Raw genomic sequence first — 60,948 nt, forward strand, 5'->3', positions numbered from 1 at the left:
ATTCATGATTTGTCTGAGCCAGTAAAATGTTTTATGTGCTATAATTTAGTCAATATCTGATGGATAATACAAATTCTAAAAGTTTGGAGGATCTTTATCCATTGTCCAACTGTTGCATTTATTATAATTAATTTTAAAACCTTTTAACAATTTCGATGACCATAGCTAGCAGATGTCACTGCATTTATATTCTAATTGTGAAACATCTACACTCCTCTACTCCGACTCCACTCCTGCAGGGCAAGAGGACCAACCTGCGGAAGGTCGGCTCGGAGCGCATCGACCACGGCATGCGAGTCAAGTTTAACCCCCTGGCCCTGCTGCTGGACTCATCTCTGGAGGGCGAGTATGATCTGGTGCAGAGGGTCATCTATGACGTGAGTAGTCCCACTCCTTTTAATTGAAGAGATAGTATAGCGTTGGGAAGAAAAGGGAGGTGGGGAGTCAAAGGGCTGTTGGTCAGATTCTCAGTGATGTGAGTTTTACATCATTAGCCCTGCTAATTTCGGCTGTTTCAATGTTAATACCACAGACGACTCTTCCACGTAGACATCCCATAAGCAAAGGCTTTGCAATGCCGCTGCAAGTAATGCTTAAGTAGTACTCTTTAAGCAACAAGAAATGCTGGTCTATGGCCATCAAAATGCTTAGCTTAGAAGTTGCCCTTAGGCACAGTTATAGGACCTGCTAAAACCTACCCAAATCCTAACCTCAACCATGTTGCCCTTAGGGGACAGATCTAAGATCAGCTAATCCCTCCCCAAATCCTAACATCAACCGTAAGGGGTAAAGACCGATAACTGACCGCTTTCTAGGAAATGTCTTGAAGCCTATTAACTTTCCGCCTTATAGGTGGATGACCCCAGCCTACCCAATGACGAGGGCATCACAGCCCTGCACAACGCCGTCTGTGCCGGCCACACCGAGATCGTCAAGTTCCTGGTGCAGTTTGGCGTGAACTCCAACGCTGCCGACAGCGATGGCTGGTGAGCCGTTGTCACTTTACAGTGGCCATTGTCACGTTAGTTGCCGTTGTCCCTTTACAGTAACTTTATAGTGGTTGTTGTCACTTTACAGTGGCTTTATAAAACCTGTTGTCACCCCCAGCAACCAGTAGCACGTCACATCCAATGTTTTCATGTGGCTGATGTTATCCAGTCGCCCACTATTATTAAAGAGTTATTGTTTTTTTTATCTCTCCCCTCCTTCACTCCCCTCACCCATCCTCTTGCTCTCATCTCCTCCAACTCTCCCACCTTATCTCCTTCTCCCTCTGCCCTCCTCTCTACCTCCTTCCCTTTCTTTCTTCCATCCCTACCTCACTCTACCTCTCCGTGTCTGTCTCTCTCCCAGGACTCCATTGCACTGTGCGGCCTCCTGTAACAATGTGCAGGTGTGTAAGTTCCTGGTGGAGTCCGGGGCTGCTGTGTTCGCCACCACCTACAGTGACATGCAGACAGCGGCAGACAAGTGCGAGGAGATGGAGGAGGGCTACGCACAGTGCTCCCAGTTCCTCTACGGTGAGACCGCTAGTGTTCTCTGACTGGAGACAAAGCACAAACATTATTTGCTCAAAACAATCAGTGTGCCTATTACTCTTTTCCCGTGTTGCACTCGACCCCTCCGCTTGTTTACAAAATGTAGCTACCCTCATCTACTCTAACATTCTGCCCTCCATAACACGTTTTAGCGGAAATGGAATCTTAACGGCTTGTTCCTGACGAGGTGGGTGTGACTGTGTCGATGCAGGTGTACAGGAGAAGATGGGCATCATGAACCGTGGGGTGGTGTACGCCCTGTGGGACTACGAGGCTGAGGACGATGACGAGCTGGCCTTCCAGGAAGGCGACTGCATGACGGTGCTGCTGCGCGCGGACAAGGACGAGATCGAGTGGTGGTGGGCCCGCTGCGGAGACCGAGAGGGCTACATTCCAAGGAACCTGCTAGGGGTGAGCAGGAGAGAGTAGCCTGGCCACACATATGCTCTACCCCTAGTTCCTAAGCCATAGGCACTCCTGTAGATCTGAAATGATTGGATAGGTGTAAGAAATGTGGCAGAAATCATAGGCAGGGTGAAGAGCAGTCAATTTGGAATCCAGCAATAGTGTCTGTCTGTGGGCTGCAGCTCCATATTGTATTCAGAGCAGTGGTTTAGTATAGGAAAAGTGGACATACACATATCCAGTGGTTTTGACCAAGGGCCATTTCCACAAAGCGTCTAAGAGGAGGAATGCTGATCTAGGATCTGTCCATATACCTGTAAAACTCCCATTAAATGGCGAGCCTTCAACAAACTCCGGTCACTTCTAATGGCCGGGCATCGCAAAATAAATGCCAGTCTGTATTAATTGTAGGGTCAAAACAGGGTAATTACCAGTAGGTTATGCATACACTGCTCCAGTGGAATTTCACAGCATCTCTACCAAAGAGTTCATAATTGTTTTTCAATCCTCTCTCTCTACCTCGCCCTGGATGATTGATCCCCATCTGCCAAAATGCAATAATTATGTCTGTGTAGCCAGCAAAAGAAACTGACAACCGTGTTTTTATTTATTTAACCTAAGGCAAGTCAGTTAACAAATTCTTATTTACAATGACGGCCTACATAGAGGTTGGATATTCGACAGACATTCAGCTCTATGGGGCTAGTTAGAGATATATCTCTAACTTCCAACCTCAAACTAACTTTACCATAATCCACTTTGCCGCCTTTGTAGCCTAACATTTGTAGTGCGTTCTAAATGTAAGTGTTTTAATTAGCAAACGGAACTGTTGGTGAACTTATTAATGACAGTAGGTGTTTTTATCAACTTGTAGAGCTAGAAACCCGATTTATAACAGGGTGAGCTCTGCGTATAAAGCAAATAATCGACCGGTTGCTTAAAGTGATCAATTTTGGCAAATGAAATGTGAAAAGTTCTACTCTGAGATGTTGTGAATACTGGCCCCGGTGCTGGAGGTTCGAAGAACATGTTCAGTGAAAAGCAGGGGTGCAACTTTCACTGGGGACGGGGGTACAAAACGAGGCAACGGTGTGCTTTATGACCATGCGGACGCCTCCAAGCGGTCGGGTAGGCTGCTTAGAGTGTTTATCCAACTGGAGAAAAATGTATAAGAATAATTATGTCACCCCCACTTCTAAAAACCAAAATTGTGCCCCTGTGAAAAGTGCAACTTGCAATCTATTTGGGAAGAAATTACCCTCGGGGGTCTACTTCTCTGATTAGAAGACTGGGGAAAATCTAACTGTTGTGTATTGATATTCTAGTTTGTCCCTTTAGGGCACCTGTAACACCCCCCTGCTTACCTACGTTGGAATGCTGGGAATGTTTTGTCCTGTGAAACGCATTAAACAATGCCCACGTTAGTTTCTACTCCCGTCTAATGTCCTGTCCTTATATTAGTTGTATAAGTAATACATTGTGCTATGCAACGCTAACATTTCTTAGTCACGCATGCCTTGTAAAGACCTACCAGCTCTATGCGTAACCTCCTTGACAAAAACTCGTCTGCCATTTCACATATGGAGATCATCCCACATCTGGCAATGATTAATAGATTTCTTTAACTAGTGGGGGAAATCCTGTCACTTAAGAATATTATGTAATAATGCTGAATCTAAATTGAGACATCTAAATGAGAATCTCAGCCCCCTGCTTACCATAGTTATATGATCTTTAAAATTGTATTTTCTTATTTTTAGCTGTATCTGAGGATCAAGCCACGGCAGAGGAGCTTGGCTTAAATTATATCGGCTCACGTTCCACCCTACTCGCTGAAAACTACTCCGACTTGAAGTTCAACAAGAAGTTACTTTTAAAAGGGGAATGAAGAACCTAAAAGTCCAGTGCTACATTTCACGCTTCTGGTCTTTTTGGATGTCAAAGTCAAGCATTCCACTTCAAGCTTTTGGACCTGTCTGTGAAAGACCATATCATGCTAAAGGGGTTTCAACCTATGTATGGATAATATTCACATGGCCATGCTGTTTCCTTTTCACTGCAGGAATGTATACACCGCGCAACATTTGTATTGGAGACTTCTGAACAGTGTTTTTTTTGTAGACGTGTGATTTTCTGAGCAGAATCAATTTGTAAGGGTTTGTAACTGTGGCAGTTGGAAATGTAAAGCGTTTTCTACGTCATGGCAAGAGGCACGCTTATATCCACACAATATACAGTATATAAAAACATTGGTTGTGTATTTGACAATCCTGCTGTGGGTATACAGTGCCTTCAGAAAGTATTCATACCACTTGACTTATTCCATATTTTGTGTTACAGCCTGAATTCAAAATGGATTAAATTTGTTTTTTTCTCACCAATCTACACACAATAGCCCATAATGACAAACTGAAAACATGGTTTAGAAATGTTTGCAAATGTATTGAAAATGAAATACAGAAATATCTAATTAACAAGTATTCACACCCCTGAGTCATTACATGTTAGAATCACCTTTGGCAGCGATTACAGCTGAGTCTTTCTGGATTAGTCTCTCTCTAAGAGCTTTACACACCTGGGTTGTACAATATTTGCACATTATAATTTTAAAAATTCTTCAAGCACTGTCAAGTTGGTTGATCATTGTTAGACAGCCATTATCAATTCTTGCCATAGATTTTGAATCCGAAGTCAAAACTGTTACTAGGCCACTCAGGAACATTCAATGTCATCTTGGTAAGCAACTCCAGTGTATATTTGGCCTTGTATTTTAGGTTATTGTCATGTTGAAATGTGAATTTGTCTCCCAGCATCTGTTGGAAAGCAGACTCAACCAGGGTTTCCTCTAGGATTTTGCCTGTGCTTAGCTCTATTCTGTTTTATTTTATCCCAAAAAAACCTCCCTAGTCTTTGCTGATGACAAGCATACCCATAACATGATGCAGCCACCACCATGCTTGAAAATATGATGAGTGGTACTCAGTGATGTGTTGTGTTGGATTTCCCCCAAACCTAACAATATTCAGGACATAAAGTTCATTTGTTTGCCACAATTTTTTGCAGTTTCAGTTTAGTGCCTTATTGCAAACCGGATGCATGTTTTGGAATATTTTTTTTCTGTACAGGCTTTCTTTTTTTCACTCTGTCATTTAGGTTAGTATTGTGAAGTAACTATAATGTTGTTGAACCATCCTCAGTTTCTCCTATCACAGCCGTTAAACTCTAACTGTTTTAAAGTCACTGTTGACCTCATGGTGAAATCCCTGAGCGGTTTCCTTCCTCTCCGTCAACTGAGTTAGGAAGGACGCCTGAATCTTTTTAGTGACTGGGTGTATTGATACACCATCCAAAGTGCAATAACTTCACCATGCGCAAAGGGATATTCAATGTCTGTTTTTAAACATTTACCAAGTATCATGGCCATTCTTTGTGAGGCATTGGAAAACCTCCCTGGTCTTTGTGGTTGAATCTGTGTTTAAATTCATTGCTCGACTGAGGGACCTTGCAGATGATTGTATTTGTGGGGTACAGAGATGAGGTAGTCATTCAAAAATCATGTTAAACACTATTGCACATAGTGAGTCCATGCAACTGTGACTTGTTAAGCAAAAAAAATATCTACTTATTTAGGCTTGCCTTAACAAAGGGATTGAATACCTATTGACTCAAGACATTTCAGCTTTTCATTTTTAATTAATTTGTTAAAAAAATTAAATACAAAAATACACTGACGTTATGGGGCATTGTGTGTAGACCCATGACACAATCTGTTTTAATCCATTTTAAATTCAAGCTGTAACGCAACAATGTGGGAAAAGTCAAGGGGTGTGAACACTTTCCAAAGGCACTGTAGTTCCACCTAGATTTGAAGCTCTGCAATGGTGTGGTTGTGTTCAGTTTTCCTATAAATGTTTATTTTTCAATATTTTGTGTGTGTGTGTACTGTATGTAGCCTGACATTCTGTGCTAATAATGTTGAATGCACAAGCTTCAACGGGCTTGCTCAACATCACGTCCTTATTCCAATCCTTCATATCTTAAAGAGATGCTCAACGTTGTTCGTGGAAAGGTATCGTCCTGTAGGTTTTTGCTCCAACCACAATCTAGCCCACCCTATTTATAACAATTAGGTGGTTGATAAACTGAATCAGGTCAGTTACAACTGCGGTTGGAGCCAGGAACAGGGTTGGGCAGCCCCGCACATGGACCAGACAGAATATGACCATCATTTTTTGGTTACACAACTTTCATGATTAAGCCATTATAAATGCTTTTTAATCCTTTATAAATTATTATAAATACCTAATTTCAATGTAAATGATGAAATACATATTAATAGTATGTAGACCCTTAACTATTTATACATGTTTAGCCTATTCATGACAGTCATAAAAGTGTAAACACATTTTATTAATGGAATTGAGTCATTTAAACCAGTGACATTTCAAAAAATTTGCTTTCAGCCAAAACTGCAAAATTCACATTAAATGTGTTCTGTGAACAATCGGTGTTGACCATCAAGCCAAATAAGTTCAGCTTTTAAAAAGTCAATAAAAATATGCAAAAAGATTGTCTTTTGATTTTTCTATGGAAGTCATGATAAAACATGTTTAATATTTACACAACCTTGATGCAATACATACACATACTGCAAACTTGCCACTTGTCTCAACCGAATAGAAGCTAATAATACCTGTAATATTTAATATATAATCTAAAAGAATAGTGCTCTGCATGCTTTCTGTACTCAATCTGTATATTTCTTATGACAGTAAACATTTAAGATGCTGATAATTGAATAAATGGCATACATCAGTGGTCACCAAGACCTCAATATGCATCAACACCGTGATAAATTGAATCCCGTGTTTCACTACTGCACACCTTAAAGCTCTCCCGGACTATATTCGGTAACCTCTGGCATACACACAAACATGCAGAAGCTATTTCAAAAAATACAAAGTGCAAAATCGACAACTCTCACTACAATTTTAGTGCTTCAATATGGTATTCAGAAGTTCAGGTACATTACATTCAATGCTTTAGTTAGAATTGCACACAACCCCGTAAAGGATAAGGGATAAAGTCAAGAGTTCAATAAATATTTGTCATTTAGGAGTCCATTTCGTCTGACAAGATTTTCACAAGTTCCTATTAAGCATGCAGACTCCACATGGGTATCTAGCTGCACAAAGCTCCCGTGTACACAGATGAGCCTGAAGCTATGACACAGACAGCATTGGGTTCAATGGGTTGACATAACAGGGTCACAAAAGCAGCGTCGCTACGTCACATCCCTTCAAATACTTGCCCCTGCACTTCTTTCAGAACGGGTTTGCAATCTAACAGTCTCTTGACTATGCCAAGAGTCTCGACTCTGCTCATTCTCAACCCTCACACATTACTGCTGCCCTACACAGACTTAGTTGAATTTGACATTTCGAAAATTAGCATGGCGGCATTTACGGTTGGTGCTCGTGCCACTTGTGCTACCAAAATGGGTAGTCTACTTTTCATGAATACCAACCAAGACGAATGAAGTGCAGAGTAAACCACATAATAAGGAAACTTTCATTCAAAAGCATGGTAAAAGAGCTCTTTGATTTGCAGACAGGACCACCACTGGTCAACTCCCCTGCTTTGCTCATGCTTTTGAAAGCAATGCTAACTGACACAACCTGTTTACACTAGCATTGCTACATGCTAGCCATTCTGGATGTTGGTAAATAACAAGCTGACAAACTTAAAAAACGACAACACCTTAGGTCAGGGTTTCCCAAACTCGGTCCTGGGGCCGCCCCTGGGTGCGCGCTTCGTTTTTTGCCCTAACACTACACAGCTGATTCAAATGATCAAAGCTCGAGGGTGAGTTGGTTAATTGTATTGCTAGGGCAAAAACCAAAACTTGCACCAAGGGGAGGGGGGCCCAGGACCGAGTTTGGGAAACCCTGCCTTAGGTAAGTCGACAATGACCTAATACTTTTAAAAAGCCAACTATCCCTTTAAACCTCCAAAGGATGGGTATGCCGATTATGTTCCACATCGTCCAGTATAGTAAAACAGGGAGAGCAGGCATTTGATCTATTGTATCTGTTATGAAATGACAAAGAGAGGGATGGGAATGGTTCCTTCAAGCAATCCACAGCAGATTAGATGAAAGTGTAGCCTGCCTTCGAAGAGGTCACCCGACTTTGATTTAAGACGCCGACCTTTGCCGAAGCCACACTCATCAAAGCGTCGTTCCAGAATCCACCACTGAGAAATATCAAGTGTTTCAATAGGGCTTCACATCTCTACATGGCACGAAGGGCAGATGTGGAAAGTACAGTACAGACACACTTAGATACACACAAATGGGGATTAAAATACCAGTGTGTGGTTCAATAAAAATCTACTGGGATGACGTCCGGCGCCGGCAGTTCACACAAACTTACTCTGAGAGGGGGGGGACATGTTCAGGAGAGCTTATCATTTCCTCTCCTTCCCTCCTTTCTCCTCCTCTCTATTTCTCTATCTCCCTTTGGTTCTGGTCATGGATCTGGTTCTGGTCATGCGAATCAGGCAGGAGGCTGGTGACGTGGCCGACGCCCTTGGTCACACCCTCCCTGAAGAGCAGCTTGGCGCCCATGCGGAGGTACTCGGGGTGTTTAATGAAGCGGAAGCAGACCACAGCCCTCTCTCCTGAGCGCAGCTCCTCCTGGTGGTGAAAACAGGGAAGGGGACATAAAACGGTTCGTGTTGACTCATAAATCAGCAGGGCCACAATCAGTAGGCAGACGTTGTGGAACGTTGCAGATAGAAATGTCATGGATAGAGCTGACCTGATTCCACTTTCTCTATATGGCAGAGAGGCATGTTTGTTCTATATAATAAAATCTCTATCTGAACATTGCACAAAGTTGTGTCCTACTGAACGCGGCCCATATTGAGGCAGTGTATACTTAAGCAATAAGGCCCGAGGGGGTGTGGTATATGGCCAGTATATCATGGCTAAGGGCTGGTCTTGGGCACGACGCAACACAGAGTGCCTGGATACAGCCCTTAGCTGTGGTATGGCCATATACCACAAACCCCTGCGGTGCCTTACTGTTATTATAAATAGGTTACCGAGGTAATTAGAACAGTAAACAAGTAGTTTGGTCTGATATACCAGGGCTTTCAGTCAATCAGCATTCAGGACTCTAATTACCCAGTTTATAATTATTATCACTAACTTTTCCATGCAGGCACTCCACGGTAGCCGTCTGTCTTACGTTCCCCACGTGCACAGTCACTTGGAAGCCCCGACGGAATGTTTTGACGTGGAAGAGAAGGACGATGGCCGCCTCAAACTGCCAGCAGATGGTGGGGTCCATCTTCGGGCTGACCATCACCATACCCTATTCAACATGTGCGTGTCTGTCAAAATACAAAATACAGTACAGACACACCTTTTCAAAACATGTCCTTCCCTCTGTTTCTCTCAGGCTGAAGAAGGAAACATTGAATATAAGGTACTAGTATACATTTCTTTATTTTTGCATGTCATCTTCCCTTTCACCTGTAGCTAGTAATCAAAAGTCAAAACACATCCATGTATATGCATGCACGCTCTCAAACACGTGGTTCACTTGTTGGACACTTCTTGGTGGTGAAGTGCTATCCAGTGCTCTAACTTCACTGCAGCTGAAGTTGGTGAACCCCACACAAAACCGATTTGAACACCTGGCCCCCCAGCTAAAATGGCGTCTTCAAGAGGGACGGGGCGAGGCAGTGTATCAGATTGGGGTGGAAGACAATGGTCTGCTTGTCAGACTGTCAGAGGGAGACATGAGAGCATCGCTGATGACCCTACGGAGGATGGCAGAGAAGTATGTCACTACCTCGTATGCAAATGTCACCAAAGGCACAATCTGGGATATTTTCTTCTGCTTAATGGTCATTTCAATTATACCCATTGATTCTTGAAGAAGCTAGTTTATAAATGTCTAATTTGACAGTTTGCCATTGTTACTGTATTTAACAGGTGATAAATGTGATAGCTCTGCCTCACCAGGGTTGGTGCTGACATCACACTTCTACGGGAAAGAGAGGTGGATTACGACTCGGACAGAAACTGCCGGAAAATCTCAGAGGTTCTTGTCCGAAAAGTTCCAGACGACCAACAGGTGGGATAAACAGCACCTTGTCTTATTTAAGGGACCGTTCTAACACTCCTGGCTCCTTGCACATATGCGACTCCCGGAGTCTGTGGTTCAAATCACTTCTTGCTGTCTCCTTCTCACCTATCTCCCATTCTTTATTTTCTGTCTGTCAATTAAGCATTAAAATGCGAAAGAAGAGTGACTTGTTTTGCACTCAATTATATAAATGGTCAATGGTAAGCTGTACATACAATGAAGGATTTCTGCCACGCTGATCTGCTGTAATTTCACTGCAGTGTCTCTTGTGTGTGTATGAGAGCAGTTCTTGGACCTGCGTGTGGCGGTACTGGGAAACGTGGACTCAGGGAAGTCCACGCTGTTGGGTGTGCTGACGCAAGGCGAGCTGGACAACGGGCGAGGCCTCAACCTCTTCAGACACCTTCATGAGATCCAAACGGGCAGGACATCAAGCATCAGCTTTGAGATTTTGGGCTTCAATAGCAAAGGGGAGGTGGGTAACAGCGTCTTATAGGTGACAAGATACAGAAGGAAGGATAAACATGCATGAGTTTTCCCCTCCTTTGAGCAAGGACATAAAAAAATGTATTCCTCAAAAACTACACTGATATAACAAAAAAGTAATAACACAAAAAACTGTGTAACAGCACACAAATTTTTTGAACATCTTCTATTTGTTACTAAGGCCAGACAAAATTGATTCACTATTTAACGGATTTTCCCCCCAGAAAAGTGAGGCGAGCGAGATACATTTTTTTATAAAAAAAAAGAAAAGAATTATCATTAGGTGGATAAGGAATAACAGTACTTTACCACATTGTCCTAGGCTATATGGACATGGACAATAGGCGAAATATTCAATTTCAGACTGATTTTCAGATTATTATTATTAATACATTGTTATGTTATGAATACGTTTGGAAGTTACTGGGAGCTAATGAAATTTGATGTAAGGCTTTTGGCTATTTCAATGAGGAAAGAAAGTGCTCATGCCAAGAGAGAGAAAGAATATGACATCATAAAGGGAATAATGGATTATACTAAAAAAACTGAACTAACTAATCAGAAATTACTGGAGCTATCATCATTCATATCATATCATCAAATGCAGTTAGACTGTATCTACGAGGAAAATGCCCGGGGAGCGTTTGTAAGATCAAGATGAAAATGGATGGAAGAGGGAGAGAAAAATACAAAATATTTTTTTAATTTAGAAAAAAGGGCAGACGAAAATACTTCCATATGTAAATTAATGAATAATAATACTTCCAATGAAAATCCAAAAGAAATCTCAGCATGTTGCCCAGTTTCATCAGAATCTGTATACATCAGCCCAGTCAACTTCCAATATGGATCTTTTCTTAGACAATGTAGCAAACATTACTAAGAAGATAGATAATGATTTCAGGGATTTTTGTGATGATGAGTTATCTGAAATTGAGATAAACGACTGTATTAAAAGCCTTAAGGACAATAGGTCCATTGAAATTATGGTTTAATAGGCATGTTTTATAAAGCATTCAATGATAAATTGATTCCTTTCATTCTTGCTATGTTTCAAGAATCAATAGAAAAAGGGGAGTTACCAGCTTCCTTAAAGCAAGGTGTAATTACTTTGATTCCCAAACCTAATAAGGATAGTCTTTATATAGACAACTGGAGACCCATTAGCCTTTTGAATAATGATGTGAAATGATTTGCCCTTGTATTTGCTAAGAGGTTGAAACAAGGCTTGCATCATATAATTGATGAAGAACAATCTGGTTTTATGCATGGTCGACACATTAGTAATAACATCAGGTTGATCTTAGATATGATTGACTATAATGACCTCATCCTTGATGATAGCTTTCTTATGTTTGTTGATTTTTATAAAGCTTTTGACACAGTAGAACATGAGTTTATGTTCAAAGTTTTGGGGTTTGGTGACTTTTTAAAACTTTGTATAGTGGTTGTACTAGCTCTGTAAAATTAGCTCACTGGACATCCCAAAGATTTGATGTTGGCTGTGGCATTAGGCAGGGCTGCCCAATTAGTCCATTTGTATTTATATTGGTTACTCAAATGATGGCTTTTCATATCAAGAAAGGGAATTTTCAAGGTGTTTCAGCACTTGGCAATGCATTTAAACTATGTCAACTGGCTGATGATACCACCATATTTTTAAGAGACAGGAATGAGGTTTCTAAAGCAGTTTCCTGTATTGAAGACTTTTCCTTAGTTTCGGGTTTGAAAATTTATATCAATAAGTCAGTCTTATTTCCACTCAAGTATTGTGTTTTACAGGAAGTTTAGGGTATCCCAATTAAAGATAAGGTTACTTATCTTGGAATTGTTATATGCAAGGATGAAAAACAAAGGAGTGAATTAAACTTTAACTCCATTATTGAGAAAGCAAAGAATAAATTGAACCTCTGGTTGCTGAGAGATAATTTGTTATACGGTCGGGTGTTATTGTCCAAAGCTGAAGGGTTATCCAGCTCGGTTTATGTCCCGTTATCACTTGAATTATCCCTTAAAATTGTAAAGGACTTAGATAAGATTCTTCATAATTTTATTTGGAGGAACAAGCCTCACTATCTACGGAAAGATATTCTCACTAATATCCAAGAACAATCAATCAATCAATCAAGTTTATTTTATATAGCCCTTCGTACATCAGCTAATATCTCGAAGTGCTGTACAGAAACCCAGCCTAAAACCCCAAACAGCAAGCAATGCAGGTGTAGAAGCACGGTGGCTAGGAAAAACTCCCTAGAAAGGCCAAAACCTAGGAAGAAACCTAGAGAGGAACCAGGCTATGAGGGGTGGCCAGTCCTCTTCTGGCTGTGCCGGGTGGAGATTATAACAGAACTATGCCAAGATGTTCAAAATGTTCATAAGTGACAAGCATGGTCAAATAATAATCATGAATAATTTTCAGTTGGCTTTTCATAGCCGATCATTAAGAGTTGAAAACAGCAGGTCTGGGACAGGTGGCGGTTCAAATAACCGCAGGCAGAACAGTTGAAACTGGAATAGCAGCAAGGCCAGGCGGACTGGGGACAGCAAGGAGTCATCATGCCCGGTAGTCCTGACGTATGGTCCTAGGGCTCAGGTCCTCCGAGAGAGAGAAAGAAAGAGAGAAGGAGAAAATTAGAGAGAGCCAAGATTTTCAAAATGTTCATAAATGACAAGCATGGTCAAATAATAATCAGGAATAAATGTCAGTTGGCTTTTCATAGCCGATCATAGCCGATCAACAAGGAGGTCTTGATGTTTTAGATTTCAATACTCTAAATAATAATTTTAAAATAAATTGAATTCTGAAGTAGAACCAGAAGAGTATTTGGAATGTCTTCCCTAAGTATTTACTTGACTCTGTTGGTGGTTTAGAATTTTTGCTTCGATGTATGTAATTGTCCAAATTCCATAAGCAGGCAATTTTAGCTTGGATGTTAGTGTATAAACACAATTTTTCCCCTCACAGATACTTTCTATGGAACAATAAAGATATACGATTTAAAAATAAGTCAAATTTTTTTCGTTACTGGTTTGAGAATATAATTATTTTGGTGGGTCAGTTACTGAATGAGGATGGAGATCTACTCTCATTTGGGGAATTTCTTGATAAGTTTAAAATCACAATAACCCCGAAAGAATATGCAATTGTTTTTGATGCGATTTCAAGGGGGGTTGTAATCTCTTTTAAATTCCTCTGTGGTACATGAAAATATATTCATTGGCAATATTACCATCAAAGATAAATGTAGTAATAAATAGACTAGGAATATTGTTTGTGATACTACAATTCCCTCAGCAAGATTATTTTGGTCAAATATCAATGGTGATATACAATGGGGGACAGCATGGAAAATTGCTAACAAATATTGTATCAGTAACAAGGTAAAGGAAGTTTCATTTAAAATGTTACATATAATTTATTGACTATAAATGTGATTTCTGTGGAATGGAGGAGACCATTTTGCATTTGTTTTTTGCCTGTATTTATAGTAGAATTTTTGGGATTGACATGCAGAATTTTGTTACAAAAAAATAGAACCGGTTGTACTATTTAATGGTTTTGATATAATGATTTATTTCAGAAATTCTGACATTGATAAAGATGTAGCATATTTAATTCAACTGCTAATAATATTAGGTACATTTCATATTCACAAATGCAAATGGTCTAATTCAAAACCTAACTTTTTTGCGTTTACCAGTTGGCTCACCAATAGGATATTATTTCGGAACCAATATTCTAAAAAGTATTTTTATACAATATATCCCGATTATTCCATATATAATATCTGTGTGGAGAAAAATGATGCTTATAAATTAAGGACCATGACAAGAAAACCTGCCGATGAAAAGCAGAAAGTTTCACTGGAACTTGGTCAATATTATTATTGCAAACCAACATGAAGTTAAGGCCACCAAAAGTAGAGAAGACATGATGAGGAATAAAATTCCACATAGAAGTGGGTCTTCTTAGGAATTGTTTTATCCAATTGATCTTAAAAGTATTATTTAAGGTAGTAAAGTCCAGAAAATTAAGCCCACCATGCTCATACATGTTCATTACAACAGTTTTCCTAATGTAATGGGTAATAATCTCTTCAACTTTGTTCAACACTGTTTAGATTCTATATCACTGATAGAGTGAACCTTATTTGGTGAGTCAAAAAACATATCTGTGGATTCCTGACAGTACGTAGAGCTATACAATTTTCTGTAAAAATTGTTACAGTATTTAGCAAATCATTTTTGGTCATCTGTAATAACACCATCAATGTTTAACTTATGGATAGTGTTATTTGTAGAGTGACATTTCTCAAGTCTAAAAAATAGGATGAATTATGTTCTCCCTCCTCAATCCATTTTTTCCTAGATCTAATAAAGGCTCCTTCTGATTTTAATCTATATATATTATCCAGTTTATTTTGTAACTCAATCAGTTCCATCTTCTCCTCACCCGAGAGGCCGGCTGGGGACCTCTGAGAAAGGGAAGTTATCTTAATGATCACCTTTTCCTCCTCAGCTCTTCTGGTCTTAGCAATATTACTACCATATTTTCTAAGGTATTTGGACACCTCAAATGTAAAGAGCTCCCAGTTCTTGCAATAAGATTTTTCTTCACAAGCCCTTTCCCAAAAGTGTGAAAGCAGATCTTTAACCTCAAACTTAACTAAATCATTATTTAATAACGAGCTATTTAGCTTCCAGTAGGATGCTCTACCAAGGTTAGTATCAGGGGTAAATATTTTGATATCAATGTAAATGGCCCTATGGTCTGTGAGGGGAGTAGTACAGATATTTGTAGTAACACACTCACTATCAATACATTTGGATATAAGTCAAAAATCTATTCTGTATTGTCTGGAACCTGTTTTGTTACTCCAAGTAAATGATCTGTCAGCCGGAAACCTTTCTCTCCATATATCAGTAAGATCAAACTTTTCCATAAAAAGTATTAAAGCCAAATTCTGATTGGTTGGCCTACCTGGGGGCCATCTATCAGTTGAATTATCTATGGTAATGTTAAAGTCCCCTCCTATCAATAATAACGAATTTGGAAATGTAGATAACCAATGAAGTATATGTTTCTCTATAGATTCAAGCAACTCACCATTCTCATGTTTGGTGTTGTACCCGTAGAAGTGTACAGTAATGAGCGTAATGTCATTGTAACAGATTACAAGACAAATAAAGTGACCAAAGGGGTCACATTCCGAGTGTAGAATATTACCACCAAAGGTATTTTTCATTGTAGTGACACCAGCGTTCAGATCCATGGGAAAGCCAAATATCGTTGCCCCACTGTGACCTCCAGAAATTGGCATAAGCCGAAATTGAGTGACTCTTGAAAAAAGCAAAAATCTGTTAGAAATTGTTTTGCAAATAAAAATAAGGCCTAGTGCCTTATCAATACTAGTGCCCCCCCCCCCCCCATGGATTTAAAATGCCCCCTAAGGCATGTAATCCTGGAGGCAGGCCTGGTCTCCACTCTACAATAGCAAGCATCAACCTATATCACTAGTGTTGAATAATGCCTGAGGCCATTTATTGATAAAAAAAACATTTAAAACAATGCTGAAAAAAAAGACTACTACAATGTTTAAACAACACTAACCTAACGTAGCAGCCGTAAAACTATTTTGTGTTTCCCCTGAAAACAGGATGCTTCTGGTTTCCTCGAACCCGCTGAGGGTGAAACAATCCCCCCGCCCAACCCCACAAATACAGTTTATTACCCAATGTTCAATATTTTGTAACTCTTAATAAAGGCTGACAAGTTTTGAGAGGGCTGGCACTTTGTTGACCGTGCATTAGATCACACTGATGAAGGCCACAATAATGCACTTTAAGAAAGCTTGAGGTAGCAAAACTCCCACCAGTCACAGTAAGGCACGGCTTTGTGTGTCCGCTGGTCTATCATCAACTTGCTTGTGCTAACAAAAGTGGGAAGGTTACGCACCAGTGTTGTGTTTTTCTCTTGTGTTCAGCCAGGCTTCTTGACTGAGTGAATCTCTTCCCACGCTGATCATAACCATAAGGCTTTTCTCCAGTTGCTGAGATTGAGCAAATCGCTTCCCGTAGTCAGAGCAGTGGTAAGGCTTCTCTCCTGTGTGTATTCTCTTGTGTTTAATCAGGATTCCTGATTGAGTGAATCTCTTCCCACACTGATCACAACCACAAGGCTTCTCTCTGGTGTGTATTCGTTGGTGAACTACTAAATCCTTAGAAGTACAGATCATCCTACAGTCTGAGCAGTGGTAAGGCTTTTCTCCAGTGTGTATTCTCTTATGTTTAACCAGGGTTCCTGAGTGAATCACTTCCCGCAGTCAGAACAGTGATATGGCTTCTCTCCCATGTGTGCTCTGTGGTGTATGGTCAGGGTTTTTGAGAAAGTAAAGCGCATCCCACAGTCAGAGCAGTGGTACAGCTTCTCTCCGGTGTGTTTACTGGTGGCTGTTTAAGTTGCTTGCCAGAGTAAAACTCATCCCACATTCAGAGCAGTAGTAAGGCTTCTCTCCTGTGTGTATTCTTTGGTGCAATTTTAAATGTGCCAACCTAACGAAACAATTCCCACATTCAGAGCAATGGAAAGGCCTCTCTCCAGTGTGGGTTTGCTTGTGTTTAATCAGAGATCCTGAATTAACAAAACTCTTCCCACATTCATCACAGCCATAAGGCTTCTCTCCTGTATGTATTCTCTGATGTGCTGCCAGGTGGCTTGAGTTAGTAAAGCTCATCCCACAGTCTGAGCAGTGATAAGGCTTTTCCCCTGTGTGTATTCTCTTGTGTAGAGCCTGATGTGCTGACTGAGTGTCTTCCCACATTGATCACAGCTAAAAGGTTTCTCTGCTCTGTGTATTCGCTGGTGTACCATCAGTCCATCTAATCTAGCAAAACTTTTCCCCGTCAGAGCAGCTGTAAGGTTTCTCTCCTGTGTGTGTTCGCTGGTTAATTGTTTTATTCCCTAGAGTAGTAAAACTCATTCCACAATTTGAGCAGTGATGAAGCTTCTGTCCTGAGTCTCTCCGCTGGTGTGATTTCAGGTTGCTTTGTTGATTAAAACTCTTCCCACAGACAGAGCAGTGGTAAGGCTTCTCTCCAGTGTGTATTCGCTGATGGTTTATCAGGGAGTTGAATGTAGTAAAACTCTTCCCACATTGATCACAGCTGTAATACTTATTTCCCGTGTGTGCCAATTGGTGTCTTTTCAAATTACCTGGCAGCGCAAACTTCATCCCACAGTCAGAGCAGTGGTAAAGCAGTGGTTTTGCACCTGTGTATACTCTCTGGTACAATTGTAATGACTGTGATGTTGAAACTCACTTTTCACACTGAGAGCAGTGGTAAAGGTTTTCTCCTGTGTGTATACTCTTATGCCTTTTCAGGTCCACTAACCAAGTAAAACTATTTCCGCAGTGGGAGCATTGATGTGGTCTGGCTGGTTTGGGCTTCTCTAGGTCTGGTTCCTCTGAAGGACTCTTCCCACTCTTAGAGCGAGAGTCTGGTCTCTCTCCTGCCAAAGACAGAGTATGCAGTTAAACAGCGAGACCTGAATGAAACCTCCACATGATAAATCCAACATCCTATTAGGTTCAATCCAAATCAGATCCCTTAATAACCTGTCTTTTCAGAACATTTAGGCTCATCTTCTCTTTTTTTTTTTTTTTACTTGGTGGCCATCAACACAATTGAGAATGAAAAAACAAATGATGTAGAGCTTCAAATCTAATTGTTCTCTCATGAAATGTCATGTATTTAGGCTGAGCAGAAATAGATATTGAGAACTACAATTAGGGATGCACGATATATCGGTGAACATATCGGAATCGGACGATATTAGCTAAAAATGCCAACATCGACCCGATGTCTAGTTTAACGCCGATGTGCAAAACCGATGTCAAAGCTGACGTGCATGCCTATATAACCTAGGTACATGACGTAATGACACCACATAAAAATTTGCGCTACACGTGCAACACAGCATTCCTAACCTATCCCACTATGTCTGCTGTGTGGATCGAGCAGTCGATTAATCGATTAATAGCACCAATTTATTTTTATTTTTTTTCACCTTTATTTAACCAGGTAGGCCAGTTGAGAACAAGTTCTCATTTACAACTGCGACTTGGCCAAGATAGCGCAAAGCAGTGCGACACAATCAACAGAGTTACACATGGGATAAACAAACGTACAGTCAATGACACAATAGAAAAGTCTATATACAGTGTGTGCAAATGTAGTAAGATTAGGGAAGTAAGGAAAATAGGCCATAGTGGCAAACAAACAATTAAACACTGGAGTGATAGATGTGCAGAAAATGAATGTGCAAGTAGAGATACTGGGGTGCAAAGGAGCCAAAAAATAAATAACAATATGGGGATGGGGTTGTTGTGTGGGCTATTTACAGATGGGCTATGTACAGGTGCAATGATCGGTAAGCTGCTCTGACAGCTGATGCTTAAAGTTAGTGAGGGAGATATAAGCCTCCAGCTTCAGTGATTTTCGCAATTCGTTCCAGTCATTGGCAGCAGAGAACTGGAAGGAAAGGCGGCCAAAGGAGGAGTTGGATTTGGGGGTGACCAGTGAAAGATACCTTCTGGATCGCCTGCTACGGGTGGGTGCTGCTATGGTGACCAGTGAGGTGAGATAAGGTGGGGCTTTACCTAGCAAAGACTTATAGATGACCGGGAGCCAGTGGGTTTTGCGACGAATATGAAGCGAGGGCCAGCCAACGAGAGCATACAGGTCGCAGTGGTGGCTTTGGTGACAAAACGAATGGCACTGTGATAGACTGCATCCAATTTGTTGAGTAGAGTCTTGGAGGCTATTTTGTAAATGACATCGCCGAAGTCAAGGATCGGTAGGATAGTCCATTTTACGAGGGTATGTTTGGAAGCATGAGTGAAGGATGCTTTGTTGCGAAATAGGAAGCCGATTCTAGATTTAATTTTGGATTGGAGATCCTTAATGTGAGTCTGGAAGGAGAGTTTACAGTCTAACCAGACACCTAGGTATTTGTAGTTCACATATTGTAAGTCAGAACCATCCAGAGTAGTGATGCTAGACGGGCGGGCGGGTGTGGACAGCGATCGGTTGAAGAGCATGCATTTAGTTTTACTTGCATTTAAGAGCAGTTGGAGGCCACGGAAGGAGTGTTGTATGGCATTGAAGCTCGTCTGGAGGTTTGTTAACACAGTGTCCAAAGAAGGGCCAGAAGTATACAGAATGGTGTCGTCTGCGTAGAGGTGGATCAAAGAATTGTCATCAGCATGAGCGACATCATTGATGTATACAGAGAAGAGAGTCGGCCCGAGAATTGAACCCTGTGGCACCCCCATAGAGACTGCCAGAGGTCCGGACAACAGGCCCTCCGATTTGACACACTGAACTCCATCTGAGAAGTAGTTGGTGAACCAGTCGAGGCAGTCATTTGTGAAACCAAGGCTGTTGAGTCTGCCGATAAGAATGCCATGATTGACAGAGTCGAAAGCCTTGGCCAGGTCGATGAATACGGCTGCACAGTATTGTATTTTATTGATGGCGGTTATGATATAATTTAGGACTTTGAGCGTGGCTGAGGTGCACCCATGACCAGCTCGGAAACCAGATTGCATAGCGGAGAAGGTACGGTGGGATTCGAAATGGTCTGTGATCTGTTTGTAAACTTGGCTTTCGAAGACTTTAGAAAGGCAGGGTAGGATAGATATAGGTCTGTAACAGTTTGGGTCTAGAGTGTCACCCCCTTTGAAGAGGGGGATGACCGCGGCTTTCCAATCTTTAGGGATCTCAGACGATACGAAAGAGAGGTTGAACAGGCTAGTAATAGGGGTTGCAACAATTGCGGCGGATAATTTTAGAAAGAGATTGTCCAGATTGTCTAGCCCAGCTGATTTGTAAGAGATTTTGCAGCTCTTTCAGAACATCAGCTATCTGGATTTGGGTGAAGGAGAAATTTCAGAATTTTTGGTGGCCTTCCTAAGCCAGGATTCAGACACGGCTAGAACATCAGGGTTGGCGGAGTGTGCTAAAGCAGTGAATAAAACAAACTTAGGGAGGAGGCTTCTGATGTTAACATGCATGAAACCAAGGCTTTTACGGTTACAGAAGTCAACAAATGATAGTGCCTGGGGAATAGGAGTGGAACTGGGGGCTACAGGGCCTGGGTTAACCTCTACATCCCCAGAGGAACAGAGGAGAAGTAGGATAAGGGTACGGCTAACGGCTATAAGAACTGGTCGTCTAGTGCGTTGGGGACAGAGAATAAAAGGAGCAGATTTCTGGGTGTGGTAGAATAGATTCAAGGCATAATGTACAGACAAGGGTATGGTAGGATGTGAGTACAGTGGAGAGAACCTAGGCGTTGAGTGACGATGAGAGAGGTTTCGTCTCTGGAGGGACAAGTTAAGCCAGGTGATGTCTCTGCATGTGTGTGGGGTGGGACGAAAGAGCTATCTAAGGCATTTTGAGCGTGACTGAAGGCTCTACAGTGAAATAAAACAGTAAAGACTAGCCAAGACAGCAGTAGACAAGGAATATTGACATTAGAGAGAGGCATAAAGCAATCACAGGTGTTGATCAGGAGAGCTAAGACAACAATGGGTAAATGCGAGGAATGGGCAGAGCGGGTCAGTTAGATACATACAGGACCTGAGTTCAAGGCTGGGGCCGACAGGTAAACAAAATGAGGTACCGTGTTATTGAAACATAATTGAATTCATTGCCCTTGACAATCAACTGTTCTCTGTCGTGGGTGATGTTGGCTTTCGCCAACTGGTCGAGCACCGGCACACACTACCAAGTGCGCTATTTTTCAGATGTTGCCCTACCGGAGTTACACAGTAATAGCGTCACTGCTATTTGCTTCACGACTGACATTTGGAACAGCGATATCAGCCCCATGAGCATGTTGAGTCTGACAGCACAGTGGGTCGTCGAGGATTTCATACAGAGGAAAGTCGTATTGCATGATCATGAATGTGCTGGTTGTCATATCGCTGCTGCTATTTCAATGTCATTTGAGAACAGGTTTGAAACTTGGAAACATGAACACACTAGCTAGCTCCATTCGAACAACTGACTCGAGAAATAAGCTCATCAACTGCGCCTGCAGCAGGCGTGATACCCTCTGTCATGGCATTGAAGTGCCTGCTCAACAAAACTGCCGTCACAGGCTGTGAACAAGCGATTCGGTGGCATTCTCTCTTTACTGTGTCGCCACCATGCCCGATGCTATGTACTACGACCGCTACATCGATGCAGACAAGAAACAGGGTTTACGTGAAATGTTACATACACAGCTGGACAAGATGGAAGCTGGACAAGATGGTACACAGTGACAGTGCGCATCGAGGAAGAGAGGCCAAGGACAGACAGAGCTGAAACTTAACTGCTTGACATGTATGATGAAATCCTGGTTGAGAATGAAACGACTGAACAAATGAACAACGAAACAGCACAGCAAGTAAGTGAAAGAAATAGGTTTTGATTATGTTTTACTGGTAATGGGGACATACGTAAAATAACTTTTTGGTCAATGTGGTGTGTGTATGTAACCTTTATTTAACTAGGCAAGTCAGTTAAGAACAAATTCTTATTTACAATGACATCCTACCCTGGCCAAACCCGGACGACGCTGGGCCAATTGTGCGCCGCCCTATGGGACTCACAATCACGGCCGGATGTGATACAGCCTGGATTCGAACCAGGGACTGTAGTGACCCTGCACTGAGATGCAGATGCAGTGCCTTAGACCGCTGCGTCCATGTGTGTGTGTGTTAACTATTTAACTGTACTAAAACGCTTAAAAGGCCGCTAAAATTGTAAATATTGATTACTGGTATCGTTTTTTTTGGCTAAGAAAATATCGGACATTGGTATCGTCCAAAAATGTCATATCTAACTACAATATTTACATCAATGGCATAGGATGCATTTGATCCATTGTTAATATTTTGTTGGTAGCCCTCTTTGATGGTATAGGCTAAACATCTTACAGAGTGTGGATTTAACAATTCCTACAGTACAGAACAGAACAACATATTCAAGTGTAGAACTTCAGTGGGATGCCACTTTAAAATCACACATCAGTTTAAGTCTCTGCCCGTTTTAAGACTACTCACTGGTGTTAAGATCTCCAGTCTCCTCTTCGTCACCCTCCTCTTCTTTCAATGAGACAGTCATCTCACCCTCCTCTTTCACGCCAACCACTGCATCCTCCTCCTCTTTCACTCTGAAAGCTTCCTCTTCTTTCATTGTAACTTCCCCAAAAAAACTTTTTACCTCCTCCTTTTTCACGAGAGCGTGTCTGTCCAGTCGACGTCCTTTTCTTTAGCAAGGGGGAAGTAGCTCAGTGAGCTAATGGTCGGGGATGTTAGCTAGCTAGCTATCATTAGCGACTAGGCTAGTGCTAATCTAGGTTGAAGATAACCTATAGGTGTCAGCCAGCTTGCTGATTAATATGACAATATGAAATTCATGAGGTAACTAATAGATATGATAAAAGTGTATTTAAATCACACAGTGACTAGAATACCGAAAAGGTCTAAAAAGATTCAACGTTCCGGAAATGCCGGATAGCAGCAAGCTACAAGAGGTGGGATCTGTTGTTGTATTTTAAACAGCCAAAAGAACTGTGCCGTCCACTACTAGACACACATCGCCATCTGCTGACTTGAGTGCATAATGCAGTTGAGGAAAATATTAGTTTTATTTTCAGACAGAAAAGTGCATTGCTTTCAAACACTTAGATTAATATGACATTATGAAGCGTACTGCGTACATATAGGCAAAGATGCATGTGTTGATTAATGCAAATTAATATAAGATGATGATACATTAAATAAGATTCAAAAAAGGTACACATATTAGCCTCTATTTTCTCATTTGCAAGTGTGTATATAGCTAATAAGGCTTTTATGATGTATTATTAGTAGACCTAAATTAAGTGTTTCTTATTCAAACATTGTAAGTCATGTATTTACTGGTCAATCCGTAATAAACTCATAGCCATAATAAAGGTGTATAGTTAATAATAGTTAATAAAGGGCAAATTTCACAAAAAAACAGATTATTAGTATGTTGTCTCAATGTTAGATTAATAAGGGCATACACAGTACCTTAAAATGTGTTCCCTATACAAAATGTGACCATATTTTTACTTGTACAAATATTGTCCAGAAATTACCTCTGGATAGAAACGGCACACCTCTGATGCTCTACAGCCCAACAATCAAGTCCAAATTTGACAGAAACAAATAGCAACTAAACTTCCATATGAATAGCCTACTTCCAGCAATTGGTTTTTGATTTTAACCAATACCAATGTATTCTGGATCTAGTGTATGACTACCATAATGTATGCTTGAAATATTTTGTCATTTGTGATGGAATTATATAATTATTTTGTCATTTGTGTAGGCCTATCTCATAGAGATGGAAAGAGGTCTCATCTTTGTATCTGTGCCATTATGGCATCTGTGACAGCATGGGCAGCGCCATTGAGTCTATCTCCATTTTAAAGGCCCAGTGCAGTCAAAAATTTGATTATCCTGTGTTTTGTATACATTTCCACAATATGAGGTTGGAATAATACTGTTAAATTGTAAAAAGTATGATGATGCCCTTTTAGTGTAAGAGCTGTTTGAAAAGACAACCTGAAATTTCTGCCTGTTTTGGTGGGATGTGGTTTTGGCCTGCCCGGTGACGTCACCAGGCGGTAAATTAGTTAATAGACCAATAAGAAAGAGAGTTCCAAACCTCTCTGCCAATAACAGCTGGTTTTCAGTTTTCCCCTCCCCCCTCAGACCACTACCAGACAGTCCTAGCAAAATATTTGCTTGAGAAATTGCTCTTTGCTAAGAAGCTGTTTTTGTTTCTTTTTGACTATTTTATTTGAAAACACTCACAGTACGGTACTTAATTGTTGCCTCGAAATGATTGGATATTGAAATGAAAGCGGCTGCATTGGACCTTTAAAGTAGTACATTTTCTCCTTCTTTAGTGATTGAAAAAAAAAAGCGATTTAAGGCCACCTGCTGTGCTGGAGTCCTGAACCAAATATTGTGTGGCATTCATTTATTGTGGCCACAAGATGGCGTTGATATAGCTTAAATCCATTTACAAACCATAGCATCCTATTTGAAGAAGAAGACAATGTTCGAGTCAATGGCTGATCTCTCCTAACCAGTTGACTACTTCAAAATGAGGGGATTCGATTAATGCCCCAGACCGTTGATTGTATTGGTTTCGGAACCGGGCTGCCTCCCAGGCGTGAGCCAGGTTCCCAGTTTTGGCCGAGGGTGAAGTCGGCTCAAACAAAATTGACATAGGTTAAGCATGTGGAGTAATGAGTAGGATTCTGTGTTTTCACATGCAAAAGTAATTTCTTTATCTGCCTTCCCAATGAAAACAAGTTAAAAAAATTGAACATATATTTTATGGAAAAGAGATGTATGTTTCTGAGCGATGCTGCCTTGAGAACATGACCGGAACAGATTACTGTTCGATTTGAGAAAGGTGCTCCTCCCTCACCGCTTTTTCCCGTTCACTTCACGGGCCATAGCCTGGTGCACTTAGTCGAACTCCCTTAATGGTGGAAGCCTTCAATGGCCATGTTCATTCTAAAACGTGTTGAGTCCTCTAATATCTCTATGGCCTATCTAGAACACAACCATTCCCTGCGCAACATTAACGCACTCGAACATGCACTGATGAAAGTCATTTGACTACTCGGATAAGAGAAAATTCCATTGACGAAAGCGATAATTGTCCCAGGAAATGGAGCTGGAGATGTAGAGCGGTGCAATTGGTATTGCTGGGCTAAAAAAACTGAGAAATAAGGTGCGCACTGGTAATGTATAGGAAAGTCTAACAGCTTGCGCCTGCATGCTCCCCATACGATATGTGCATAATGTGGCTCCTATGATTTTGAAAACGTTTTAATGTAACGTTATTGATTACTCTGCTTGTTACATACATTTTGGGACTTTTAGAGTAATGATATGTAAACACCAAGAAGAATATAACTTATATAAATGCCTCATGAACTTAACTCTAGGAACCACTTGTTTTACTTTAACCAGAAGATACCTGATCCTACCTTTACACTTGTTTACACTGAGCTGCAATGGGGTCAGAACGCTATCGTGGTTACATTAAGACAGCATGGAGCCAGTGCGAGAGATGGTACATCGAGAAGATTTAAATACTTATATTCTTCCTGAAAAACTGCCCTTTTTTTCCTCATGCTAGCCAGCAGAAGCCACAGCAGCAATTATGGAATGGCAAGGTGGCTTTGAACAACAAATGAGCCGATTGGCTGACACTACTATTCCAAAATGGCTGCAGTGGCTACTGCTAGCTAGCATGATGACAAAAAGGGCAGTGTTCCAGGAACACTAGCACTATTTCAATATTCTCGATGGAGCAGTGTGGATAAAGGTCAGATTTGGAGTACAGCTGTATATGCCATCTCTGCATTGAAGTACGTTTTCCGACCCATATCTCACCCCGGCTCCACAGTGTCTTAATGTAACCATGATTGCGTTCCGACCCCAGTGCAGCTCAGTGTAAACAAGCATAGCTGTAGAGTCAGTATCTTCTGGCAAGTTTTACTCCGATGTTTGTAGGCTAAGCAATGTAATGTAAACACTGTACAGCTTCAAAAACATGGTTAAAATTATTATTTTGTTCTCATGGATGGTCAGCCCAATTCCTGATTTTTGTTTTTAACAGTGGCGGGGTCTGCTTGTTTGAACTGCAGACTGCCCCTAATATGCGCATAAATTGACAGGATACTGCACAGATTATCATTGCCTGGGCTCACTCAGTTATAATCCCGAGCCGAAAAGGTCTGTCTGTGTCCTTGAGCAAGGCCCTGAACCCTAATTGCCGCAGGGGCGTTGGACAATGGTGACCCCACTCTCTGAGGGTGTCTCGTGGAGTTGGGATTTAAAAAATAAGAATCAAATTCACACGTGTATAAAATACACACCAAATAATTTTTTATTATATTCAGTGACAGATTCCCACTAATGCCTATATTCCTCACATATCACATTATAAACTAGCCTAGATTCCGAAGATATCACATCATAACCTAGCTCTATACAGAGCCCTGCATTTTGGATGAGTGGATATCCTCCATACAGGGTTCTAATTGACAAGTGCAATGCATGGAAGAGATATTGTCTCTGATTGTTCTGGCAATTATCCCATAGAAACTTCATTGGGAGGAAGAATGTTTGATACGCTTTTTACATTTGTATGACAAATAATTTCTGAGAATTATATGATGGAAGAGTATGATGGACTATGTCTAGATTTGGAAATAAAACATTTCGCATGAATTTATTAAACATTAAAAATATTAATATCTCAAAAGTACCCTTTTTGATTCTACATTTTTAGACACAATTTTTTAAGCAATATACTCTACAAGTACATCACATTTTCACTGGGTGCTCTGCTACTTTTGAAGTTATGACACATTGAATGGGGAAAATGGATTCAAAGGGAACTTCCTCTGCTGGTGATTTGCTGAAATATGACATATGTCAATTTCTATGGGTCATATCTTCAAAAGTAGCAAAGCACCCACTCTGGAAATGTGACGTGTTTGAAGAATATATTGTTCCAAACAATGTCTAACAATAAGCTAAATAAGCTAAGTGAAAAATGTAATTTCAAAATTTTGACATACTCCATGTTTTAGAGCACACTAAGGAGTATAATGAAACCAAGATGGCTGTATCATGTGCGGTTCACAGATCATAGGGTCTTACAAGAGGTATAGGTCTAAAAAAAGGGCCTAAAAATGCCACTTTCATCATGCTTTTCTCAGAAATGGTTTGTGATGCAAATGTAAAAATCCTATCAAACATCCCTCCTCCCAAAGAAGTTTCTATGTGAGAATTGCCATAACAATCTGAAATACCAATTTTTGGGGGGGCTATCCTGGCGTGGAATCGCCCATTTTCAACCTTTACTTACTTATACTTCATTAGGTATTAATAGTTAACTTGCTGTCCTGTAGATTCTGGATATGACCTGCCTGTTGAGAAACATGCCTGACTCAGGTTTGTAGAATGAAGTTCAGGATTTAAACCCATTCATTTTGGGCCTCCAGTTTCATTACTGTGAGGTGCTAATACTGTATTTTTATAGTGACAGACAGAGAGCATTTGGCTGCCATTCATGCAGGAGGAGCTCGAATGTGATGAGGAGACTGTCATCATTGGCCACAGCTCTGGGGCAGCTGCAGCTATGAGGTAGGATAGATATTACAAAGAATTTGAGGATATTCCTCATGCAAAATACTCTTCCTTTTTGTTTGTTTGAAGTGACTATACCTAACTTTGAGGTACCATGCAGGTATGCAGAAACGCACAAAGTGTTTGGCCTCATTCTGTTGGGTGCCTATACCTCCGACCTGGGAAATGAGAATGAGAGAGGTGAGTTTACAGATTTCTTACCAGTGTCACTTCCAATTAACTGCAACAACCACTTTTCTAATTGGATTCCGGCATTCAGGTTGGATTAAATCTTAGACTTGGGTATTTCAAAACTGAAAAATGTGATTCTGATCATTCGGTGTGTAGTGATGGAAAATCTGGATAATCTTGATCCCACTGGAAGGGTGGATTTATAAAGGTATTATAATGGGGACATTTCAGAGAAATTAAAAAAGGTTAGGGTTAAATATTCCATTATGTTAAATTGACTGCAGTACAGGTATGTGGTCAGTTGTTGTATTGAGAAGTGTCAAATAAAAGCATGTACTTACAAGTGACAAGAGAAGCAAGCTCCATTTACAGTGGGGGGGAAAAGTATTTAGTCAGCCACCAATTGTGCAAGTTCTCCCACTTAAAAAGATGAGAGAGGCCTGTAATTTTCATCATAGGTACACTTCAACTATGACAGACAAAATGAGAAAAGAAAATCCAGAAAATCACATTGTAGGATTTTTAATGAATTTATTTGCAAATTATGGTGGAAAATAAGTATTTGGTCACCTACAAACAAGCAAGATTTCTGGCTCTCACAGACCTTCTTTAAGAGGCTCCTCTGTCCTCCACTCGTTACCTGTATTAATGGCACCTGTTTGAACTTGTTATCAGTATAAAAGACACCTGTCCACAACCTCAGTCACACTCCAAACTCCACTATGGCCAAGACCAAAGAGCTGTCAAAGGACACCAGAAACAAAATTGTAGACCTGCACCAGGCTGGGAAGACTGAATCTGCAATAGGTAAGCAGCTTGGTTTGAAGAAATCAACTGTGGGAGCAATTATTAGGAAATGGAAGACATACAAAACCACTGATAATCTCCCTCGATCTGGGGCTCCACGCAAGATCTCACCCCGTGGGGTCAAAATGATCACAAGAACGGTGAGCAAAAATCCCTGAACCACACGGGGGGACCTAGTGAATGACCTGCAGAGAGCTGGGACCAAAGTAACAAAGCCTACCATCAGTAACACACTACGCCGCCAGGGACTCAAATCCTGCAGTGCCAGACGTGTCCCCCTGCTTAAGCCAGTACATGTCCAGGCCCGTCTGAAGTTTGCTAGAGAGCATTTGGATGATCCAGAAGAAGATTGGGAGAATGTCATATGGTCAGATGAAACCAAAATAGAACTTTTTGGTAAAAACTCAACTCGTCGTGTTTGGAGGACAAAGAACGCTGAGTTGCATCCAAAGAACACCATACCTACTGTGAAGCATGGGGGTGGAAACATCATGCTTTGGGGCTGTTTTTCTGCAAAGGGACCAGGACGACTGATCCGTGTAAAAGGAAAGAATGAATGGGGCCATGTATCGTGAGATTTTGAGTGAAAACCTTCCATCAGCAAGGGCATTGAAGATGAAACGTGGCTGGGTCTTTCAGCATTACAATGATCCCAAACACACCGCCCGGGCAACGAAGGAGTGGCTTCGTAAGAAGCATTTCAAGGTCCTGGAGTGGCCTAGCCAGTCTCCAGATCTCAATCCTGTAGAAAATCTTTGGAGGGAGTTGAAAGTCCGTGTTGCCCAGCAACAGCCCCAAAACATCACTGCTCTAGAGGAGATCTGCATGGAGGAATGGGCCAAAATACCAGCAACAGTGTGTGAAAACCTTGTGAAGACTTACAGAAAACATTTGACCTCTGTCATTGCCAACAAAGGGTATATAACAAAGTATTGAGATAAACTTTTGTTATTGACCAAATACTTATTTTCCACCATAATTTGCAAATAAATTCATAAAAAATCCATTCATAGTTCATAGTTGAAGTGTACCTATGATGAAAATTACAGGCCTCTCTCATCTTTTTAAGTGGGAGAACTTGCACAATTGGTGGCTGACTAAATACTTTTTTGCCCCACTGTATATTAATATCTTTATACATGTAGTTTAGTAATCTGTAGTAACATTACCTGTCCAGTGCATGGCAAGGTGTAGGCCTTTTCAAAGCACTGAAAATACAGATTTTGTGATGTTGAGATTTTAATGTCTGGATCAGAATGACCCTATCCAACCATGTTCTTGCTCAAAATTACCCAGGTTGATCTGATCCTGGATTGTAAAATAGGGGGTTACAGAATCCAGATCATTATAAAAAACTGGACCCAGGTGTTTAGACTAGCCTAGTGTTCATTGCTGAATTGGGATACAAGAGTGCCACAGAAAAGCTGCAGTCAATAGTGTTCCTAAATCCAGTTTAATGTAAATCACCACTCACCAGTCGTTTATCCATCCCCCACCTCGAGTCACATCCCAGGCTGCCTACATTGCCGTCAAATTGTGCAGATTATCATATCGTAAATCATATTGAAGTAATTGGTTTAATGTACAACTCCATTTCCTCATTTGTAGAGATCTGAGACCAATCAGATCTGTATCCGATCCCTGCAAATGTGGAAGTAGTGTTTGATATAATTTAATGATCTGATAATCTGCGACTGCAATGTAAGCAGTTTGGAACACGCCCGTTAGGTCTCCCTGTGTATCTCTTCACTCAGGATATTTTAGTCAGCCATGGGAGTGGGAGCAAATGAGAAGAAACGTTGGGCACATTGTTTAGTTTGGCTCCAAGGATGACCCCTTCCTGCCTTGGGAGGAGCAGCAAGTTGTGGCCGAGGGCTTGGGTGCAGAGCTGCACAAGTACATAGAATGAGGACACTTCCAGAACACAATTCCCTGACCTCATTGACAGTGAGAAAGCTGAGGGCAGCTGCTTAAAAAGCAGCAGAGTATGACACACAATGAGGACAATATGACACACAATGAGGACAATAGCCCAATTACGATTCTCTGTTCAGTTGCTCCCTTCATTCTGTGTCCCTCTGGGGAATCCTCATGTGGATCTTTATGATTACGATATGGATATTCCAATTTATCAAGTGTAGTTCATTGTCATCAAAGTGCTCATCTTTTGCTCCATTACGTTGAGTGCTCTACGGAAGACTCGCCAGTTTTGATTCACCTGTGTTTCCGTCAGTTTGAAAGAGTTTCAAGCAAATAAGATTAAGATTAACCCATATGCACATTTTACTGACAGCCGTGAGTTTCCATCAAACTTGCGAATAAAATGCTGTGTGAAGATGTTTTTATAACTAATAAAACAGAAGTTCTATGTATTTCCATCCCTTAACTATGTTGATGGTTTTGGCACAAAAAGTCTGCGACAAACGGCATGTGTGCCCACTCTGGCCTTGGCGCTTGCGCTCTAACAGAATATACAGACAAATCATTAGGGTAATCACTTGCACATGCTAACATCAAACTCAGGTATAAAAACACATGCTATTTGGACCCTTCAATCCAACACTGCCAAACAGGAATACAACTGATTACAGTGATCTAGTGTACCCAAATTATCTACATCATACTACTCCTTCTCTTCAATCAGATTGAGATCCACATAAGGCCTTCAGAGTCATGAAGGAACATACCAGTCAGCCTTGCAAGATCCCTGTGGATCTGAGCCAAAAGCCCTCTAAGATACTTCATATTCCCAACAATCTTCCAAGATTACAAGCATGGGATTGTCTGAATCACTACCCTTCAATCTGTAAGCAAGGGTTTTGTAGCATCGTCATAACGCTCAGTCTATTTAAGAGTTGCCTCGAGTGATCTGTTCTTGCAGACACACATTTTGATTGCAAACACATTACACTAACAGCTTTAGTTTGAGATATTTGACCTTTTTCAGTGTTTTTGGTGAGACTTTGCTCGTGTGTTTTCTCTTACATCACTCCCCAGAACCTAATCGAGCATCTGACAAAATTACGCAAGATTTTAGTTCTGGGCTAGATTTTGCAGATATTGCAGGTAAAACCTTTGTGAATTTGTGATTTAGTTTTACTTAAATGTCCTATAGTTGCTGTAGATAATGGTGTCTACTAAATGACTGACTTGACCTTTGAAGCTAAGAAGGTTCATTTTGAAACGCTGTCTGACAAAAATATTTAGGCTATTGCAATGCTGTGCTTTATCATGTGTGCTGAAGAAGTAAAACAATCTGTTTATTTCCAGCGCAAAAGGAATGCTTTTACAAAACGTGTCTGTCACGGTTTTCTTCCTGGGATGAAGGAGAGGACCAAAATGCAGCGCGGCTAGTGTTCAACATGTTTAATTAGACGAATAAACGGTAACACTAATACAAATAACAAAATAACAAATGTGAAAACCGAGACAGCCCTATCTGGTGCAGACAAAACACAGAGACAGGAAACAATCACCCACAAAATCCCAACACAAAACAAGCCTCCTATATATGATTCTCAATCAGGGACAACGATTGACAGCTGCCTCTGATTGAGAACCATATTAGGCTGGACACAGAAACAGACAAACTAGACACACAACATAGAATTCCCACCCAGCTCACGTCCTGACCAACACTAAACAAGCAAAACACATAAGAACTCTGGTCAGGACGTTACAGTACCCCCCTCCTGAGGTGCGGCGCTGGGAACGCACCCCTAAAACTCAAGAGGAGGGTCTGGGTGGGCATCTGTCCGCGGTGGCGGCTCCGGCTCCGGACGAGGACACCACTCCACCATTGTCTTTGTCCCCCTCCTTAGCATCCTTTGAGTGGCGACCCTCGCCCCCGACCCTGGTCTAGGAACCTTCACAAAGGTCCCCCCTAGATAGAGGAGAGAGCTCAGGACAGAGAGGTAGCTCAGGACAGAGAGGTCGCTCAGGACAGAGAGGTAGCTCAGGACAGAGAGGTAGCTCCGGACTGAAGGGCAGCTCCGGACTAGTGGCAGCTCATGACTGAAGGGCAGCTCATGACTGAAGGGCAGCTCATGACTGGAAGGCAGCTCATGACTGGAGGGCAGCTCATGACTGGAGGGCAGCTCATGACTGGAGGGCAGCTCATGACTGGAAGGCAGCTCATGACTGGAAGGCGGCTCTGGCAGCTCCTGACTGGCTGGCGGCTCTGGCAGCTCCTGACTGGCTGGCGGCTCTGGCAGCTCCTGACTGGCTGGCGGTTCTGGCAGCTCCTGACTGGCTGGCGGCTCTGGCAGCTCCTGACTGGCTGGCGGCTCTGGCAGCTCCTGACTGGCTGGCGGCTCTGGCAGCTCCTGACTGGCTGGCGGCTCTGGCAGCTCCTGACTGACGGACGGCTCTAGCGGCTCCTGACTGACGGACGGCTCTAGCGGCTCCTGACTGACGGACGGCTCTGACGGCTCGGGACAGACGGGCGGCTCAGATGGCGCTGGGCAGACGGATGGCTCAGATGGCGCTGGGCAGACGGATGGCTCGGACGGCACTGGGCAGACGGATAGCTCAGACGGCGCTGGGCAGGCAGGCAGCTCAGACGGCGCTGGGCAGACGAGCAGTGCAGGCGGCGTTGAGCAGACGAGCAGTGCAGGCGGCGTTGGGCAGACGGCCGACTCTGACCTGCTGAGGCGCACAGTAGGCCTGGTGCGTGGTACCGGAACTGGAGGTACTGGGTTAGAGACACGCACCATAGGGAGAGTGCGTGGAGGAGGAACAGAGTTCTGGAGACGCACAGGAAGCCTGGTGCGTGGTGTAGGCACTGGTGGTACTGGGCTGGGGCGGGAAGGTGGCGCCGGATATACCGGACCGTGAAGGAGTACACGAGCTTGTGAGCACCGAGTCTGCCCAACCTTACCTGGTTGAATGGTCCCCGTAGCCCTGCCAGTGCGGCGAGGTGGAATAGCCCGCACTGGGCTATGCTGGCGAACCGGGGACACCATTTGTAAGGCTGGTGCCATGTACACCGGCCCGAGGAGACGTACTGGAGGCCAGATATGTTGAGCCGGCTTCATGGCACTTGGCTCAATGCTCACTCTAGCCCGGCTAGTGCGGGGAGGTGGAATAACCCGCACCGGGCTAAGCACACGTACAGGAGACTCCGTGCGCTCTTCCGCACAACACGGTGTCTGCCCGTACTCTCGCTCTCCACGGTAAGCCCGGGAAGTTGGCACAGGTCTCCTACCTGACTTCGCCACACTCCCCTTTAGCCTCCCCTCATGAAATTTTTTGGTGAGCCTCTCGGGCTTCCAGCCGCTCTGCCTTGCTAGCGCCTCATAATGCCGCCTCTCCGCTTTTGCTGCCTCCAGCTCCGCTTTGGGGCGGCGACACTCCTCTGGCTCTGCCCAGGGTCCTTTTCCGTCCAGAATTTCCTCCCATGTCCATTCCTCCTGGTACCGCTGCTGCTGTCGCTGCTGCCTGTTTCCACGCTGCTTGGTCCGAGTTTGGTGGGTGATTCTGTCCCAGGTTTTCTTCCTGGGATGAAGGAGAGGACCAAAATGCAGCGCGGCTAGTGTTCAACATGTTTAATTAGACGAATAAACGGTAACACTAATACAAATAACAAAATAACAAATGTGAAAACCGAGACAGCCCTATCTGGTGCAGACAAAACACAGAGACAGGAAACAATCACCCACAAAATCCCAACACAAAACAAGCCTCCTATATATGATTCTCAATCAGGGACAACGATTGACAGCTGCCTCTGATTGAGAACCATATTAGGCTGGACACAGAAACAGACAAACTAGACACACAACATAGAATTCCCACCCAGCTCACGTCCTGACCAACACTAAACAAGCAAAACACATAAGAACTCTGGTCAGGACGTTAAAGTGTCCATCTTCAACACTTTCATAAGTGCTAGATGAAAATGTAGCGGCAGGATACAATTGAGCTTGTTACATTTCCCAAGGAGAGTAGACATTCTCAATCAGGTCTTAAAATATTTATTAAGCCCTGTATAAATAAAAAATATATTCAGATGCATCAAAGGTTGCTAGAAAAAAAATACACATGAAACTTTCTCCACAGAGAAACTAAACAAGCTAAGTCACTGGTCAAAAGTCCAGCCACTCTGCCATATACACACAGTTGGAGGGGGATATCTCGCCTCCTTCGTGACAGTCATCAAACACCTAAGAAAAGAGACGTAAATAAATGTACACTCCTGGAAGAATCCTGCATCATCAAACCTACATAATACTTAATTTCCCTTTTTCTAGCACTTCCTGCTGGCTATCTGGCTACAGGTGAAGTACCTTTGAATAGAATTGGTAAAACACTTAGGATCAGAAATATGCAGGTCTCCTTCCTTTCCTTCTTTCTGCCCAGCCCTAGGTCAAAACATGCCGTTCTAGTATTTGACGAGTGACTGGGCTCTCCAATGTCCACACTAGCATACCACTTACGGCCAAACTATACAGGGCATGTGTGTTTACGTGTTTTCTACATGCGTCTCTGAAGCGTTCTCAACTGATAAAGTGGCTGGCGTTTTAATTTGTGCCTCTGTTTGCTGCTTTTGGTGCAGCAAACTATAAACAACGCTAATGAAGGAAACCACAACACTAGTGATGTAGTTTGGGTGTTAGACACAGTGTACAAAATATTAGGAACACCTTCCTAATACTGTTGCACCCCCCTTTTGCCCCAGAACAGCCTCAATTAATCTGGTCATGGACTCTACAAGGTGTCAAAAGCGTTCCACAGAGAGCCATGTTGATTCCAATGCTTTCCCACAGTTGTCGAGATGTCCTTTGGGTGGTGGACCATTCTTGATACACACAGGAAACTGTTGCGCGTGAAAAACCTAGCAGTGTTGCAGTTCTTGACACAAACCAGCGCGCCTGGCACTTACTACCATAACCCGTTCAAAGGCTTCAATATTTTGTCTTGCCCATTTACTCTCTGAATGGCACACATACACAATCCATGTCTCAATTGTCTCAAGGCTTGGAAATCCTTCTTTAACCTGTCTCCTTCCCTTCACTGACACTGATTGAAGTGAATTTAACAAGTCATATCAATAAGGGATCATAGCTTTTACCTGGTCAGTCGGTCATGGATAACGGTGTTCCTAATGATTTGTACACTCAGTGTATATCCCAATTGCAATGTTTAATACCAAGTGATATGCTGGTATGGATATTGAAACGGAGCCACTTGGCTGCTGTTGCCTGTGAAGGAGGGCTCACCGGACAGAGGCCACAGGGCGCCTTGACCAGGCCTGTGGGCTGGATGATAGGGTTGACCCCTCTGTACAGCTTCATCTGGCCGTCCACACTGCCCACAGTGCCCTCCTTGGCCGCGATGATGGTCATCTCCACCTTGCCGTCGTAGATGAGCGTGTTCAGAATAGTCTCAATGTCCTCCATAGACAGGTCCACCTGCACAAAGTGCAATATTCAGACTTTCAACCTCCATAGGAAATACAGTTGAAGTCGGAAGTTTACATACACTTAGGTTGGAGTCATTAAAACTCGTTTTTCAACCACCACAAATTTCTTGTTAACAAACTATAGTTTTGGCAAGTCGTTTAGAACATCTACTTTGCATGACACAAGTAATTTTTCCAGCAATTGTTTACAGACAGATTATTTCACTGTATCACGATTCCAGTGGGTCAGATGTTTACATACACTAAATTGACTGTGCCTTTAAACAGCTTGGAAAATTCCAGAAAATGATGTCATGGCTTTAGAAGCTTCTGATAGGCTAATTGACATAATTTGAGTCAATTGGAGGTGTACCTGTGGATGTATTTCAAGGCCTACCTTCAAACTCAGTGCCTCTTTGCTTGACATCATGGGAAAATAAAAATAAATCAGCCAAGACCTTAGGAAAAAAAACTGTCGACCTCCACAAGTCTGGTTCATCATTGGGAGCAATTTCCATATGCTTGAAGGTACCACATTCATCTGTACAAACAATAGTATGCAAGTATAAACACCATGGGACCACGCAGCCGTCATACCGCTCAAGAAGGAGACGCGTTCTGTCTCTTAGAGATGAACGTACTTTGGTGCGAAACGTGCAAATCAATCCCAGAACAACAGCAAAGGGCCTTGTGAAGATGCTGGAGGAAACAGGTATAAAATTATCTATATCCACAGTAAAACAAGTCCTATATCGACATAACCTGAAAGGCCGCTCAGCAAGGAAGAAGCCACTGCTCCAAAACCGCCATAAAAAAGCCGGACTACGGTTTGCAACTGCACATGGGGACAAAGATCGTACTTTTTGGAGAAATGTCCTCTGTTCTGATGAAACAAAAATGGAACTGTTTGGCCATAATGACCATCGTTATGTTTGGAAGAAAACGGGGGAGGCTTGCAAGCCGAAGAACACCATCCCAACCGTGAAGCACGGGGGTGGTAGCATCATGTTGTGGGGGTGCTTTGCTGCAGGAGGGACTGGTGCATTTCACAAAATAGATGGCTTCATGAGAAAGAAAAATTATGTGGATATATTGAAGCAACATCTCAAGACATCAGTCAGGAAGTTAAAGCTTGGTCGCAAATGGGTCTTCCAAATGGACAATGACCCCAAGCATACTTCCGAAGTTGTGGCAAAATGGCTTAAGGACAACAATGTCAAGGTATTGGAGTGACCATCAAAGCCCTGACCTCAATCCTATAGAAAATTTGTGTGCAGAACTGAAAAAGCTTGTGCGAGCAATGAGGCCTACAAACCTGACTTAGTTACACCAGCTCTGTCGAGGAATGGGCCAAAATTCATCCAACTTATTATGGGAAGCTTGTGGAAGGCTACCCGAAATGTTTGACCCAAGTTAAACAATTTAAAGGCAATGCTAGCAAATACTAATTGAGTGTATGTAAACTTCTGACCCACTGGGAATGTGATGAAAGAAATAAAAGCTGAAATAAATCACTCTACTATTATTCTGATATTTCACATTCTTAAAATGAAGTGGTAATCCTAACTGACCTAAGACAGGACATTTTTACTAGAATTAAATGTCAGGAATTGTGAAAAATTGAGTTTAAATGTATTTGGCTAGGGTGTATGTAAACTTCCGACTTCAACTGTACACAGCAACTGTATGCTGAAAGGTGAGACTGTTACAGTTGTTACATTTGACCCCCTCACATTGTACAAATACGGTGAAAAGGGTACAGAGTACCAACTGTACTGTAATGAAACCGCAGGGAGCAGGTCTCGAACCCTCAACCTTCTAGTCCGAAGTCCACCGCGCTATCGACTGTGCCGCAAAAGCATGCAGGAGCGGCAGAGTCGATATCCACGCTTATAAACCCAGGGTCGTTACAATACTTTGTTGGCTTGGATATTTTATTTTCGCATGGACCTTTCCAGCCCATTACCTGCAACTATGGCAGACTCATAACCAGGCCAGCGCAGACAGTACAGCTCTGTTTGGTCAATAGTGTGAAAATAGTCATGTGGACAATTATGCCCCGGTCCTCACCAACCAGTGGAGGATTCCACCCTGGTCTTGACAACTTTGGCCGTTATTGGCAAAAACGTGACAAAATTGCGGTCAAAACCGAACAGAATGTCGCCAGCAGCAGTCTCACCTTGCTGATGCCGAGTTCACAAATATACTTCCACACTTCGTGAGAGGTGGCAAAGGAGCTGTTTCTTTGAACCATGGGGTTCTGCTTGCTGTCCCTCGCCACCTCGGCCTAGAGGGTGACAAATAAACCAACATGACCGTAGAAGTTATGTCCTAATAAACTCTTGGTTACCAGATAGCCTATAACTAGGAGCCAGAGTTGTTTCTGGCTATGTCAACCAGCCCTGCATTTAGAATTAGAAGAATTTTAGGGTGCATTCCAAAACAAATGCTAGTGCCCCAGAAGCCGTATAGATTGTCTTTATGGCATAATCTATTAGATTGAAGCATGCTTCACACTGATGTGCTCATATCAGTTAATTAGTAACCTTATTTCCAAACATTTACACGACAGAACACACCCATTTCATTTCTGTGACTTGTCCATTGTAAGACATTTGTCCCACTCCCATTCGGTGGACCCTTCACCTTACTCTGAAGGAATTTGAAACACTGCTGATTGAGAACCTCCACAAACTCAGACTCAAAGTCCTGGTCACTGTACCAGGCTCCCCCAGTCACCGAGCGGTCTGGCTGCAGGTTGTACAGCATGTAAACCTTCTTCTTTGACGCCTGGACAAACAACAACAACTCATTATAGGTGAGACTAAACACTTACAGAGTTTGTATAGCATGACTGCTGATGCATTCATATTATTAAATTATTATTAAATTATTAAGTGGTACTTTTTTTGATTCAACCATATCTCTGGTTTTTAAAACATGTATTTTAGAATATCTTAGTGTTTGGAGCTCGACTCACAGCCACTGATTTCACAGCCTTGATCAGCTTCTTGCTCTCTAGGTTCTTGAGGATCTTGTTGATCTCTGTCAGAGGAAGGTTGCTCTTATATCTAATGTCCCTACTCCAGATCCCTGTGTGAAGGCAAGGGGACAGTTCATGAATATACAAAATGGAAAGAACATTTCAAAGAAATACAACAACGGAAAATAATGTTGTGGTGGATACTGTGAAGTGTCAAGTGTGAACTGTGCGAGTTGGCCAGGTTTGAATGGACTTGATGGCCCCATCCAAAGACAACACCCATCTCTTACCCCCATAGCACTTGAGTAGATCGGAGAGGATCGGATAGATGTAAACAATATGCGGAAAATGTCACCTAGCCTATCAGAGGGAAAGGTGAAGCATTTGCTTATACCTGTCTGATCTACCCAAGTAGGCTACCTAAGGGTGTAGGGGCTAGGGGTTGTCTGGACTGGACGCCTCTGAAATCCCTACCTTTGTTTCCTGCATCCTCAATGACCTGATAGACCAGCTTCTCTTGATTGTCAGAGCCTTTCATTTTGCTTTGGGACATAACAAACACAGCTGAAGTTCCGAATCATCCAGAAATAAAAGTCCTTCCTGAAGGCTTCCTTCAAAAAAAAAAAAAAAAACATTGTTAAATGTTGAATGACGATGCTGACATTTACCTTGCTGCCTGGGCATCCTTCATGCGGTATAGAAGACCTGAGCTGTTTCGTAGAAGGTCCAACTGACCCTGTGTGCACAAGATTAAACTCGGTTACAACATTCCCATCCTCAGCATTGCGCTGTCAACCAGAACTATTGAGCCAATGTTTGGAAAATCTGATCATTGATGAACACATGGATCTATCGTGCATCATGTTCTTTACCCTCATGTTTTTGTTACTGACCAACATGAACACGAGGTCATGACAACATTATCGTCCAACGCATATTACCATATTACCATAGTATCATTTATTGAGGAGAATTGACAGTTATCGTCGTTGGTGACAACATTGTGATGTGACAGACGATAGCCTAATCTATTTCAACTTGACTGGCAGTAAAGCGCAGAGTCAGGCAGCCCTCAACAGGAAAGCGCATTGGTGGACATTCTGAGTAAACTGCCTATATTCATATTTGCTAATGCACACTCCTTAACTAACCTGTGTCTACCCGTTTTTAAAAAACTAATTTTTCCCTTCAATAGGAATACAACTTTAGGCTATAGGCGTACATACACTTTCAGTTTTATGCATTCTGGCTTTCATGCAATGGAACAGTGAATTAATCGAACGGAGTTCCCTTTCAGAAAGTTGTTTGAATTTACATTTACATTTTAGTCATTTAGCAGACGCTCTTATCCAGAGCGACTTACAGTAGAGTGCATACATTTTTATTACATTTTTTTTTTACATTTCATTACATTTTTTACATACTGAGACAAGGATATCCCTACTGGCCAAACCCTCCCTAACCCGGACGACGCTATGCCAATTGTGCGTCGCCCCACGGACCTCCCGGTTGCGGCCGGCTGCGACAGAGCCTGGGCGTGAACCCAGAGACTCTGGTGGCGCAGCTAGCACTGCGATGCAGTGCCCTAGACCACTGCGCCACCCGGGGCCTTTTGAATTGCTTCAAAACATAATGTAGGGGATTCATAGTTTGAAAGACAAACAATAGTGGTTTATAGAAAAACTGTTAAAAAAAATCCATAGGCCTACAGTTGAGCAACGCTTACTAAGAAATAAGTTATCCATGCCAGGCCAGCTTAATCGCTCCATGCGAATTGGCCCAACAGTCCTCCTACCAGGCCAATCACAAAAGCTTTAAGACAAGTTAGTTTTAAACAGTGTATAGCCTAAGAAATTGTCCTAAAAAGTTGCCACTTTCAAAAATACACAAATTTAAGTCGTAGGCATGTTCTAAGTACATAATCACGATGGAACAAAGGCTGATATCGCCCAACCCTAATGTACAAATCCACTCAACGTACCCATGACAGTGAGATCACAAACTCCTCTGTTTGTGATCTTGTCAACACCATTCTCATTGTCAAGCCAAACTTGGCATGACAATTACATAAGGAGTCGTTAAGAGAGCAGAAACGGACCCCAGGCTACACCTGTGCCACTTACCAATGACAGTAGTCTGTTGATGGCCATGGCTCTGTGTTGAGCCTCCAAATTAGGCATGTCATTCTGGATCACCTGGTCTGTTATTCCACGAGGGAACTGTTGACAGAGCGCCTTTATCCTTTATAATATCAGAGTATAATATAACGTTACATTAACGTTAGTTAGCAACCTAGCTAGTCAGGGCATCAGATTTACTATAAACTCAACTATAAATATCTTACTGCTTACTCAAATTATGATTGATGTAGCTAGATAGCTAGTCTAACTAGTAGATGAAGATCATTACAGTAGCTAGTTCATGTATTACACAGTCATGGCCAAAGGTTTTGAGAATGACACAAATATACATTTTCAAAAAGTCTGCTGCCTCAGTTTGTATGATGGCAATTTGCATATACTCCAGAATATTATGAAGAGTGATCAGATGAATTGCAATTAATTGCAAAGTCCCTCTTTGCCATGCAAATGAACTGAATCCCCCAAAAACATTTCCACTGCATTTCAGCCCTGCCACAAAAGGACCAGCTGACATGTCAGTGATTGTCTCGTTAACACAGGTGTGAGTGTTGACGAGGACAAGGCTGGAGATCACTCTGTCATGCTGATTGAGTTCGAATAACAGACTGGAAGCTTCAAAAGGAGGGTGGTGTTTGGAATCATTGTTCTTCCTCTGTCAACCATGGTTACCTGCAAGGAAACACGTGCCGTCATCATTGCTTTGCACAAAAAGGGCTTCACAGGCAAGGATATTGCTGCCAGTAAGATTGCACCTAAATCAACCATTTATCGAATCATCAAGAACTCCAAGGAGAGCGGTTCAATTGTTGTGAAGAAGGCTTCAGGGCGCCCAAGAAAGTCCAGCAAGCGCCAGAACCGTCTCCTAAAGTTGATTCAGCTGCGGGATCGGTGCACCACCAGTACAGAGCTTGCTCAGGAATGGCAGCAGGCAGGTGTGAGTGCATCTGCACGCACAGTGAGGCGAAGACTTTGGAGGATGGCCTGGTGTAAAGAAGGGCAGCAAAGAAGCCACTTCTCTCCAGGAAAAACATCCGGGACAGACTGATATTCTGCAAAAGGTACATGGATTGTACTGCTGAGGACTGGGGTAAAGTCATTTTATCTGATCCCCTTTCCGATTGTTTGGGGCATCCGGAAAAAAGCTTGTCCGGAGAAGACAAGGTGAGCTCTACCATCAGTCCTGTGTCATGCCAACAGTAAAGCATCCTGAGACCATTCATGTGTGAGGTTGCTTCTCAGCCAAGGGAGTGGGCTCACTCACAATTTTGCCTAAGAACACAGCCATGAATAAAGAATGGTACCAACACATCCTCCGAGAGCAACTTCTCCCAACCATCCAGGAAGATTTTGGTAACGAACAATGCCTTTTCCAGCATGATAGAGCACCTTGCCATAAGGCAAAAGTGATAACTAAGTGGCTCGGGGAACAAAACATCGATATTTTTGCTCCATGGCCAGGAAACTCCTCAGACCTTAATCCCATTGAAAACTTGTGGTCAATCCTCAAGAGGCGGGTGGACAAACAAAAACCCACAAATTCTGACAAACTCCAAGCATTGATTATGCAAGAATGGGCTGCCATCAGTCAGGATGTGGCCCAGAAGTTAATTGACAGCATGCCAGGGCGGATTGCAGAGGTCTTGAAAAAGAAGGGTCAACACTGCAAATATTGACTCTTTGCATCAACTTCATGTAATTGTCAATAAAAGCCTTTAACACTTATGAAATGCTTGTAATTATACTTCAGTATTCTGTAACATCTGACAAAAATATCTAAAGACACTGGAGGCAGCAGACTTTGTGAAAATTAATATTTGTGTTATTCTCAAAACTTTTGGCCACGACTGTACAGTAACGTTAGTTAGCTCACTATAGCTACATGCATCAAACTGTCATTGTCAAACTTGTGGGACTAGGAGTCAAGGGTTGAAAACATTGGCTGAAAGAATTGAAACGCCTTCTTTAGCAGATTTGTTTAGTTTTATAAGGCAGATTTAAAAGTATCTAAGTCCCTTGGTCTATGTCTTGCTAGCTAGCGTTAGTTGGCCAGATGTATCCCATTTGAGCAAGTGAAAATAGATAGGTAATTTAGCTAACTAGATTGTGTGCTAGCCTATGCTAGGGACTTCTTGACAGCGACAAACCTGTTTTCAATGTCTACAGGATCTGAGGATTCTTTCTTTACTTTCTTTACATCCGCCATCGTGGAAAGTTGTACAATATTATATAGGTAACGCTAGCTAGCTAGCTAGCGATGCAATTCATCAACAATTGAACATGTGACTCTGAGTCCAAGTCGCATTTGGGTGGCTATATAGAAGCCCGGAAATTGCCTTTTAAAAACGTAGAAAATACCTTTCACTGTAGTAGTTCAATTAATTTATAATTGTATTTCTTTCCTAAGCCTATTGTCATCAGTATTTTAGTATTTAGTGAGTGATTTGGTGCATTTTGTAACAATAAAACATTCTTTGATAATGGTTTATTATAATGAAAGAGCGTGCGAGACATGCATAGAACGCAGTGGATTACATTTCTATGGCGCGAGCATTCAACGTTTTCCAGGTATTTCAGGAATAGCAAGATGATAGCTAATATAATAAAAGTTGAGAATAAACGATGAAAACATCGTGAATCCTGCCATTGGCTGTGGTGGTTGCTAAGGTGTAACGTTATGTTTCTCCGTTGCTGCATCGCATCTGCTTTGTAACATCAGCGGAAACTGTTCAAAGCAGCTATAGCAGGTTAAAAAAAATACTTTATCCGTCTTAAACACTTTATAATAACACATGTCACTTTTGCAATGGTCTGATGAAAATGTTTTTATCGCGGCATTTTTATTATAGGACCGAACATGACAGCCGGTTGCATTGTGGTGCCTCATCATACCGATTCGAATCCCCCCTCCTGGTAAAGCCAAGCATGAGATAGACACCACAACTCCTCTTGAGATCAAATCATGCGTGTATCCATAATGTGTGGAGGATGCATTAATATATTGTATGTACCGCATTTATGTTTGAATATTGTTTTCACATTGTTTCATAGTTTTTTGTGTGTGATATCCACAATGCACTGATAGATTACATCTACCCTAGATTCAAAGGTTTTTGACAAACAACATATATTGCTGCCTAGATATCCCAGATGTCACTATCTACTACACTCTGGATGGTACTAAACCAGAGGTGATGAAGAGACCAGGGTTTGGAGAGAACAGCACTTTGAAGTATAGCGGACCAATATGCTTACCTGAGGACAAAGTGTCAGTCATAGCTCTGGCTATTACCAGGTTGAATTGTGAAAGGATTCTACAAAAATATATCACACAAAGACATTTATTGTTTCATTGCCATTCAGTCCTGGGTTAAATAAGATTTTGTTTCCCCTGTACCGTGGAATTAACATAAAAGTCCAAGCAGGGATACCCTAAATACTTGACTTTTTTGATCCATGTTTGGTGCTGTTATATTATTATAATTGCTATTATGGATAATAGATGACTGAAACTGACCTTATGTTTATCAGCCTTGTCACCAAGCTATTTCTGGTGGAGTATGTGCCCTCAGACGAGCCACCTTCCATTGAGGACAAGGAAGAGAACTTTCTGAAGGAGTATGAAGGAGGCCTCCCTAGACAGGTATAGTCAGGCATATTTGCATGCTAACTACTTCATGTCAATGTCGTTTGAAGTTTGACATGTAATGACAACTTGTGATAAGATATGTCAAATTGCCGGTTTGCATTACAGTTGCTATGAAGCTAAAGAACTTGACTAAAATGTCATGCTTCTTCACAGATTTGTTGCAGAAGCCTAGCAATGGCGTGACATAACTGACACAACAGTTATTACATGTTAGGCTACACCAGGCATCCTCTTGAAAACTGTATACATCACAATGATGGAGCATTCAAACAAATGTGTTACCATCTGCATCAATATGTGTTCTGAACAAGCTGAGGTGAAGCTGAGTATACTGTTACTGTGGATCTATTGTATTGCTCTGTTTCTCACAGGAGATGGGGACAGAGAACGGTTCTGGAGATGCCTCACTGAAGCTTCAAGGTATGTCTAATTTAATAACTTTTACTAATGAGCAATTTACACTGCCTAAACAACATGACAAAGATAGCCCTTTAGGGAAATTAGTATTGAGCTATTTCCCAATGCCCTATAAAAGTATTAGTGTCACAAAAATATTTGTGTATACTTGACCATACTGCGGTCATGCTGTAATGTAAGTACTAAATATCATATTCATATGCAATGCACAACACTGTTATAAACTCAATATCATCATTTATAAATGCTTGTCTCAATAAGTGCAAGCTGCTGTGTCAGTGCATACCATTGAATTAAGAATTAGAATAGGATCTCTGGTGCAAACACTGTCAAACTGACTTTTACTATATATATATATATATGGAGATTCATATAATACTTATAAACTTTATAACATTCATAAGCTATCAATAATACCCTTTATAATATGAAGGGGATTATTGATTGTTTATGAATGTTATGCAGTGTAAGAGCGTGTACGTTTTGGTAATAGTTGTGTGTGTCTTCTTTAGTCCCAAAGACCTGCAGGCCCCCTTAAGGTCCATGGTTCCTCAGCAGCAGTCTAAGGCTTGTGTCCCTTGCTCCGGAGCCCATGTCTTCACATCGTTCTCAGACACTGGTACATTCACCAAAAATATATTGTGAATATTATTTAAGCAATAAGGCCCGAGGGGGTGTGGTATATGGCCAATATACTACGGCTATGGGCTGTTCCTAGGCACAACGCAACGCCCGGTTTATAATTCTATTTATATTATCAATTATATTATATCATTATTACGGTGATGATGGTGACTGGTAGTAATATGGTCAATTATCAGAATCTGCTAAGAGTTAACAAATACATTAATGTGACCCATGTGGGAATCAAACCCACAACTCTGGTGTTCCAAGTTAGCCTATTAGCCTATTCTACCAACAAAAAAAAACAAAAAATTCTGCATGGACATTCAACATGAGATCACAAACAGGCTGCCATGCAAAGATGATCAAATCATATGAGCAAATACAGCTCCTTACTTAGAACGCCACAGAACATGAATTATTTGCTGTTGAATGCTCTTTCAGACTGCAAGTGTAACGGATGTGAAATGGCTAGCTAGTTAGCGGGTACGCGCTAGTAGCATTTCAATCAGTTACGTCACTTGCTCTGAGACTTAAGTAGTGTTGCCCCTTGCTCTGCAAGGGCCGCGGCCTTTGTGGAGCGATGGGTAACGATGCTTCGTGGGCGACCGTTGTTGATGTGTGCAGAGGTTCCCTGGTTCGCGCCCGGGTAGGGGCGAGGGAACGGACGTAAAGTTTATACTGTTACACAAGCTTGGAAGACAGTCCATTCAAAAACCTAACCAGCACTCAAATGGCAAGGATCCAAAGGGAGACAGACTTTCTGAGGTGAGTGAACAGAAAGCGAGAGAGAAAGAAAGAAAGAAAGAGAAAAAGCATGAGACAAAGATGCAGAGAGATGGTTTCTAATGGAGAAGCGAATGATCTCTCGCAACTTCTACCTTTTCCCAGGTGTGCTAAGTGCTTGAGCCATCGCCCCTCAGACCCCTTTGCCCGATTTTGTCTGCAGTGTGGCATTGCTGCGCCGCCTATGCCAGGCCAGAGGCTGCCACCCACAGAGGGCGGACAGGTATCACCCCAGTCCTAAAACCACCTTCTACTATTAATACTGCTACTATTGTTAACATTTTGTTGATGGCCTACTCTTTGATTGTATGCACATTTTACAGTGTGGCATTTAACATTAGGTCAATCTTACTGTGTTTGTTTTACCCTATTAAGATGCAAAAAAATGCCACCACAAAATAATAGGAATTCAGGGAAAATCCCGAAAAGTATTTGGAGATACTTTTGCATTTTGCAGTACATAGCTGCAAAATGGAAATGCAGTTTTGTGTTATGCAGTGTTTTAGGTCGTTTTTCCACTTTGTCACCCAAGGCTAACGGGTCTGTGTATTCTTTCAGGCCTTTCAATTCAATGTTCAATTTGGCCTGTGTGTTCATTCTGGCATTTCAATTCAATTCAATGTTCATCAGCCCAGGTTTGGGTTTCTCTTTTGTCTTTAGATGGGCTTGTGTGTCCACTGTAAAACAATGGTAAACAATGGCCTGTCAACACCCCCACATGTATGGTATGTGAGGCCTCCAGCTCCAGCCTCAGGCCAGCTTAAGACTCCAGGTAAATATGAAGTTTACTGCCACAAACACTCCGCTTTCAAGCATCTTGTGACTATGCACATCTACACGTTTAAATATAGACTACTTTATTTGGGGGTGTGTTAACATTTACCTTTTACCTGATTGTATTAGAGTAGCCTAATTATCCTTATTATGCTTAGTTTAGACTTCTATAAATGCCTAGGTTTTTGTTGTGGTATGTAATTAGTCAGAAAGCAAGTGATGGTCAATTTCTTCAACAAATGATCAGGTCTATATAATTATCAAACATACATTAGTAATGGAAAGGAAACACAGACTCTTTGTTTAAGTATTAAAAATACTCCTTTAGTAATACAATTTGAAGGCAGAAGTTGGTACAGAGTACAGTATAACAGTATATGATAGTTTCTCCCCAAGTTCTGCAAAATGTCTAAGACATCCTGTAACTCATATAGCCTCCCCAATCCCCGGTACGTAACTTTCCCTGGCAACAACATTTTAATAAATCTAGCCTCCCCGATAGCAAGAACCATCTTATCAGCAAGTAAAAACTCAGAAGTGGATTTGACCGAAACTTGGCCTTTCATCACAAGGTGAACAAGTGTAAGCATCTTCTGACAGGGGGATGGTTTCATCAGGTCTGTGGCAGCCTTGTGTTCTCAGAAAACCAGATAACCACGGTGGGATCCAGACAGGAGGAGTCTGAATGTAGACACCTTCTGATAGTGTCTGAAGGTCACAACACTCAAAACAGGTTAACACACATCATAACATAATTTATTAACCCTTTAAAAGGTATAAGGCCTTGGTTTAACCCTATTTACAAGCAAACTACAAATAAACTCAGCAAAGATAATTAGTAAAAATCCAAATAACTTCACAGATCTTCATTGTAAAGGGTTTAAACACTGTTTCCCATGCTTGTTCAATGAACCATAAACAATGAATGAACATGCACCTGTGGAATGGTCGTTAAAACACTAACAGCTTACAGACGGTAGGCAATTAAGGTCACAGTTATGAAAACTTAGGACACTAAAGAGGCCTTTCTACTGACTCTGAAAAACACCAAAAGAAAGATGCCCAGGGTCCTTGCTCATCTGCGTAAACGTGCCTTTGGTATGCTGCAAGGAGAATGAGGACTGCAAATGTGGCAAAGGCAATAAATTGCAATGTCCGTACTGTGAGACGCCTAAGACAGCTCTACAGGGAGACAGGACGGACAGCTGATCGTCCTCGCAGTGGCAGACCACGTGTAACAACACCTGCACAGTATCGGTACATCCGAACATCACACCTGCGGGACAGGTACAGGATGGCAACAACAACTGCCTGAGTTACACCAGGAACGCACAATCCCTCCATCAGTGCACAGACTGTCCACAATAGGCTGAGAGAGGCTGGACTGAGGGCTTGTAAGGCTTGTTGTAAGGCAGGTCCTCACCGGACATCACTGTCCGGACATCACTGTCAACGTCGCCTATGAGCACAAACCCACTGTCGCTGGACCAGACAGGACTGGCAAAAAGTGCTCTTCACTGACGAGTTGCGGTTTTGTCTCACCATGGGTGATGGTCAGATTCACGTTTATCGTCGAAGGAATGAGCGTTACACCGAGGCCTGTACTCTGGAGCGGGATCGATTTGGAGGTCGAGGGTCCGTCATGGTCTGGGATGGTGTGTCACAGCATCATCGGACTGAGCTTGTTGTCATTGCAGGCAATCTCAACGCTGTGCGTTACAGGGAAGACATCCTCCTCCCTCATGTGGTACCCTTCCTGCAGGCTCATCCTGACATGACCCTCCATGACCCCTGCGTGATTTCCTGCAAGACAGGAATGTCAGTGTTCTGCCATGGCCAGCGAAGAGCCCGGATCTCAACCCCATTGAGCACGTCTGGGACCTGTTGGATCGGAGGGTGAGGGCTAGGGCCATTCCCCCCAGAAATGTCCAGGAACTTGCAGGTGCCTTGGTGGAAGAGTGGGGTAACATCTCACAGCAATAACTGGCAAATCTGGTTAAGTCCATGAGGAGGAGATGCACTGCAGTACTTAATGCAGCTGGTGGCCACACCAGATACTGACTGTTACTTTTGATTTTGACCCCCCCCCCTTTGTTCAGGGACACATTATTCAATTTCTATGGAACTTGTGGAACTTGTTCAGTTTGTCTCAGTTGTTGACTCTTGTTATGTTCATACAAACATGTTAAGTTTGCTGAAAATAAACGCAGTTGACAGTGAGAGGACGTTTATTTTTTTGCTGAGTTTATATGTAACCAAGTTGAATTAGGTAAACGCACTTCTCAATTCAGTCACATTAGTTTGCGAGAGAAGATATTTATGATAGCCTAGCGGTTAGAGCATTGGGCCAGTAACCAAAAGGTTGCTGCCTGGTTTGAATATCCGAGCCGACAAGATGAAAAATCTGCCGATGTGCCCTTGAGCAAGGTACTTAATTTGCTCCAGGGGCGCCGTAGTACTATGGCTGACCCTATAAAACAACACATTTCACTGCACCTATCCGGTGTATGTAACAATAAAACATATATTAAAACATATATACTGTACATATACTGTATACTTTAGTTATTGTATAATATGCTACAGACAGCCAGCTTAATGTAACTACACTCCGAATATTTTAGAGTTGAATATCACACTTACCTTCTGAGAAGTATCTCTCTCAACATATTGAGAGCATGAACTACCATGCGGAGTTTATACAACCAGGTTTCTCCCATTCCGCTCCTACTATTACTAGTACATAGCCACTGGGTCTGCAGGCTTTTGTTCCATCCCATCACTAACACACCTGTTTCAAATAATTATCTAGTCATGGTTTCAGTTTGGACTACTAGAATCAGTGGTGTTAGTGAGGGGCTCGAAATGAAAGCCTGCGCATCCAGTAGCTCTCCAGCACCCACCCTGTGATAGACATAGTGAGTCTTGTGCATTATCAGATGTAGGCCTACATGTTGTGATTGTACACATTACAGGCTGACTACACCGCTTGCGTTGCAAAATAAATTTAGAAATATATATTATTCAATTATTGCACCCACACTTCTCGCGCGTGTGCCAACGAGCGTCTGCGTTGCCACGGGCTAAAATAGAAGTCAGTTCTATTTCTGACACAGATCGCGCTGCAAGTCCTGCCTCTCCCATCTCCTCATTGGTTTATAGAAGCAGGTACCCACGTGCCATCTCCTCATTGGTTATACCCACGTGGGTGACTGAAAGACGAACGAGGTCGGTGGCGGTTAATGCACCTAATTTATGAAAGTTGCCAATCGCAATATAAAGTCAAGAGAAGAAAAAGCCTAGAAGGAGGAGAGATGACTAGATTTGGTTGACCATTTTATGTGTGGATTAATTGTTGCAGTAGAGAACCTTGTGCATTTCAGGTAAAATAACAACTCAATATTTATTTCCCAGGACAAATTAGCTAGCAACAGCAAGCTAGCTAAATCGGAAAATTAGCTAGCAAGTGCAAGCTAACTAGCTAAATTGCCATACATGTTTAATGCTTTTCGACCTGTCCCCAAATTAATGTAATTGGTTCAGAGTTTGTTTTGATATTTTAACCTTTGTGTAGTGATCGCGTTTGGTGTGGGGGGACAAAATAAATGTATGCACGATGGCGCACACGGTTTGGATTCCGTGTAAGAATACATTTTTTGAGAAGTCAAGGTGCTACCTTAGTTTTTTTTTACATTTTTCTCTCTAGGTTGTTTTGGGCAGTCAGAGTGCCCTGCCACTTCCATCTGGAGAAGGCAAGATGGTGTCCTGTTCTAAGTGCAGTATTGGTTGTAGCCAAACTGACACTCAAAAAAATGGCTGACCAATGGAGAACCATCATCCACACCTCCCACTAAAGCCCGCCCACAGCGGTGGGGTCAAAAGTGCAAACGAGGAACTAGAGTTTCAATCAACAAAAAGTTTCAAAAGCAAAAAATAAAAAAAGATGCACTGCAAGCAAAGGGGCAATCTAGCCAAAATTGAGGGTGGTTGATAGCGAAATGAAATTGGAGTTTTGTTTTCAAATACATTTTTTGTTCTCAAAATCTTTTTTGGGGAATAAAATGCATAACGTTTTGCGCTCTATTACAAAATATTTTATTGCAAATTGTATTCATTTAAAAAAAATTTTTTTTATTACTTTTGAAGCCTCTTTTTTTGCTTTCAGAACAATTCTTTTTGATTGAAAATAAAGTTTTGCTCTAGACAAATGTACCTCCATAGTTTTGGCTCTGTACTCCAGAACTTTGAAATTAAACAATAACTATGAGGTTAAAGTACAGACGGTCAGCTTTAATTTTAGGGTATTCTCATCCATAGAAATTACGGCACTTTTTGTACATAGTCCCCCCCAGTTTAGGGAACCAAGAGTATTTGGACAAATTCACATAATCAGAAAGCATTCATACCCCTTGACTTATTCCAAATTTTGTTGTCTTACACCCTGAATTTAAAATGGATTTACATAATTGTTCTCTCTTACCCAACTACAAACAATACCGCATAATGACAAAGTGAAAACATGTTTTTAGAATCAGAAGTATCTCATTTACATAAGTATCCACACCCCTGAGTCAATACATGTTAGAATCACCTTTGGCAGCAATTACTGCTTGGAATCTTTCTGGGTAAGTCTCTAAGAGCTTTGCACACCTGCATTGTACAATATTTTCCCATTATTCTTTATACAAGTCTTCAAGCTCTGTTAAATGGGTTGTTGGTCATTGCAAGACAACCATTTAAGGCTTGCCATAGATCTTCAAGCATATCTAAGTCAAAACTGTAACTCTGCCATTCAGGAACATTCACTCTCTTCTTGGTAAGCAACTTCAGTGTAGATTTGACCTTGTGTTTTAGCCTATTGTCCTGAAAGGTAAATTCATCTCCCAGTGTCTGGTGGAAAGCAGACTGAACCAATTTTTCCTCTAGTATTTTACCTTTAGCTTCATTCCATTTTTTTTCTTCTTGAAACTCCCAAGTCTGTGATGATAACAAGCATACCCATGACATGATGCAGCCACCGCTATGCTTAAAAATATGGAGAGTGCTACTCAGTCATGTGTTGTATTGGATTTGCCCCAAACATAATACTTTGTATTCAGGACAAAACATGTATTGCTTTGACACAGTTTTTGCAGTATACTTTTTTATTCTGTACAGGCATCCTTTTCACTGTCAATTGCGTTAGTATTATGGAGTAAAAGTACTGTAATTTCTAAACGGTTCACCCAATATGGATGACAATACCCTCAAATTAAAACTTTAACCTCAGTCATTGTATCATTTCAAATCCAAAGTGCTGGAGTACAGAACCAAAAGAACAAAGAATTTGTCACTGTCCAAATACTTTTGGATCTCACTGTACAGTATATTCCAGCAAGCAAATGAAGACAGAATTTGCAATGTGAGTGAGTTTTTCTTTAAATAATTGCCACTTGGACTGCAGAATTTTTCAGAAATGCAAGTGTACAAAATTACAATAAAATATCGTCCTTCAGTCTCTTCTGTGGATCAACAAAAATACACCTCACCATAGGTTCTCACAAATATAATGACCACAAAGAAACGGTGTAACATAAAATGGATACACTGAATAGCACAGGCATTTCCAGATGTATTTTTTCCTCCTTCTGACTGGTTGCCTGTATAGAAATATAAACTCTACAACAGACAAAGCTCCACAGACAACGACAATTTGACTAGTACACTCAATATGGCTACCAGTTCACCAATGGAACGTTAACTTACATGGGAATGTCCATTCTAGTAATTATATTTCTATGGCCTGAATACTGTCCTATCCCGTTTCCTGTCTCACCGCCGTAGCCGCAGGAAGAAGGCGTGTCGGCACTCCTTGCTGTCCAGCGGGTAGTATTTGTCATAAAAGTCCAAGATGTACTCCTCAGTCTTGAAGCCAAACTTCTGGTATAGGAGCATGGCGGGGTTACTGGCCGAGACGTGTAGAGTGACGTCTTTTCCCATGCAGGTCTGTGGGGGAAAGAGAACCTTGCTTGAAAAGACACCTTCCCTTTTTTCAACCACTTAACCGGTGCTGTTGTAGATCGATCCAAACAATTTAAGTGACTTTCATGGTTATTTATTTATAGTTATTTCTAGCAGTCTCGAGCTGACTCGACTAATTCTAATGTAGCCGTTGGGTCAAGTTAGTCCCTGGTCTAAAAAGCACTAACCACCAGTACAGTGACTTTACACAGTGTACAAAACACCTTCCTAATATTGAGTTGCACCCCCTTTTGCCCTCAGAACAACCTCAATTTGTAAGGGCATGGACTCTTCGAGGTGTTGAAAGTGTTCCACAGGGATGCTGGCCCATGTCGACTTCAATGCTTCAATGTTGTGTCAAGTTGGCTGAATGTCCTTCGGGTGGTGGACCATCCTTGACACACATGGGAAACTGTTGAGTGTGAAAAACACAGCAGCATTGCAGTTCTTGACAGACTCAAATCGGCACCTGGCACCTACTACCATACCCCATTCAAAGGCACTTACATTTTTTGCCTTGCCCATTCACCCTCTGAATGGCACACACACACAATCAATGTCGTAATTGTCTCAAGGCTTAAACATTATTCCTTAACCTGTCTCCTCCAATTCATCTACACTGATTGAAGTAGATTTAACAGGTGACATCCTTAAGGGATCATAGCTTTCAACTGGTCAGTCTGTCATAGAAAGTGCAGGTGTTCCTAATGTTTTGTACACTCAGTGTCTATTACAATGACGTGTATATGATGGCAATATGGCTCTATACAATGTGGTTTAGAGACTATTAAAGCTGCACTTCACCACTTTATGTAGATGCCAGTATAGTGCCCCTTTAATTGCTGCTTGCAACTGTAGTATTGTTGTTTTAATAATCATTATTATGATTTTGTTACCATACCTGAATGAGATGGTAGATCATGAATGTAGCGATCCCAGCCCTCCTCCACTCGGGATGCACCAGCAGGAAGGAGATGTAGGCCTCGTTGTACTTCACATCCGGCACCATGAACCCAAAGCCGATCACCACCTTCTTATAAAGGACCACTACGCTGAAGTCTGGGTACTGGAGACACTCAGAGAGATCCACGCCTGATAGGAGATTCAGAGAGAAAATCAGCCATCAATCTAAAACTGAGGGAAATATGCCTCAACCCCAAATTAATGGAAAAGATAATAACTGACTAAAATCAGGAAATTAGATGATGCTCATCTTTTCCATTCATTTGGAATTGAGCCATATAAGCTGGATCTACACAACGGATGGCCTGGAATATAACTCGACACAAGCATACTTTTGAGGTCTGGAACATCTGACAGACTTAATTTTTTTTAATTAAATGTCCCTTTTAAGTTCCCAGTCTGACATGTAAAAATGATCAAGTAAAATCAAAAATCAAAATGTGATAGTATGGCCCTGTTCAGTCTCCTACCTGGCCAGAAGATGTCGTGGCACATGGAGTTAACGGAGGGGATGTGGTTGGGCCGGACGTAACAGTAGTCGATGGGGGCCTCTGGCTTGGGGACCCAGCAGGGGTCCTTCCTGTGAGGGTAGGCACGGATCTCCGCCAACAGCTTCAGCTTCATAGGCTTGTTCTCGTAGTCCCTCCTGGTGATGGATTCATTAGTGCACACCGTAGCAAAACGTTTTGCAATGGGAAACATTTCGCAACCAAAACGAGAGTTTCTTATTGGAGAAGTTCAAATAGTCACTCTGTTTCAGTCCATTTTTTTTCTCTCGATTTGGTGTCTAGTGAATATAACCAAGGAGATGGGATAGAAAATAAATGCCATGAATAGAGCCAACATGATTTCTTAATTTATGTGTCAGAGAGGAATGACTATTCTTCATAATGTATTTCAATCTGAATGTAACAAAGATATTGGCCACGTTCAGGAGGGCTACATACTGCACGTAATAGATTAGAAACGGCATGAATTGAGCCACAATAATATTGATTCCTTCCATGCTGTGATTGTTATACCTCACCTTGAGTATCAGGGTTTAATTACAGGTTAATGTCATAGGTCAATTGGTCACAAATGTCTCTTACCATATTAGGGGTATAAAGGCTGCATGTGGTGTGCCTCATGAAGGAGGTAAGGGCGTGTGGCATACCTTATGAAGGGTTTGAGGATGCGGGAGGTGTACGGGCTCTTGATGCCTTGGTCTATGCTGGCGTCGGAGCCCATGAGGCGGTGCCAGAAGGACACTGTAGGCTGGTGGTACCCTCTTCTGCTGGACACCGTTGTCTAAAGGGATCAAATGCATTCCATAGACGTGTGATTGAAGCAAAAGACGTATCACGCATGTGATATAATGTGTTTGGAAATATTCAAACCATTCCTCTCGTTCGTGACCACTCATAACAAATCGGAATTTTATCATAAATGCCACATAGCAGAGTTTTTATCCAAAGCGACCAACAGTACAGAGAGTGCATATATTTGTGTATGTGTGTGATCTGTGCACAAATTTGACATCTGTGCTTGTGGTAGTGAAGGTGTACCTGGAAGCGGTCGAGGATTCGGAGGTCCTGGCTGGTGGTGCGGTACTTCCCCGCGCCGGAGCCCTCGTAGCGGCCCTGTCCCCCCTCCTGGGCCCCGTACAACCCTCCCACCAGACTGAGGGTGGCACTGACCGCCTGGTCAATGTCCAGCAGGGGGAGCCCTCTCTGGCGCTTGGCCTTCCTCACCAGTAGCTTCCTGTGCAGCCGCTTGGCATGCGCAGTCACCGCCAGCGCTTGCGGACAAGCCTCCAGGCGCCGCAGCAGCACACGCTCCTCATACAGGCTGAGGGGGGCAAACCGGGGCTCTGAAGGGGGGGAACCCTTCCCCTTCTCTGTTAAGGCCCCCCTCCTCCTCTCCCCGCCACCCCGGGCCCCCCTGGCCACATTGGATTGGCCATCGCCGTGCCCCCGCCTCTCGTCGTCTTCATCATTCCGGCCGCGGCCCTCCTCGTCGTCACTCTCTGCTTCCTGCTTGATGTGCGCCCCTGCCACCCCAGGCCGCAGCTTCTTGCGAATGACAAGGGCGCCAGTGCCCAGGGACATACTGGGTGAGGGGATGTACTCGATGCCGGGATCGATGACGCCTTCGCCGTCCAGCTCCTCGTCATCTGGAGTTTCAAATCAGAAAGGGGAAATATTAATGATACATTCTGTGAGTTTTCCAGCCATTCACTGATAATTTCAACTAATTAAATACCACTTTTGAGTGGTATTCATTCCTATAGCACTACAGACAGATACTGTATATCATAGAAATCAATTGATATTGGCATGGAATGCACCTTGGAATATTGCTTCATTGTTGACGTTTTTTGTTGACGTTCATTGTGGCATTAAATGCTATCAGATACCATTTCTCATCTTGCCTTTTCTATCTAGACTAAAAACTCCAAGATCAAAGGGGACCCCGACTTCTTACCGTGAAAGAGCGCCATCGGTGGCATGACGTCAGGGATGAGGTCAGCCTCCGACAGCAGGCTGGGCGTGGCTGAGTGGGAGGCGGGGGTGCCGGGTGCAGAGAAGTCCGGAGAGGGCGACGGCGAGGGGCTGGTGAGTGGCGTTCGGTCCGATGAGCTCATTGAGGAGAAGTCCACCACCTCACCTTTCTCCAGGACCAAGTCGGGTCTCCGCCCGCCACCACGGCCGCTGAACTTGACAGGCGTGGAGGAGGCGCTGTGATCCATGTACCCCGCCGCCTCCTTCTGCGCCCGCCGGATGTCCTTAGCCTCGTGGGTGCGTGAGCGCTTTTCTTTCAGCTGCATGGCGCTTTCCACCGGATTCCGGCCCACGCGCTTCCGTAAGCCTTCCACCGTGATGATGGGGTCCAGGGTTGGCTTGGAGGCGGCTGAGAAAGTAATAAACGCCAGCTAAGCAAATTGTTAAACAAAAAGGGCTCTAAATGCTCAATCAAAAACACATGCATGTACAGTCCCCTGGAGGGGTGAATTTATTTTATACAACAGTAGCTGGTTATCCCTCAAAAGCATATAATTGATTCACACAACAGACTTTGCACAATTCTGCAAACTGCTTAGGGTTAACTACCTCTAACAATAGAAGTATGAATTTATCCCTGTCATTTTTAAAGTCATATCCCCCCCTTGACTTTTCCTAAATAAGTCTATTTAACACACTGACGTTATTATAATTTCTTTATCACAAAATAATCTTTTGGTTGTCTGAAAATGTGAAAACTTAAGGTTATTTATGAGTGTTCTGCAGTTCACCTTTAGACTTTAGGGAGGCCACCGAGGACTTGTCTCCATCTGGGCGCAGGGTGGGTGGACGATTCTGCACCAGCTTCCACCAGCCCGGCTCGCCAAACTCCTGGGCCCCTGAGCGGAAGAACGTGGGGCTCCCCACCGACAAACAGCCCGCCACTGTGCTCCACCATGTGGAAGTCTTCTTTCTGCAGGTGAAGGTGAGGCGTCAAAAACACTAACCATTTACAAAATACTAGACTGGAAAAGAATAATTCAAACATAGCTCTTCTTTCCACAAAGGTTGGGTCAAGTTCCAAATCTGTCCGCTCTTGATATTCTGATAATTGACTGAACGATTATCAGGTTTTGTTTACATTTTTAAGGTTGTATGCAAACTTATCAAAACCTTACCAACTGACAACCAACTGAATGTTGTTCTCTTTCTAACCTGGTGCCCAGTAGGAAGGTCCAGTGTCTCCCAATAAAGGCACAGATGTCCTCCTTCCATCTAAAGTAGCCTTGACGCCCCGTGCCCTCCAACGAAAGGTTGTACATGGCCAACATAACCACCTGAAATAAAACAGAAAACACACCGAACTGCAATGAAAACCAGGAAAATAAAATATGACATTCGTCCAGTACTCATTTCAGAGTGCTGTTGCCCAGAACAAATATAATCACTGAAATAAAGTCTACAGCAATATACCATACTTTGCAATTTTATACTTGTTCATACTGTAGATAAGGATCTTGCCCCATATGTTTTTATTAAGGTGTTCCTCTTTTGACCCTGTTCATGTTCTTATTATCTTATGTAAGCTGCACTACAAATCAGTTCTTTATTGTAAACATTGTGGCACATATACCTGTTGCCAGGTGAGTCTCATCCTCTCAAAGGTCTCCTTGACATCTTCCGTACAGTCATAGCAGGTGAACTTGAAGAAGTTGTCTCCTTTCAGGTAGCTGGGTTGCTCTCCGTGCAGCTGTGCTGAATGGTGGGGATGAGAATAAATAGACCGCTAAGAGACAAGGCATTCTGTTCATTTCATTCTCATTCTTTATTTGAAAAGCATGTACGGTGCAACAGGACACGACATCCAAATAAAGACTTGTGCGAATTTATAGAGAAAAGCAGCAGCCCATTTTAATATCTATGGATGGACAGATAAGGCCAACCCCACTGAAATTACTGAGGAAATAACTGCGCAAAATATACTCTGTCCAAATCGTTGTGATTTGCAATTGTCATGTGATATTGAGAAAGAATTACGCCCCGTCACAGGGAGAGGTCGCTCTCCCTCCCTGCTTTCGGTGCGCCCCCAGGGACTGCCTGGCCTTCCTCTCACCGATGGGGATCCACTTGTGGCACTTGTCGCAGTAAAAGGCCATGTCCTCGTTCCAGCCACCCTCGGTGTCGTCCCCCAGATCGCTGTTGAGCGAGTCACCGCTCTGGTCGTGCGAGAGATCCACCGAGGCTTGGTCTTCCGACTCCACGATGAGCAGCGTCTCACCCTCCACCTCACCCTCCTCCAGCCCCTCCGAGGCAGAGGTGCACATGGCCTCATCTTCCACTTGGCCCCTCTGCTCACCACCGCTTTCCATCATCACCAGGTGGAGTCAGACAGTCTAATCCTGTGCAGAGTCAAAAGTCACAATTGTGTAAGAACATTACCTACTACCTAACTAAACACTATGTATAGCCTACCTTTAGGGAACTAACTGCATGCTACGCATAGGCCTACATGTTCAAAACCAGTGACAATCAATAGCTATCCAGAAGGGTGGCAATGGCTTCTGCAGTGTCAGCTAGTTTACTCCAAACCTGTAATTGATAAATCATTGGCCAGAGTCTACAAATATGTCTAAGGCATGGGTGCTCATTTGCACAAAGACAGCCCAGTTTGAAAGAAAACTACGGTGTACTACATCGCTTTATCAATATTCTAACACGAACATTAGCCATAGCTACACTACATGTCGCTACATAACAATTGTGAAGGCTGTTGTCAAAGTAGTTGTTGTTATGCCTGTGGTTGGTCGGAGCCCTACTGCCCTGATTCTCTCCTGTCGCGCTCTGCCTTGAGCTCCTTGGTCAGACTTCGTTGCTCGAGCACTCGCAGATTCTCTCTCTGCTCTGTCTAAAATGATGGCTAGATGTGCTGTTGCTAGCTAGCTACCGTTAGCTGTCTGCTAGCAGAAAAGCATGCAGATGCTAACTCTAGTGTTAGCTAACGTAGGCTAAGCAAAAGGTAATGTTTCTCCCGACAACGTTCTCAATGTAGCTAGCTAAGTTGCAACGGACTTTTGCATGGGAAACACTGTACCCTACTAAGATACATGGCTAGATAGCTAACGTTGTCTGGGAAGCTAATTGTTTACCTCTTGGTCCCAGTTTTGCTTGAGATGCACTCCTGCAACGGTGCTCACCGTAAGTATCTCAGAAACGCCTAGTACAACTTTAGAGGTTGTATACATAGCTAGCTATCTAACGTAGTATTGCATGTAGTTTGGAGACACAGGGAATTGCTAAACAAGGAGTTGGATAACGTTAGCACAGCACAGGACATCTCAGAAACGTGTCGATGAGTTTAGGCTGTGGAGTAGAGTACCGAGCAGGGTACCGACTCTGGAGACAGTAGAACAAATCGATGTAATCAACTTTGTAAACAATTATGCAATTCATACTAGTAATAATAATTTGCAAATATTCTGGACATAAAACACGAATTAAATCATGTAAAACATACAAAATGTGTTTAAAGTCTAAAATATAAGTGGCTAAATGAGATGCATACAAAGCTCGCCCTCTATTTGGCAAATCTGACCATAATACCATCCTCCTGATTCCTGCTTACAAGCAAAAACTAAAGCAGGAAGCACCGGTGACTAGATCAATAAAAAAGTGGTCAGATGAAGCAGATGCTAAGCTACAGGACTGTTTTGCTAGCACAGACTCGAATATGTTCCGGGATTCCTGCAATGGCATTGAGGAATACACCACATCTGTCATTGGCTTCATCAATAAGCACATCATCGATGACGTCGTCCCCACAGTGACCGTACGTACATACCCCAACCAGAAGCCATGGATTACAGGAAGCATCCGCATTGAGCTACAGGCTAGAGCTG

The 60,948-nt window shown here is 42.4% G+C and overlaps 4 protein-coding genes and 1 pseudogene across 6 annotated transcripts in view; 2 read left to right on the top strand and 3 right to left on the bottom strand.

Annotated features, from left to right (window-relative positions):
- Positions 1–3,942, top strand: part of LOC120032768 (apoptosis-stimulating of p53 protein 2-like) — a 20,857-nt gene extending 16,915 nt beyond the window's left edge. Inside the window, exons 13-17 of the mRNA XM_038978950.1 lie at positions 240–377; positions 853–986; positions 1,354–1,520; positions 1,750–1,949; positions 3,704–3,942. Coding sequence (XP_038834878.1) covers positions 240–377; positions 853–986; positions 1,354–1,520; positions 1,750–1,949; positions 3,704–3,745 — 681 coding nt within the window. The 3' untranslated portion in view covers positions 3,746–3,942. The remainder of the gene's footprint in view (positions 1–239; positions 378–852; positions 987–1,353; positions 1,521–1,749; positions 1,950–3,703) is intronic.
- Positions 3,943–13,136: 9,194 nt separating this feature from the next.
- On the bottom strand, positions 13,137–23,169 carry LOC120032358. Of its 2 annotated transcripts, XR_005473816.1 has the most exons (4): positions 22,705–23,169; positions 16,545–18,098; positions 15,696–15,928; positions 13,142–13,184 (listed from the first exon to the last, which is right to left on the bottom strand). XR_005473816.1 is itself a non-coding variant. In XM_038978400.1 (3 exons), exons 1-3 carry the CDS (start codon positions 22,835–22,837, stop codon positions 13,178–13,180), a joined length of 258 nt encoding a protein of 85 aa, XP_038834328.1. In that variant the 5' UTR covers positions 22,838–23,169; the 3' UTR covers positions 13,137–13,177. The 2 variants fall into 2 exon arrangements, 1 of the variants encoding a protein (XP_038834328.1); XM_038978400.1 differs by lacking the exon at positions 15,696–15,928 and having other exon boundaries at positions 13,137–13,184; positions 17,981–18,098.
- Positions 23,170–25,747: 2,578 nt separating this feature from the next.
- On the top strand, positions 25,748–30,807 carry LOC120032770 (annotated as a pseudogene).
- A 3,985-nt stretch (positions 30,808–34,792) lies between these two features.
- Positions 34,793–43,617, bottom strand: LOC120032819 (DNA-directed RNA polymerase III subunit RPC6). Of its 2 annotated transcripts, none has more exons than XM_038979005.1 (9): positions 43,504–43,617; positions 41,342–41,459; positions 39,887–39,954; positions 39,693–39,760; positions 39,216–39,328; positions 38,882–39,025; positions 38,415–38,522; positions 36,054–36,245; positions 34,793–34,997 (listed from the first exon to the last, which is right to left on the bottom strand). In XM_038979005.1, the coding sequence occupies exons 1-9, from the start codon at positions 43,560–43,562 to the stop codon at positions 34,920–34,922; spliced, it is 948 nt and encodes a 315-aa protein (XP_038834933.1). In that variant the 5' UTR covers positions 43,563–43,617; the 3' UTR covers positions 34,793–34,919. The 2 variants fall into 2 exon arrangements, with proteins under 2 accessions (XP_038834933.1, XP_038834934.1); XM_038979006.1 differs by having other exon boundaries at positions 41,342–41,437; positions 43,504–43,601.
- A 9,240-nt stretch (positions 43,618–52,857) lies between these two features.
- On the bottom strand, positions 52,858–60,406 carry LOC120032985 (cysteine-rich protein 2-binding protein-like). Its single transcript, XM_038979265.1, has 11 exons — positions 60,199–60,406; positions 59,166–59,451; positions 58,686–58,807; positions 58,268–58,389; positions 57,844–58,025; positions 57,036–57,461; positions 56,117–56,724; positions 55,726–55,859; positions 55,040–55,215; positions 54,508–54,698; positions 52,858–53,591 (listed from the first exon to the last, which is right to left on the bottom strand). The coding sequence occupies exons 2-11, from the start codon at positions 59,422–59,424 to the stop codon at positions 53,418–53,420; spliced, it is 2,394 nt and encodes a 797-aa protein (XP_038835193.1). The 5' UTR covers positions 59,425–59,451; positions 60,199–60,406; the 3' UTR covers positions 52,858–53,417.
- Positions 60,407–60,948: the final 542 nt, after the last annotated feature.

Source organism: Salvelinus namaycush, chromosome 39 (assembly GCF_016432855.1).
Source record: "Salvelinus namaycush isolate Seneca chromosome 39, SaNama_1.0, whole genome shotgun sequence".
NCBI lineage: Eukaryota > Metazoa > Chordata > Actinopteri > Salmoniformes > Salmonidae > Salvelinus > Salvelinus namaycush.

Coding starts and splice junctions, on each gene's coding strand:
- LOC120032819 (XM_038979005.1), bottom strand. CDS start 43,562: ATGGCGGATGTAAAGAAAGTAAAGAAAGAATCCTCAGATCCTGTAGAC. Junction 39,955..41,341: donor TCAACAGACTACTGTCATTG/GTAAGTGGCACA, acceptor TTGTGCACACAG/GGTCAGTTGGACCTTCTACG. Junction 39,329..39,692: donor TGAGGATGCAGGAAACAAAG/GTAGGGATTTCA, acceptor GCCTTCACACAG/GGATCTGGAGTAGGGACATT.
- LOC120032985 (XM_038979265.1), bottom strand. CDS start 59,424: ATGATGGAAAGCGGTGGTGAGCAGAGGGGCCAAGTGGAAGATGAGGCC. Junction 56,725..57,035: donor ACCGATGGCGCTCTTTCACG/GTAAGAAGTCGG, acceptor TTGAAACTCCAG/ATGACGAGGAGCTGGACGGC. Junction 53,592..54,507: donor TGATCTACCATCTCATTCAG/GTATGGTAACAA, acceptor TTTCCCCCACAG/ACCTGCATGGGAAAAGACGT.
- LOC120032358 (XM_038978400.1), bottom strand. CDS start 22,837: ATGAAAGAAGAGGAAGCTTTCAGAGTGAAAGAGGAGGAGGATGCAGTG. Junction 18,099..22,704: donor GACTGGAGATCTTAACACCA/GTGAGTAGTCTT, acceptor TGTCTTTGGCAG/GAGAGAGACCAGACTCTCGC.